Source organism: Onychomys torridus, chromosome 6 (genome assembly GCF_903995425.1).
Source record: "Onychomys torridus chromosome 6, mOncTor1.1, whole genome shotgun sequence".
NCBI classification, from domain to species: Eukaryota; Metazoa; Chordata; class Mammalia; order Rodentia; family Cricetidae; genus Onychomys; species Onychomys torridus.
In genome coordinates, this window is record NC_050448.1 from 84,868,551 (window position 1) to 84,929,498 (window position 60,948).

Genomic DNA, 60,948 nt, shown 5'->3' on the forward strand with positions numbered 1-60,948 from the left:
GCACAAATATTGTAGGAGTGAGGCTCCTACTGTAAATACAAGGGCAGGCAAAAAACTGACTTTGTTAAGTGCTTTAAGGAAGGATTAGCTTTACACATTGAGAAACTGGAAGGGGCAGACAAGCGGTTAAGTTTTCATGGAAAGAGGTGGTGTATGGAAAAGAGGAAGGAAGCAAGATTATTCAATTTAACCTTTATAAATAAATTACTGGAAGTAGAATAATAGTGGAAGTCATTATATATATATAATAGAAGTGCACAGAGATCTTCTACATCTTGAAGCGTCAGACCTGTTTTGTTAGTTACTTCTCTATGGCTGTGACAAAACATCATGACCAGGGCAACTTCTAAAAGAAAGCATTTAATTTTGGGCTCAGGGTTCCAGAGGGTTAGTCCATGATATCATGGCAGAGAGTATGTTAGCAGACACGGAGGCAGGATCCTGGAACAGTGAGCAGCTAAGCGCTTTACATCTGATCCCCAAGCACCAGACAGAGAACTAACTAGGAATGGTCCGGGCTTTTGAACCCTGAAAGCCCACCCCCGAAGTGACACACCTCCTCCAACCAGTCCATATATCTCATCTAGTAGTCCACACCTCCTAATCCAGTGGTTCTCAACCTTCCTAATGCTGTGATCCTTTAATATCTTCCTCATGTTATGGTGACACCCCCCCCAACCATAAAATTACTTTCACCGCTACTGCTATGAATCGAATCATAATGTAAATGTCTGATATGCAGGATATCTGATACACGACCCCTGTGAAAGGGTCCTTCCACCCTCAGGTTGAGAAACCACTGCCCTAATCCTTCCCAAACAGTCCACCAACTGGGGGACGACCAATCATTCCAATGTATGAGTCTACGGGGGTCAATTCTTATTCAAACCACCACACCTGTCCACGCTATTTTGGGACACGACGTCACCCAGTGGTTCTGGGCCTGCATCCTCCTTCCAGGCATCTCCAAATCCTTAAGGGTACAGACGAGGAGAGCCAGGAGCCTCCAGGCTGCCAAGTCTTAGCTCCTGCCCCCGTGATAGGCCCCGCCCGCGGGCCCCGCCCTAAGCTCCGGGGGCCCCCGCCGCCTCTCTTCTGCGCAGGCACCTGCCTAGCCGCCCCGCGAGGAGGGGTCCTGAGACGGCCCGAGGGACGAGCAGTGATTGGCTGCAGCTGGCGGCTGGAGCTCTGCTCCAGCGGCGCTTGACAACCGCAGTGTGCGGAGCTGAGCGGTCGGAGGCGGGATAAGGGCGGACGCGAGGAGGACCGGCTGACGAGCTGATGGATTGACGTGCGGGCTGCGAAGCCCAGACCGCCGCCCTCGCGCTCGCGCCTTAGCCGGGAATTGGCTGCCTTGGGCTCCGGCCGCCGGCCTCTCTTGCCGCGTTTTCCCCTCCGCCGCCGCTTCTGCCGGCTCCGCCCGGAGCCCTCAGGTGAGTGGATTCCAAGGGGCGGAGGCGGGCCGCCGGGCACCGTGGGTTGCCATGGTCACCCGTCGCCACCTGTCACGATCCTGATGAGACGCAGACCCCCACGGTCCCCTGGGTGGCGTTTGCGGCCGGGAGGGAGTGTCCTGGGTAGGCTTGGGTGGTGACTGCGAGAAGATGGGGCGCGGGTGAGGCCCGGGTGTCCAGGGGACAGGACCTTGGGACCCGCCAGGCCGTCTCTCCAGGCCGCCGCTCCTGGACCACACCTCGCCTGCCCGATTTCGGTGCGCCTCGCCCTGGCGTGGGGTACCCACCGCGCCGCTGCTGCGGGGCGCGGGGCGGGCTGGCCGCGCTGCATCCGCCTCGCCCCTCTGCTGGGTTGGAGCGAGCCTAAGGAGAGCTGCGCTCTTGTCCCTTTCCCGGCTCGGCGAATGGGTAGGGAGCGGCGGGGCTGGGGGAAGACCGGGGCGGGGGTCGGGTTTGCCCTCTCTGACATCAGTGGTCACTAGGAGCAGGCCTTTCGGGGGTCTGGGAGGGTGGCGACAGGGGCATGGACTGAATTTCGAACGCGGGTTGTGCCGTGGGGGTAGGGGGGCGCCTGCGTAGAAGACACGGGAGGAGGTTGTGGAACTCAGAGGGTTAATAAGCCTCTTAGCAGTATTGGGGAGAAAAACATTGGGGCTCCAGCTCTGGGACGACGCCTGTGGCAAAGGGCTAGGGACCAAGGTGGGCAGGAGTAGTGTTTGACCTGATGATTTTTCCGCCTGTACATCCAGGCATAACTACGAATGATGTCTGAGCGGAGCTTCTGGTTTCCTTTTTTTTTTTTGGCAACTTGGTTCTCACTGCATAATGAAAGGAGAAGTCTTTGTTCCACCCAGATTCATCGGTTGAAATCCTGACACTTAGTTTCCCCCCTTTGTTGTAGAGTTCATAGAATGCTATAAAAAAGTTAATGGCACAGAAATTAACATACAGGTTTAAAAGGGCTATGAATCTTTTTTACAGAAAATACAAATTCAAATTTTTTTTTTTTTTTTTTTTTTTTTGGTCTCAAGTGTTGGCATATGTTATGTTAACATTTTACTAGAAAGGAGAAACGCCTAGAGCTGATTTTCCTTTATATGGCACATTCTGGAGGTCTCATTTATGAGGAAGATGTAATGAATCATTGTACATTAAGATTTGGGGGAAGGTGCATTGCTTCCAATAACAAAAGAACACACACATGGGAAAGACAACTAAGTAACCCGTAGGTAAAGCAAATAAAACATAAACTTGAATTGGGGTGCCATTATTGATTGTATGTGTGAGTGTGTGACATTTAACCTGTTATTTCCCACCCTGCCACCTCCGGTTTTTGTCCCTTTTATGAAAATCGGTAATAGGAATGTACCATAAGATACATTAACCAATGTTTCCAGTTATATAATTGTGCACAGTCTCTTTTGTTTTGTGAATTAATTTGTTACTGAATGGGTACCATATGACTTGTTTAGTGTATGGTACAGTTTGAAAAACGTTTCAAAATAAGAAAAATGCCCAATTTTTCTTGGTAGTTCAGTTCCCTAGAAATCATATTGCCTGGATTTAAGCTTCCCTTTGCTACTGTAATTACAGTCTTGTAATTTATCCTATCATTGACCTTGTTTTCTTTCTTATTCTGTAACATAGGGATAATGTCTGGTGTTGTTTTAGTCTGAGAGGGTCTGTGATGTTGAAAACAATTCATTTGCAAGCACTCTGAGGAAATATTAAGGCATCTATTGAGTATATTTTATTAGAGGGGAACACTGACAAGGATCATTACCATTTTCTGTGCAATCTTTTTAACATTTCTACATCCAGGACCTTATTTATTACAGGGGCCCTAAAGGATTTCAGGGAACACTTGAGGTGCATCGCCATTCTTGGTAGAGTTTTTTTATTTTCTTCTTTTGTGCTGATGTGGGTGAAAAGGAGTTTTCTTCTTGTATGTAAGGGTTAGTGATGCTTTCTTGCAAATAAGGCTACTACTAATAACTGATTTGAATTATATTTGGCACTGGATAATCCTCACCGTGGATCACTGGTTCTTGACTAATGAAGACATAGCTTTATCCCCTCTGACTTACGTTTTTCAAATTGAGGTATCGACACCATTTCAGGCTGAGGTGTAGTTCGGTGGTAGAGTACTGTCTAGCTTCCACAAGACCCTGGGCTTGATCCCCAGAACAACAGAAATAAAGGATGAATAAGCGTAAGTAGCCAAGAAACAGATCTGTAGGCACGTAAATGACACAGGAAGTAGTCCTTAATTTCACTTGGATACATTTGTACAAAACAAAGATGACAGAAAGAGGAGGCAATATTATACAAAAGTTTGAGAAGCTTAGTGAATGAAGGGCAAGTCCTTACATAGCACAGGAAAAAAGTCAAATTTCGTTTCTGTAATTCTAATTTTTGAAAGTTTGACTGATAATAGGTTCACCATTACTTAAATTCTAATTATCCTTTCTTGTTTTAAGTCCTGTAAAAAGTTAGAGTACTGTAATGGGAATGGTGCAGATAGACAAGTGGTTCTCAACCTGTAGGTCATGACCCCCTTGAGGGGATATCAAATGACCATTTTTCACAGGAGTCACATATCAGATATCTTACATATCAGATATTTACATTAAAATTCACAACAGTAGCAAAATTACAGTATGCATAGCAATGAAAATAATTTTTATGGTTGGGGTCACCAGAATGTGAGGAGCTGTATTAAAGGGTCGCAGCATTAGGAAGGTTGGGAACTACTAATGTAGCTAGACTGACTCCTTTCATTCTGGGCCATGTACTTATATTCTCTAGAGGCAAAGTTCATACTTTTGAGCATAAGTGCAATCCCTTGTAAAATGAAGATCACGGGGGCATGAGAATTAATATAGATCAATAATGAATGGAAGTCTCTAGCACAGGACTTGATGTAAATAAATGTTAGTACCTTTCACTTACTCTGTGTAGATTCAAAGACTAATAGTTTGGGGCTGGAGAGATGGCTCTGTGGTTTAGAGCACTGGCTGCTCTGCCAGAGGACCTGGGTTCAAGTCCCAACACACATATCATGGCTTACAGCCCTCTGTATCTCCAGTCCAGGGTATCTAATACCCTCTTCTGACCTCTGTAGGCATTAGTGCCCCAGTGGCTCACAGACATACATGCAGGCAAAACACTCAGATGCATTACGTAATAAAATACAAAATTTAAAAAGAGTCATTTTTTATACCTATTCTTAACAGAAAACTTCATTGCCTCCTGAACCTCCTTGATATTTTATATATAATTTTCTTTAGTTCTTCCTTCATGTTCCTTATAAAATATTACACTGTTTTAAAACCGTTTGTGTGTGTTCATGTTCACTATAGTACCTTAATTATTATATCTGAGGTATGCAGATTGGTATTAGCACATAAAAATACTTAAATATGTGTTTAAAACTTTCAGTAACATTTATTTGTTTACCTATTTTGTGTGCATGCGCAGAGGACAAATTGAAGGAGTTGGCTTCCTCTTTCCATAATGTGGGTCCTGGGATCAAACTCAGGTCATTGTACTTGGTAGCAAGTGTCTTTACTTACTGAGGCAACTAGTTACATGTTTTTGTTTTAAAGATTCATTTAATTAGCCTGGTGTGGTAACGAATCCCTTTAATCCTAGCATTAGGGAGGCAGAGGTAGGTAGATCTCTGTTAGTTCAAGGCCAGCAAGTTCTAGGACACAGAGAAATCCTGTCTCAACCCCCCCCCCCAAAAAAAAATTGAGTGTGTGTGTGTGAGAGAGAGGGGGGGGATGTGCATTTGTGTAGGGGGGGGTGTGCTTATTAGTGCTGGTTCTCAGGGAGGCCAGAAGTTTTCCTGTAGCTGAAGTTGTAAGTGATTGTGAGCTCTCTGAAGTTGGTCCTGAGAACTGAACTCAATCCCTCTGTAAGAGCAGTACATGCTCTTAACTGATGAGCTATCTCTCTAGCTTCTGATTTTAACATTTTTTCAAAGATTATTTTGAAAACTTAGGAATAGATTTAGGTAAGTTTTGTTTATCAATTTTAAGAAAAATTGGGGGGATGGTGTTGGGAATTTAGATCAGTGGTAGAACACTTGCCTAGCAAACTCAAGGCCCTGGATTCTATCCTTAGCTCTGGGAAAAGAAAAAAAAAATGGGGGTAGTTATGCTGGCATACACCTGCAATCTTAGCCCTTGGCTGATGGAGGGGGAGGATCATTAGTTCAAAGCCAGCTTCTGCTGCACAGCAAGTTTGAGGCCAGCTTGAGTTACATGAGATCTTGTCTCAAAAAAGCAGTTAGATATGTTGCCTAATGCCTGTAATCCTAGCACTTGGGAGTTGGAGGCTGTGGATTGCTGTGAGTTTGGAGGTAGCATAGTTTATATAGCAAGTTCCAGGACAACCTAGACTATAATAATGCCTCAAAGGCGGTGGGGAGTGGGGTGGGGGGTAGGTTGGGGGAGATAGGTTTGGTGATGAAATTTTAGGTAATGCAAAAAGTAGATCACAAATAAATGGTGACATTAGGCAGTGTTTTTGTTCATTCTTTGTAAAAATGCCCTCAATTATGAGAAGTGTTAGTTTTACTGTACATAGTTACTGACCAGACCCTACCTGAAATACTGTGTTCTAATCTAGGTGCTTTAACAGATATTCCTATGTATTCAGAGGAGCATCATCCAGATGGTAGAGGATGTGAAGGATGGTTTTGTAAGGCTCCATTAACAGTATACATAAGATCTAAGAATAGTACCCAGTGTTTCTATAAATTTTATTTTGGGGATTCTGCTCTAGTTTGTAGCTCAATAATAGAACAGAACCTTTGTGAGCTAATTTAAAATTTTTTCATTTCTATAATTTTTAGCTTTATTTAAAATTTTAAGGATTTATTTTTACTTTTATTCATTTGTGAGCATATATGTGTGCACATGCCATATATAAATAAGTGCCTTTTGTGGTCATAAGGAGGGTGTTGGATCCCTGGGAACTGGAGTTAAAGGATATTGTGAGTCATTGGATATGGGGGCAGGAACTGATCTTGGGTCTTCTGAAAGAGGTGTATGTGCTCTAAACTGCTGAACTATCTCTTCAGCACCATATTTTTAATTTTAAAATGAAAAGTTGTCTTCATATCAGAAACCCACTGGCATGGTTCATATTTTTATCTGCAGCACTCAGGAGGCTGAGGGAAGAGGATCTCAAGTCTGAGACCAGCCTGAGCTAAATAATAATGATAATAATAATAATAATAATAATAATAATAATAATAATAATAAAATCCTTTGAAACTGAGTCTTTCTGTGCTTATTAGACTGCCTGGAATTTCTGAGGTTCAAGCATGTACCCCTGCCTCAGATTCTCTAGTATGTGGAACTATAAGTGCACTACAGTTGTCCTGAGTGAGGCAGTCCAGACACAGACAGACAAGCACTTCGTGTTTTTTTCCCATGTGGATGTTAGTTTTTTGTTTGTTTGTTTGTTTTTTTTTTAAACCGGAGCTGAGGACTGAACCCAGGGCCTTGCGCTTGCTAGGCAAGTGCTCTACCACTGAGCTAAATCCCCAACCCCTAAAGGCTGTGGTATTTATTTATTTATTTTTTGGTTTTTCGAGACAGGGTTTCTCTGTGTAGCTTTGTGCCTTTCCTGGAACTCCCTCTGTAGTCCAGGCTGGCCTTGAACTCACAGAGGTCCGCCTGCCTCTGCCTCCCGAGTGCTGAGATTAAAGGCATGCACTACCACCGCCTGGCAGAAAATTTTATTTTTTACAGATTTCATGTGTGTGCCACATGTATGCAGTTGCCTGCAGGAACCAGAGAAGTTGGCTGCTTTAGAGCTGGAGTCACAAGTGGTTGTGAGCCACTTGGTGTGGGTGCTAGGAACCGAACTTGGGTTCTCTGGAAAAGCAACAAGGCTCTCTTAACTGATGAGCCATCTTTCTAGCTTTACATTTACATTTTTGAATGTGTCATATTTGTACATAGTACAAAATTCAAAAGATTTAACAGGGTACATAATACAAAGTCACCTAACCATTCCTCTGACCCTAGGTCTTTGGGACACAAACGTTATTATCAATTACTTATGTCTTTTTTTAGAGACATTTTAGGTATATGTACAGCATATGATTTAAGCTAACTTTATTTCTATAGATATTTGAAATGGCACCGGGCTTTAAACATCATTTGTCTCGGTATGTCCCAAATTGGCTCTAACTCATTATATTCTTGTCAGTCCCTCTCCTGCCCCTCAACCCCTGCTGTATTCCACTGTTGTGATTTAGGAGTGTGCCACCATGCCCAGGCATAATATGTTACTTTTTGTTTTGTCTTTTGAAGGTTATTCTCTGGTATGTGTGTGTGTATTTGTGTTGCATGCCACTGTGCACATGTGGAGGTCAGAGAGTAACCTGTGCGAGGAGGCCCTCTCCTCCTAACACGTGGATCCCAGGGATCAAACTTAGGTTTTCAGGTTTGGTGGCAAGTGCCTTTATGTACTGAGCCAATTCTCTGCTTCCCTTTTTATTTTTTGAGCAGCTCAGGCTGGCCTGACTTGCTCTGTAGCCAAGGATGACGTGAACTTCCGATCTTCCTTCCTCTTCCTCCTGAGGGTTGGAATTGCAGGTCTGCATCGCCTGCATGCCTGGTTTATGTGGTCCATGATTTCTTGCATGGTGGCTAAGCACTTTATATTAACATCCTCAGCCCCACAGTCTGTTTCTGTGGGACAAAAGGCATCCACAGTTCTGGAAGTTAAGTTAAAGTAATTGATGATAGAAGATGGTTGTCAACATTAAGAAAGGACACGTGGTTACAAACATAGGCGATTAGCAGAATGATGGAACTCTGTAGTTAGAAGGAAAGTTTTGTTTGGTTAAGTTATTTAAAGAGGGCTGGAGAGATGGCTCAGAGATTAAGAGCACTGGCTGCTCTTCCAGAGGTCCTGAGTTCAATTCCTGGAAACCACATGGTGGCTCACAGCCCTCTATAGTGAGGTCTGGTGCCTCTGTCTGGTGCCATCTTCTGGCACACAGGCATGCATGCAGGCATAACACTGTATACATAATAAATTAAATAAATCTTTAAAAATTATTTAAAGAAAATCTATTTTATTTTAAACTGACATTATAAATTCAAAATTTCTGATTATCCCAGACTTCATAGTGCCCACCATAATATATGCTGTTACCAAAATATGAGTTGAAACGAATCACAAAAATTAAAGGTATATCATAGAAACAAAACTGTAAGCACTTTTTCCTGATTGTCCTAATTTCCTCAGCCTTAACTTCTGAATCGTTCTCAGCCTCCTGTGTTTCCCTTCTTTCCGATTCTGTATTTTAAGTAAGCAACGTCAATGCAATGGAACATTTAAGTCATCTCTATTTATATTTGGTTAGAAAACTAACACTGATTTGTCTGTTGAGACATTGTCTTGCTGTGTAGTCTAAGTTTGTCTTGGACATACCAGATAGCTCAGGCTGACCTCAAATCCTTAGTAGTCCCGACAGACCTCCTGGGTGCTATAGTATGTCACCACTTGCAGCTAGTGATATTTTTTCATAAAAATTTCCCTTCTCTATGAAAGTATATTTGTTACCATTTTAATCTGTTAATGTTGACCTTTAACCTTAGATTTCTAAAACTAGTTTTGTATTCAAACTTTTTTATTTATATTTTGTGTTTATGGGTGTTTTGCCTATATGTAGTACCTGAAGAGGCTAGAAGATGGCCTCAGATCCCCTAGGATTGGAGTTAGAGAGGGTTATGAGCTGCCATGTGGGTGCTGGGAATTGAACCCCATGTCTCCAGGAAAAGCAGACAGTGGTTTTGTTTGATTGTTTGTTTGATTTTTTTGTTTTTTGTTTTTGAAACAGGGTCTCTCTATGTGGTTCTGGCTGTGCTGGAACTCACTATGTAGACTAGGCTGGCCTCGAACTCACTAAGATTTGCCTGCCTCTATCTACCTCCTGAGTACTGGGATTAAAGGTGTTAGCCACCACTACCCATCGGCTATTTTGTATCTCAAGTTTGCTTAACTAGCATTAGTTGAACATATGTGGTGTTGTGTCCTGTCTCATCATGTGTATGACATGTGGTCATGTGCCCCTCTTCCCCATGCTGGGAATTGAAGCTAGGGCCTTCAGCATGTGAAGCAAGCACTCTACCATTGAGTTATAATGCCATATCCTTCCCTACCTGTCTTTTAAAGACAAGGGTTTTACTCTGTAGCCCAGGCTGGCCTTGAACTTGAGATCCTCTTGACACAGTTTCCTGAATATTAAAGATTACAGGTTTGTGCCACCATGCCTAGCTTGCACATCGTTTTAAAAGGTAATCTTAGAGTTAAGTGTAGCAGCACACAAGCAGAGTCTGAGCTATTCAAGATGCTGAGTTGAGGTGACCATTTGAACCTAGGCATTGAGACTACACTGGGCAGAATAGTGAGCCCTTGTCTTAATGCTCTCCCCGCCCCCCTCAAAAAAAAAAAAAAAAACAACCCTCTAGAAAAAAAACAAACGAGCAGAGTAAACAAAAATAGGCATGGTGGGATAGGCTAGTAAGCCAGGCTACTATGAATGTGTCAGTAGTGGGTTACAAAAGAGCTATCTTCCAAGTATGGGTGTGTGTTTATATTGTATCCGACAGTAATGAAACTTTTTTTTTTGAACTTTTAAGAATAAAATTTCTGAGTGGAGTGATTAAAATACCATAATTTTCTACTAGGAATTTCATGGTATAGGATTCCAAGTTGTCTTTTGTTCATTAGTTCTTTTCCAAACCTGAACCAATTCTATATTAATTAGAATACTTGTTCTATTCAAAAGTCAGTATAAAATAAATGTTTCTGAAAATGTGCATCTTCTTTCTTTAGTCTTTACTGGTTAAAATAATTTTAGCATTAAACTTGTAATTGTGCCCGTCATAGCGCTGTGTGGCCATAGTCTCAACTACAGGGCAAGCTGAGACTGGAGGGTCAAATGAGACCAGGCTAGGCAGTGGAACAAGCCTTTAACATGGTTAAGAGTTAAAGTGGGACAATTGCCACGAACTCTTTTCCAGAATTACTTAGTTGTAGACTATGAGACCTGTACAGTATTTATACTGAACTACATTAGAAAATTATAGTTTCAGTTCTTGTTAAATGTGTACATGGTAATATCTGTGAAATGCCCCCCAAAAATCTCAGTATAAGGATGGAATAATATTTTTCTGAGAGTGAAATTAATTAAAACTTTTTTAAAAAAAATATTTATTTATTATACATACAGTATCTTGCCGGCATGTAACCCTGCAGGCCAGAAGAGGGCGCAAGATTTCATTACAGATGGTTGTGAGCCACCATGTGGGAACTGGGAATTAAACTCAGGACCTCTGGAAGAACAGCCAGTGCTCTTAACCACTGAGTCATCTCTCCAGTCCCCATTATTATTATTTTTAAAGTAAGAATTATATGACAATTTGGAGAATGTTGAGTTTGCTAGTCAGTGTGTTTGGGAGAAATCTCAGGGAGATTGTTCTGAAATATGGTCAGAATTTAGTGAGCTGAGCTTTCACTGACTTTATTTTATTCTCTCTTGTGGACGAACAGGAAGACGTAGCAAAGGGAGAATCAGAGTGTGAGGAACTGGAGGGTTGGCCTGGTGAGAGAGGTTTGTGTTTGTCTGTTCACTGAGGCAGGCATGCAATACTGTGGAAACACATATTACTCTATAAAGGGTTTTAAAAATTACATTTGTATTTTATGTATGTGTGTGCCTGTGCACACCAATACCACATGAAGGTCATAGGACAACTTGCTAGAGTTGATTCTCTCCTCTCACCACGTGGGTCCTAGGAATCAAACTCAGGAGTTCAGGCTCGGCATCAGGCATCTTAATCTGTTGAGTCATCTCTCCTGCCCCAACTACTTTACTCTTCTATCATTAAATATTTGAGTTTGGGGGCTGGAGAGATGGATCAGCAGTTAAGAGAGCTAGCTGCTCTCCCAGAAGACCTACATCCATATGATGGCTCACAACCATCTGAAACTCTAGTTCAAAGGATCTTATGTCCTCTCCTGGCGTCCTCAGGTACTGCATGCACGTGGTCCACAGATAAACAAGCAGGCAAAGCACTCATACCATAAATAAGTTCAGCATGGTGGTGCATGCCTTTAATTCCAGCACTCAGGAAGTAGAGGCAGGTGGATCTCTGTGAGTTCAAGGCCAGTCTGGTCCACATAATGAGTTGCAGGTTAGCCTGCAGCTATAATGTGAGACTTTGCAAAAAATTCTTTTTAGTTGAGTAATTATCTTAACACGGTCTTCTCCTTATCCATGCAGCTTCTCCGCATAACAGACAGTATGCTATTTGGTGATGAGAACATTCTGGTTGGCGGTACATTTGCATTTCTCTTCATGAAGAAATAGACAAAAATTAACAGGTTGAGAAGAACAAAACTGGATTATCTGCAAGCTTGTGTTTGGTTCTGTAAGCTTGGTTAGAATGTCTTGGTCCGTGGTCTTCCTAATAGCCCTGGTAGTCATCAGATGGTATTTCTTGCAGCAAGTCCATTAGCATGGCAATCTTTTGCATTGCTCTCCTGCAAGAGGAAACTCTGATGATGGCTGAGCCAGACACTGATCTTTAGCAGGCTGGTGCTAGGAGTTATTTTATTGCTGTGTTCCTTAAGCATGTAACAGTAGTGTTTGGTTTTCCTTTAAGCCCATGGCTGATATAATCTAGTAGAAGGAATTTTAAAGGTTGAAATATAATTGATATTACCAATACAACATTGAAATTACCAACAAGTTGCATGTTTCAGTTGAGCCTTATTATGTTTAACTCCAAAGTGATTCATGAGTGACCAACCTTTGATCCACAGGCTGCATGTTTCCTAGGATATATATGAATTTAGCCCCGTGCAAAATTGTAAACTAATTTAGAATTAGGACTTTTTTTGTTAAGTCCATTGGGGAAGGGGAGGTGTACTTGAGATGTGCTTTGTAGGTGACAGCATTGTGGCATAGTGTCTTGAGTACTCGACAGACACACCTGATACTGTTACTGCTATTATTCTGAGGCACCTTAGACCTCATCATTTAATCTGCCATCACTCCAATGTGTATTTCTCACAGATTAGTACTTTAAAAAAAATCTGAGCCATATTTTTAACACATTAAAGAATGACTCGGTTTTGATAGTTAATTTCACTTTGAAATACAGGTACTAAAATTCCCAAGCAACATTGTCATTTCTAGGCAATTACACCTATACATAAAGCAATAGAACTAACTTTTTTTTATTGTTCTTATTTATTTAGGCCAGCAATATGACGGCAGAAGAAACAGTGAATGTGAAGGAGGTTGAAATCATTAAGCTGATTTTGGACTTTTTGAATTCCAAGAAGCTTCACATTAGTATGCTAGCCCTTGAGAAGGAAAGTGGAGTCATAAATGGCCTGTTTTCAGATGATATGCTTTTCCTGAGGTATGTTAACGGCATTCCTACCAGGCTTACATGTAGCTCTTCCAAAGAAGAGTATTAATGTGGTGATATATGTAATATGCTCATGAAAGACTTTAAATGTAATTTAATAATTGGTTTTTATTTCATAATGGAATATTTACAATGTACAGTAATATATTTGTAGAATATTTTCAGTAGTAAGATGCATAGTATTTGGAGTCACGGCCTTAAAGTATGGTAGCATTTAAAAAAAGTATTCAAGAAATCCAAGCCACTGGTAAGGTAAAGAAAACATTTCTAAAATATGCACACTGAGTGCATAGAAAAGAATCCACAAAATAAAGCATTCATTATAGAAATATATTCATTATTAAAAATAAAGAATACCATTACCTAGAAGCAATTGTGGTTTTTTAATATATATACATATATTATATATATATACATATATACATATATATATTTTTTATTTCAGCTTTATTTACGTGCATTTGTGTCTTGCCTGAATGTATGTCTATGTACCATGTGCATGCCTGGTACCCGTGTAGGCTAGAAGAGGGTGTCAGATCCCCTGGAACTGGAGTTAGAGATAGCTGTTAGCTGCCATGTGGGTGCTGGGAATTGAACCCTAGTCCTCCAGAAGAACAGGCAGTGCTTTTAACCACTGGACCATCTTTCCATTCCCTCTTGTGTATATTTTTTAAAAATAGCAATTTTTTCCAGGCATTGCAGTGTATGCCTTCAATCCCAGCACTTGAGAGGTAGAGGCAGGCAGAGTGCTGTGAGTTCCAGCCTAAGTTAGTCTTCATTATTGGTTCTCAACCTTCTTAGTACTGTAACCCTTTATTACAGTTCTCAGATTGTGGTGACTCCCAACCATAACATTACTTTGTTGCCACTACATAACTATAATTGTGCTACTGTTAGGAATAGTAATGTAAATATCTGATATGCAGGATACCTGCCTGTTATGTGACGCACAAAGGGTTTGAGACCCACAGGTTGAGAACCAATGATCTACATAGTGAGTTCCAGGCCAGTCTGAGCTACATAGCAAGATTCTATTTAAAAAAAAAAAAAAAAAAAAAAAAAAGGCCAGGTGGTGGTGGCTCACACCTTTAATCCCAGCACTTGGGAGGCAGAGGCAGTGTGAGTTTGAGTGAGATCCAGGAACTCTCTGTGATTACAAATATATATGTTAAAACTTTTCAATTTAGTTTCTTAATGCTGTGCCCATTTTTAGATCATTGTTTCTAATTTTCTTAAATACTCTACTGAGCAGTGTTTATACATGGGCCTTTTTGTATCTTGAATTAATTTTCTAGGGCACAGTTCTTGGGCGGTAGGGGGAGATTTGCAAGGCAAGAGGAATTGCTATATTTGCCACAGTGGACTATCCCATACTGGTTTGGATGGAAATGAAAATACCAAACTCCCACATAGAAATATATTCTATTTTAATGATTCCAAATATCCTTGAGAAGGACTGTGTATTCTTGAAAGAAATGAACTGTTCCTAATTCATGATCATGGGGCTGAAAGGAGAACACAAATTATTATATGAGCTGTAGCTTATTAAACTTGTACTTCCCTGCATCCATGTTGTGGTCCTCTTGCCCCTGGGACCTACTTAGTGCTCTAGTGAGGAACCAGTTCTGAAGTTCTTTCCTCCTCCTCCTCCTCCCCTTATTTTGAGACAGGGTTTCTCTGTGCAGCCCTGGATGTCCTGGAACTTGCTCTGTAGACCAGGCTGGCCTTAAACTCAGAGATTCACCTACCTCTGGCTCCCAAGTGCTGGGATTAAAGGTGTGCACCCCACACCTGGCTTGCCCTTGTCTTTCAATTGTTGATACCTCTGGAATTTAGTACTGGCCCGAGTCCTCTCCAGAGCCTGCTGGCTTGTGATGGAATTTTGTTGGTCTGAGGTGAAATGGAAAGAAATTACAGGGTAGAAAGTTTTTTGTTAAGTTAATGTATTTGAAATTGTGTCCTTTCTCCCTTTTTAAGATTAAAACATCCCTTTATAAAACTACTGTGACATATATTGTGATTGGTTGTTAGTTTTCTTTAAATAAAATTTATGAATTTACTGTCATTGTAAATTCAAATTGAGAAGTTATTATTGTAAACGAATGCTGCTGGTGTTTGAGGAATCAGAGGTTAATTTCATTGTTTGCTTCTAATGTCTGTTTTGTCATCTACTCCGTCATCTGTTAGTGCGACCTGAATTGATTAGCATTCTGAGTTTTTCTTTATTTAGGCAGCTAATTCTGGATGGTCAATGGGATGAAGTTCTTCAGTTCATTCAGCCTCTAGAATGTATGGAAAAATTTGACAAAAAAAGGTAGGATTTTATTTTAAAGTTTTAGTATTGTCATTGGTAACAGCCTGACATCAAAACAGAGCAATAAACACATTTAAGATGTAGCCTTCCTATGAAGCAGCACACACTGGGTCCACAGGATGAGTTACAAGTCTTTGCAAGTGAGAAATGCAGATTTACTCAGTCAGTAGTGTGTATGCAAAGAGATAGCAGCACAGACTTCAAAGACGTCTTTCAAAAGTTGACTCTTGGCCCTCTTTGTTCAGTGAGCAGTCAGCAGTATCACTGGTTTTTAGCAGTTTGATTATGATACACTTAAGTATTTTTTAATTTGTTTGTTTGTTGGTTGTATATTTTCTGCTTAGGGTTTGCTGAGTTTGGGGGACTATATGTATATTCTTCTAATTTGAAGTGTTTTTAGCCATTACTTCATTGAAAATGTATCTCTTACTTTGTCTTTTCCTTCTGGGATATAAAATGAAATTGAATTTTGTCCACAAGACTGAGGATTTTGTTTAGTTTTTATTTGTGGTTTTAGAGATCGAATACAGGGCCTCATGCATGCTTATTTAACAAATGCTCTCTAGTAAACCATAGCTGCGCCTCCCTCCCACCCCCCACTCCCACTTCTTTTCTCTTGAGGCAGGGTCTCTCTCATTAGTCTCAGATTGGCTTCAAACTTGATACTATAAGGTGGCCTTGAACTTAGATCCTCCTGGCTCCACCTCCTGGGTACTGGGATTTATGCAGGTGTGTACCACCAAACTCAGTTAATGAGGTATGGGGTTTCAACCTGGGACTTTGTGCATGTTAGGCAAACACTTTACCAACTGAGCCACATTCCCAGCCTACTACCCCCAACTTGAAAAAAATCTGTTCAGAGACAATGTCTTGCTATATAGCTCAGAATGGGCTGGACTTGTAATCTTCCAGCTTCCACACTCCAGCTGCTGAGGTTGCAGATGTTTGCCACCACACCTGCATCTTTTAAAATCTTTTAAAACAAATGTCTCTCTTTGTTCTTATGAATTATTTTTTATTTAATGTTTACTAACTTTTCTACTAGCTATGTAATGATAAGCATGAGATTTTAAATTTCATGTAGCATACTTTTCAGTTTCAATTTTTTTTTTTTTTTTTTTTTTTTTTGAGATAGGGTTTCCATGTGTAGCTTTGCGCCTTTCCTGGGACTCACTTGGTAGCCCAGGCTGGCCTCGAACTCACAGAGATCCTTCTGCCTCTGCTTCCCGAGTACTGGGATTAAAGGCGTGTGCCACCACCGCCCGGCCCTTTTCCCTAATTTTAACTCACTTAAAAATGTATTCATTTTATATAAACTATTCTGCCCCCTATTATATATCCCCCACCCCTGCTGCCCCAAATGCTAGGGACAGAAGTCAGTGCCCTGCACATGCTAGGCAAGTGCTGTATAACCAAGCCATATTCCCACTTTGTAAATTCGCTTTTGAGACTTTGAATTCTGTCATCTTCCTTTGAAAGTGTTGACTTTGACACTTTCAAATTATGTGTCTATGTGGGTGTGTCTCTGTGTGCATAAGTGCTTGTGAGTGCAGTGCCTGACAACCAGTACCAGAGGTGTTGGCTCCCCTGGAGCAGGAGGTACACATAACTGTGAGCTGCTCTGTGTGGGTACTGGGATCTGAACTTGGGTCTTTGGCAAGAGCAGCAAACATTCTTAACCATGGAGCTGTCTGTACAGCCTTAAAAGTGTTCATTTTTATTCAAGCAATGCAAATTTTGTCTCTTCTCTGGTAGAGTCTAGTGGAATTTCTTGTTGATTCTTTTACCTTTTCTCTGTTGTTTTCCCATTGCCCCTTGGCATTTTCCTTTTATCTTAACCATTTTGGGAACAGCCATAGATTTAGGCACTTGAATTTATACAGTAGATTTAAGTGCATTTCATAATGTGGCTTCCGTTTGTTTGTTTCTTTCTTTCTTTCTTCACTCATTTTTTTTTTTTGTCTGATCTAGCAGTATCAAACTAGAGTGCTGGAAACTTTTTTTCTAAAGATTTATTTTATTTTCAATTATGCCCATGCATGTGTGTCTGTGTGGAGGTATGTACATGTGAGTGCAGGTAACCCAAGGAGGGCAGAAGGAGATGTTGGATCCCCTGGGGCTGGAGTTTGAGGCAGTTGTGAGCCATCCACCATGGATGCTGGGATCAAACTTGGGTCCTCTGCAAGAGCAGTGCATGCTATTAACCACTGCACTATTTTTTCAGCCATAGGGTGCTGGAAACGCTTTTTTTTTTTTTTTTTAAAGATTTATTTATTCTGTACACAGAAGAAGGCGCCAGATCTCATTACAGATGGTTGTGAGCCACCATGTGGATGCTGGGAATTGAACTCAGGACCTCTGGAAGAGCAGCAGTTGGTGCTCTTAACCTCTGAGCCATTTCTCCAGCCCAGGGTGCTGGAAACTCTTATACCTTTGACTCCTACTCACAAAGTGCTCTTTTTCAAGAATTCACTTCTATGTTGAGTTTTAGTTGTTTTCATTTTTTCCTTTCTACTCCTTTTTTTCTTTCTTTTTGGTTTGAGATAAGGTCTTGCTGTATAGCCCAGACAGCCTTTTGACTCAAAATTTTCCTGCCACATGTGGCTCCTGAGTGTTGACCTGAAGGCCTGTGCTGCCATGCTTGTACTTTTGGTTCTTTTTCTTTTCTTTTCTTTCTTTCTTTCTTTTTTTTTTTTTTAACCTTTCTAGAGCTTTATTGGGAGAGAGGGGGAGAGGGAAGAGAGAAAGAGAGACAGAGACAGAGACAGAGAGAGAGGAAGAGAGACAGAGAGACCACACAGAGGGTGGAAAGAGAGAAGGGGGAACGGTTGTTTTCTAATGTGTGTGTGAGCATGTGTGTGTGTGTGTGTGTGTGTGTGTGTGTGTGTGTGTGAGCGTGTGCGTGTGCGTGCGTGCGTGTGTGTGTGTGTGTGTGTGTGTGTGTGTGTGTATGTGTGTGTGTGTGTGTTTGCATACGCATGCATGCCTTTTCTCTAGGGCTTAACAGTGTCTACAGAAAGGTTAGTCAGACTAGAGCTACTTTACAGTTAGAGAAGTTGAATTTTATATTTTGATTTACTCATAGATTGTTGATAATGCTTTGCTCTTACAGGTTCATTTATCTGAACTGCTATTGCTTCCCAACTTCTGTCTTTACTTGAGGCACTCCTGATAACCCACCATCTTCCATCTCCATAGGTGCCAGGCATACATAAGGTGCACATACATACATTGCAAGCAAAACATTCGTGCAGATTAGTAAATAAATTTGTTTTGTTTGGGTTTTTTGAGACATGGTTTCTCTGCCTAGCACTGATGGAACTGTGATTCTCTGTGTAGCCCTGGCTGTCCTGGAACTCACTTTGTAAACCAGACTGGCCTTGAATTTAGAGATCTGTCTGCCTCTGCCTCCCAAGAGCTGAGATTAAAGGTGTGCACTAACATCACCCAGCAATACATATTTTTCTGTTTGTTTGTTTTTTGTTTTTAAAAAAGTTTTAGGGGTTGGGGATTTAGCTCAGTGGTAGAGCGCTTGCCTAGCAAGTGCAAGGCCCTGGGTTCAATCCCAAAAAGTTTTAAGTCTATGATTATTTTAAGATATTGTTAGAACTGTTCCTTTTTGCTCTTTTTAATACTTTTTTTTGTTGTTGCTGTTTTTTGAGACAGAAGCTGGTCTCAAACTCACTACATAGGGATTGATACCACTTCTTTGTGATTGGAATTATTTCAGCTATGACTTTACTGAGATAAGGAGCTTAGTGAAATATTTTAAGAATTTTCTATAAGCAGTTTTACTTTATTAAAATTTTTTTAGACTTTCAGAGTTTTGTTTTATGTTTATGAATGTTTTGCCTGCATGTATGTATATATACCATGTGTGTATCTGGTGCCTGTGGAGGTCAGAAGAGGGTGCCAGATCCCATGGAACTGGAATTATAGAAGTTGTGAGCTTTCATGTAGTTTTTGGGAACTGAACCTGGGTCCTTTGCAAGAGCAGCAAATGCTCTTAACTACTGAGCTGTCTCTCCAGATCCCAGTTTGCTCACAGTAACTTCTAAGTTCATTTGTCGGCTACTGGAAAATTGTGTTTTTTAGATTTCTTTTAAAATAATAATTGGTGCCTTTAAAAACATATAATTGTATGTGTATATATGTACATATGTGAGATCAGAGGACAACTTAAAACAATTGATTTTCTCTCTCTACCATGTTGGAGTTTGGGGCTTAAGCTCAGGTCTTCAGGTGTGGTAGCAAGTGCCTTTACCTGTGGATCCATCTTGCTGGCCCAATTTGATCATTTGTAGAACAAAATGGCTGCAGTGGTGCTCTGGCTCAGTGATAGAATGTGTGCCTGGTGCCGGGCTGTGGTGGCATACGCCTTTAAACCTAGCACTCAGGATCTCTGTAAGTTTGAGGATAGTCTACAAAGTTCCAGGACCACCAGGACTGTTACACAGAGAAACCCTGTCTTGAAAAAACCAACCAACCAACCAACCAACCAACCAACCAACCAACCAACCAAAAGAACGTGTTCCTGGCATGTGCAGAGTCCTGGGTTCCGTCTGTAGTCCTGCACAGAACAAACTCTCCTGTTGTGTTCCAGAAGCTTAGGTGCCTTCTCTAGTATTTGCCATTGCTGTCATCCTTTGCCCTTTTAAGATAGTGTCACCATCCTCCTTGTCTACCCTTCTGAGTCCGAGTTTACAGATGTATGCGACCATGCTGGTATCATTCATTTTAATCATTTTAATGTTCCCTCTCTCTTAGGTTTCGTTATATTATCCTGAAGCAGAAGTTTCTAGAAGCCTTGTGTGTTAACAATGCGATGTCTGCGGAAGATGAGCCCCAGCATGTAAGATTTTTATTCCTGAAGGTTTGCGCCCTAGTCTTGCTTTCAGTTACTTACTCACTAAATCAGAATATTATTATCATGAGTTTTCAAAGCTCTGTGAGCTGTGATGAAGCAAGGTCTGTAGTTTTGCGTTGTAGGACTTTCAGTCTGTAGTCCTTCTAAACTTGCTCTGTGATTTAAATCAAGATGCTATGTGAATGCTTCAAGAGTATATTCTCCTTTAAAGTAAGTCAGACCAGATTTGTGTATGTGTATATGCGAGGTGTACTCATGTATGTACACACAGAGGCCAGGGCCCTCATAGGGTGTCCTCAGTTACTCTCTGCCTTGTTCCCTTGAGCAAGGGCTGGGGAAGGGTTATAGGCCCATCTCTCTAGTCACTCTCTTTAAAGAAAGGGCCTCTGAGTTTGGTTCCTAACATCTACATGATGACTCATGACCATCTGTAACTCTAGTTCCAGGGGATTCAATACCTCTTCTGTCCTCCCAGGGCACTGAGCACACATATGGTGCATATACATATATATGTGTGTGTGTGTGTGTGTGTGTGTGTGTGTGTTGGGGGGGTGTGGTCTTCATATGTGGAGATCAGAAGACAATTTGAGTCAATTCTCTCACTGTGGATCTGGGATTAAACTCAAGCTTGTCACGCTTGGTAGCAAGCCCTTTTACCCATTGAGCCATCTTGCTGGCCTGGTTCTGAGGATCTGAACCCGTGTCCTTATGGTGTGTAGCAAATGCTCGTATATCTATAGCAAACTATGGGAACACAGATACTCAGATCATAGCTAAGCCCAAGGGTATTACAGTGGGGATTTTTTCATGACAGAGCAATTTTTGCCAGATAGTGATGTCCACAACTAGGAAAAACATATTGGGACAAGTCAAAAACCTCAGGTTGTTTTGAGTTTGTTACTAATAGTTGATTAAATCTGTATTCTAATTTCCCTCTATGTAAGATAGGCCAAAATAGTTAAATTCTATCAGGTGTGTCCAACCTTTTCACATTGGGACGTGATGTTATCATCTACAATGCTTTGAAGTGAAGGAAAAAAAAACCCTCAGTGTTTTAAGTTGATTTACATTTCATTGTTGTTGTTTTGTTTTTCGAGACAGGGTTTCTCTGTAACAGCTCTGGCTGTCCTGGAACTTGCTTTGTAGACCAGGCTGGCTTTGAATTCACAAGAAATCTGCCTGCCTCTGCCTCCGAGTGCTAACATTAAAGGCAAGCTGACATTTTTGAGTTAGGCCGCATTCGTAGCCAACCTGGGGCAGGTTGGACAAGCCCCCAAGGCGGCTGACAGTGGTTAGTGTACACATGGTTGTCAGTCATCTCAGCTCAGCTCCTTTTGTTCTGTCCCTGGTGTTGAGTAGTAATCGATTGTAAATGTCCCCCTTTGTCAATTTTACTTCCTGTCCTCATAGGAATTTATTCTAAGACAAATTGAGACTAAGAAAATGGCTCTTTTGCATTTGGGATAAAACAAATATGTTTTCAAACAGATAATTGACATCCTTTGGTTTTCACTTTTAGCTGGGCATGGTGGCTCTCAGTATTCATTATGAATATCCCAGTATTCACAAGACTGAGGAGACAGGAGGAGCTTGAGTTCAAGGCCAGCCTGAGCTATGTAGAGGCCCTGCATTTAACCACATTATCAAAATGAAAGTAAATTAAAGAACAAACAGTTGAAAATTAGAATATTAAGTCTAAATTGATTTAGAATGTTATTTTTGTAGATAAAATTTTAATTTGATAATCAAATTCTTCATTTTTTTAAGTTGTAGAAACATTGGCAATTAAAAATTATTACACATTCTACAAATTATATGTATGTTCTCTGGCACCAAAATTTATCTTTTATCCTCTCAGCTTTCACATTTCATTTTAAGGTGATAATTGCCTTTCACCTCTTTTTATAGTCATCCTTTATATCTTTTAGTTGGAATTTACCATGCAAGAAGCTGTCCAGTGTCTACATGCTCTAGAGGAATACTGCCCTTCTAAAGATGATTACAGCAAGCTCTGTCTGCTCCTCACTTTGCCTCGTCTGACCAATCATGCTGAATTTAAGGACTGGAATCCCAGTACTGCACGAGTTCACTGCTTTGAAGAGGTCTGTGTCATGGTTGCAGAGTTCATCCCTGCCGACAGGAAGCTAAGTGAGGCTGGTTTTAAAGCAAGTAACAATCGCTTATTCCAGCTCGTAATGAAGGGCTTACTTTATGAATGCTGTGTAGAGTTTTGCCAGAGTAAAGCAACTGGTGAAGAAATCACAGAAAGTGAAGTACTTCTTGGCATTGACCTCTTATGTGGCAATGGTTGTGATGACTTAGATCTGAGTTTATTGTCTTGGCTTCAGAATCTCCCTTCTTCAGTCTTTTCTTGTGCATTTGAACAGAAAATGCTTAATATTCATGTTGACAAACTCCTGAAACCTACGAAAGCTGCCTATGCTGATCTCTTGACTCCTCTTATCAGCAAACTTTCTCCCTACCCATCATCACCAATGAGAAGACCTCAATCAGCTGATGCCTATATGACTCGCTCCCTGAATCCTGCTTTAGATGGCCTCACATGTGGATTAACTAGTCATGATAAGAGAATCTCAGATCTTGGGAACAAAACTTCTCCAATGTCACACTCCTTTGCTAACTTCCATTATCCAGGAGTACAAAACCTTAGCAGAAGTCTCATGCTGGAGAATACAGAATGTCACAGTATCTATGAAGAATCTCCTGAACGGTAGGCATTTGCTCATAAGAATTAGGAAATTGTCAGTTCTAAGTAGTCTGTAGTGTGTGCATGCAAATGCTCTTGGTGTTCAGCATTTTATAGTTTTAAGAATTTTAAGTTTATTTTTAAAGTTAGATTATAAAGTAATGAGTTTCATGGTGGTGTGCATTCATATATGTGTGTGTGTGTGTGTGTGTGTGTGTGTGTGTGTGTGTGATTAGTATTTTGTTCTGATTTGTCTCCTTCTTCACTGTGCTTGCCCATCCCCTGCCCACTTCTGACTGGTTCCTCATCTTCTCTCTCTTTTCTCCTCTTCCTTAAGATACCTTCCTCCTGCCAGGCCGTGGTGGTGCACGCCTTTAATCCCAGCACTTGGGAGGCAGAGGCAGGCAGATCTCTGTGAGTTCGAGGCCAGCCTGGGCTACAAAGTGAGTTCCAGGACAGCCAGGATTGTTACAGAAAGAAACTCTTTCTCAAAAAATAAAAAGATACTTTCCTCCCCTGTCATGATCCCCTTTTCTAGTTTGATGACCTAAACATACACCACACACAGAAATACAATCCTAAATATAGGTCCTCGGTATGATAGAAAGTGTGGTATTTGTCTTTCTGGTCTGATTTATTTCACTTAATACAATCACTTCCAGGTGTATGCATTTTCCTGCAGATGTCATTATTTCATTTTTCTTTATAGCTGGTTAAAATCTCATTGTGAACTCTGACCTGCCAGGCAAGATGTGCCCAGTGGTGCACTAACGGCAAGACTGTTTGGGGGACAGCCAATTGCTTTCTGAATGGATTATAGTCCTAGTATATGGGAGGGAATACATGCCTGGTACTAAGCCTGTGGCTGGGCAGGCTATAGGCCCTAGAGGAGAATATTATACTACAGGTTTTTTTGCTAGTCAAAATGCCCTCTAATATTTATATTTATACTCATATAACAGTGCTGCTCTGAACCTGAGTCAGAAAAGCTTCTTTTAGGGCTGGACAGTTGACTCAGAGGTGAAGAGCACTGGCTGTTCTTCCAGAGGTCCTGAGTTCAATTCCCAGCACCCTCATGGTAATCGGTAATGAGATCTGGTGCCCTCTTCTGGATTGCAGGCATACATGCAGACAGAACACTATACATAATAAATAAATACATCTTTAAAAAGAGAAAAGTTTCTTTAAGCAGAGGATGACGTTAATGTAGGACTCACAAATGGTCAGAGTACTGAGAACAGATGGTTGTTGAGTGCTTAGTCCTAAATGGACCATCTATACCTCCTCCAAGGCCCAGGAAACATCACCAAAGGTGTGTATGGGGTGGACCGCTAAGTTCTGGATGCAGAGGAGCATCCTGAAACACTGTTTTCTGGAAGTGTCATGGCCATCCCCATCACCATCCCTTAGCAGTTGTGGCTACCTGCACAAAAGGAAAAGAGCCTGAGAGTAGGAGGGACTGGTTGAGGAGAAGCAAGCCAGCAGGAGAGGGAGAGGGTAAGAGGCAAGTGGAGCTGAAAATGATCCCAGGCATTCTATATGTATAACATTATCAGAAATACAAATCATCAAAAGCATATTACATGATATAAAGGAATAAATAAAATGGCCACTAAACATCCCACTGTGTGTATGTCGTACATTTTCTTTACCCACTCATTTGTTAGTAGTCATCCAGGTTTGCTGCATTTCCTCACTGTTGTAAACTATGCAGTTGTGTAGAAACATGGCTGTGCAAATATCTCTGTCAAGTGTTGATTTGGAGCCTTTGGGCACATACTCATGAGAGTAGTATGGCTAAGATGGCTGGGTTACCTGGTAGTTCTGTTTTCAGGTTTTTGAGAAACGTCAATCTTGATTCCCACAGTGGCTGCCCAAGTTCAGGTTCTCACCAACAACGAATTGTGGGTTCTTTTCCCACATCCGTGCCAGCTCTGTCATTATTTGTTTTCTTGATGCCAGCCATTCTAACTGGAGTGAGGTGGGAGCTCAGACCAGCTTTAATTTTCATTTCCCTGATGACTAAGAACATTGAACACTTTGTATACTACTTGTTATTTGTATTTCCTGTTTTGAGAATTATCTGTTCACTCATTAGCTCATTTATTGATTTGATGAGGTTTTCTCTTTACTGTTTAATTTTTGCAGCTCCTTCTATATTCTAGATACTATTTCCTTGTTTAATTTATAGTTGGCAGAACTTTTTCCCATCCGTATGCTCTGTAGACACCTTTTAATTTCTTTTTTCTAATAATCTCCTTTTTCTAGTTCTTAGGATTCTTTTCTGTGTGGTTAGAGAACTTTCAGAAAGCCTTCGCTTCTGTGTACATTGTGATGCTTGCCTATTTGTTTTCCTTGAGAGGTTTCAGATTGTAAGGGCTTTGATCCACTTTGAATTGATCTTTGTGCAGCATGAGATACATGGATATGGTTTCATTCATCTACATGAGGAAATCCAGTTTCCCCTGTGCCATTTGGTGAAAAGGCTGTCTATTCTCCAATATATGTGGGCTTATTTCTGGGTCCTCTGTTCTACTTGTTAGGCTGTGTCTGGTTTTGTGCTGATACCGTGCTTTTTGTTTGTTTGACTCTGTTTTTTTAAACCATAGTTCTCTGTGAGTGGGCACTTGTCATAGTTGTTAGTAATTTATAGAAGTCTGGCCAGGTGGTGGTGGCGCATGCCTTTAATTGCAGATCTCTGTGAGTTCGAGGCCAGCCTGGGCTACCAAGTGAGTTCCAGGAAAGGCGCAAAGCTACACAGAGAAACCCTGTCTCAAAAAACCAAAAAGAAAAAAAAAAAAAGTCTGGTAATGAACTCTCTTCCACATGCACGCTCACTTAGGTAGTCAGGACAAGCTCCTAACTAAAGGTGCCTTTACAACAGTGACTGTTCAGTGTTGCCTTCCTCATCCCTACAGCTGTGTTTTGAAATATCCTTATATACTCAGCCTAGAGAGGTCAGTACTGTATAATTCAATTCTTTTTTTTTTTTGGTTTTTCGAGACAGGGTTTCTCTGTGTAGTTTTGTGCCTTCCCTGGATCTCCCTTGGTAGCCCAGGCTGGCCTCGAACTCATAAAGATCCACCTGCCTCTGCCTCCTGAGTGCTGGGATTAAAGGCGTGTGCCACCACTGCCCAGCATATAATTCAGTTCTTTAAAGTGAAAGGTCATTTAACTTCCATAGTTGTTTCCATGGTGTTTTCTAGCAATAGGTAAATAAATGTGTGTGTGTGTGTGTGTGTGTGTGTGTGTGTGTGTGTGTGTGTGTGATATTCATCATCTTCAGATGACATCTCTCTCTCTCTCTCTCTCTCTCTCTCTCTCCTCTCTCTCCTCTCTCCCCTACCCTTCCCTCTTCTTTTCTTTTTTGAGACAAGGTATGTAGCTTTGGCTGCCCTGGAACTCACTGTGTAGAGCAGGCTGGCCTCAAAGTCAAAGAGACCGACCTGCCTCTGCCTCCAGAGTGCTGGGATTAGAGGTGTGCATCACCACACCTGGGCCACTATTAACATTTTTGATATTTATAAAAAGCAGGAATTGTTAGTGTTTTAAAAGAATATTAGGAACAACCAGAAATAAAATCTTCAAATGATGCCATTAAAAAGATTATTTATTAAAAAAGTGGAAAGACAGGCTAGGCATGATGGTGTGTACCTTGAATCCCAGCACTCAGGAGGCAGAGGCAGGCAGATCTCTGTGAGTTCTAGGCCAGCCAGAGCTACCAAGTGAGTTCCAGGAAAGGCACAAAGCTAGTTCCAGGACAGCCAGGCCTGTTTCAAAAAATAAATAAAAAAATAATAAAGAAAGAATCTTTTTAGAGACAGGGTTTCTCTGTAGCTTTGGAGCATGTCCTGGACTACCTCTGTAGACCAGGCTGGCCTCGAACTCACAGAGATTCTCCTGACTCTGCCTCCCGAGTGCTGGGATTACAGGTGTGCCGGCATAAAGAAAGAATCTTAAATAGCCAGGCGGTGGTAGCACTCACTTTTAATACCAGCACTCGGATCTCTGTGAGTTTGAGGCCAACCTGATCTACAGAGCTAGTCAGGACAGCTAGGGCTGTTATGCAGAGAAAACTCTGTCTTGAAAAACCAAAAAGAAAGAAAAAAAAAAAGAAAAGAAGAATTAAGTAATTTTTTAAAAGTGGAAAGATCTGTTTTGCTTTTATGTTCAATATAAATAAAGAAAATCTCTTAATAAAATGTTAAATCTTAGCCGGGCAGTGGTAGTGCACACCTTTAATCCCAGCACTTGGGAGGCAGGGGCAGGTGAATCTCTGTGAGTTCGAGGCCAGCCTGGTCTACAAATCGAGTTCCAGGACAGCCAGGGCTGTTAAATAGAGAAACCCTGTCTCTGGAAAAAAAATTTCTGAAGTCTTAGAACTCTGAGAGGCCAGGCGGTGGTGGAGCATGCCTTTAATTCCAGCACTCGGGAGGCAGAGGCAGGTGGATCTCTGTGAGTTCTAGGCCAGCCAGAGCTACCAAGTGAGTTCCAGGAAAGGCACAAAGCTACACAGAGAAAACCAAACAAAACAAAAAAACCAAAAAAAAAAAAAAAAAGAAAGAAAGAAAGAAAAGAAACATGTGAGAGGGAAAAACAAATATCTGAGTAACAAAATCACAATTCATGTTTTATGAAGAGAATATAGGTATGGAATCCTCTAGCCTATCTAGTTTGTAGATGAATCTGGGACATGAAGAATGAAAATGAATTCCTGAAAACACATACTACTGATATTAGGTTAGAGACCCTGCTTCTCATTTAAATGTTTGTTCTGTCTGGGCATGCCAGTACACACCTGCAGCTTTGAAATGTGAGAGCCGAGGACCATGACAGTACACACCTGCAGCTGTGCTATAATGAGACCTGAGGACCATGACAGTACACACCTGCAGCTGTGGAATGTGAGAGCCGAGGACCATGACAGTACACACCTGCAGCTGTGGTGTAATGAGAGCTGAGGACCATGACAGTACACACCTGCAGCTGTGGAATGTGAGAGCCGAGGACCATGACAGTACACACCTGCAGCTGTGGTGTAATGAGAGCTGAGGACCATGACAGTACACACCTGCAGCTGTGGAATGTGAGGGCTGAGGATCATGACAGTACACACCTGCAGCTGTGGTGTAATGAGAGCTGAGGACCATGACAGTACACACCTGCAGCTGTGGAATGTGAGAGCTGAGGATCATGACAGTACACACCTGCAGCTGTGGAATGTGAGGGCTGAGGATCATGACAGTACACACTTGCAGCTGTGGAATGTGAGAGCTGAGGATCATGACAGTACACACCTGCAGCTGTGGAATGTGAGAGCTGAGGATCATGACAGTACACACCTGCAGCTGTGCTATAATGAGAGCTGAGGACCATGACAGTACACACCTGCAGCTGTGGAATGTGAGAGCTGAGGATCATGACAGTACACACCTGCAGCTGTGGAATGTGAGAGCTGAGGATCATGACAGTACACACCTGCAGCTGTGGAATGTGAGAGCTGAGGATCATGACAGTACACACCTGCAGCTGTGGTATAATGAGAGCTGAGGACCATGACAGTACACACCTACAGCTTCAGTATGTAGGTAACTGAGGATCTCTTGAGCTCAGAGGTATGAGACCACACAGCAAGACCCTGTCTCAAAAACAAACACCTCCTCTCTAAGCATGTTCTGTATTTTGAAAACATTTTATGTAGTTAAGAAAAGAAAGACACCTATTTTTATATATAAACACTAAATTCTTAATACTCTCTTTTTAATGCAAGAAAAGTTCCTCTAAGGGCTGGAGAGATGGCCCAGAGGTTAAGAGCACTGACTGCTCTTCCAGAGGTCCTGAGTTCAATTCCCAGCAACCACGTGGTGGCTCACAACCATCTGTAATGAGATCTTGTGCCCTCTTCTGGCCTGCAGTCATACATGCTGTATACATAATAAATAAATAAATCTAAAAAAAAAAAAAAGTTCCTCTAAAATGCATTTTTCACCCGTCTCTGCTTTTTCTATTCTCTTGGAAGAAGTGATACACCGGTTGAGGCCCAGCAGCCTGTCAACAGTGAGCCCACGTGCCAGGGTTCTGGTTTTGAAAAAGAGCCTGCCAATGGAGCACAGAATCCAGTATTGGCTAAACAAGAGAAAAACGAGGTAATATTTGCCGAATGTAATGTGCCTCACAGTTAATTAATCTATAAGAGCTAATAGGATTTCTTCTATAAAGTGTAAAAGACTTTTGTATTTGGGAGTAGTACAAAGATTTTAGATATTCTGATTATTGGCCCATTTTCTGGTTTCTTCCCAAAGAATTTATAGTATGTTTAGTTGTTATCATGTATTTCTCCTTTTTTTTTTTTTTTTTTTTTTTTTGAGACAGGGTTTCTCTGTGTAGCTTTGTGCCTTTCCTGGAACTTCTCTGTAGACCAGGCTGGCCTCGAACTCACAGAGATCTGCTTGCCTTTGCCTCCCAAGTGCTAGGATTAAAGGCATGCACCACCACCGCCTGGCCATGAATTTCATAGGTAGAGGAATTTATTAAAAATCTAAAATGCCACATATTTCATGACTCAAATAATTGAATTTACATTACATGTGGCTACTTTTCATTTTAAAGGCATATATTCTCTATTTTATTTATTGTATTTAATGAATAATAAATTTAAAATGGTATAATATAGAGTAATACTTTTATTTAAATCTAAGGTTCAATTTTTATGTGTTTCTGATAGGAAATTGTATTATGACATAGAATACAGATTTATGTACTGTTCTACTTAGAAGAAGTGTTAAGTGTGGTTTTTCTTTTTCTTTAAAACTTTTGTAAATTATTGTGTGCATGTGTGTAAGTCAGAGGAGAATTTTGTGGGAGTTAGTTCTCTCCAGAATCACATTCAAGTTGTCAGGCTTGGATGGTGGGCATCTTTAACTATTTGCCCATCTCTTCAGCCCCTACACAATTGTTTAGGAGGGTGAATGGGAAATATTGAGATTGCTGAATTTAAAACCAGTTTTTATTCATGAAAGAACATTTGGAACCTAATTTTTAGGCAAATACATGTAGAAACCTATTGCATGCTTTGTATTAAATATGTTTGATAAGGTTAATAATATTTTTACTAAATAATCAGTCTTTCAAGACATTTAATTTAAGTAATACCAAATTTATTATTATCTACATGCATATTATCTTGACTGTGTGCCTATTATATCCATCAGTTTACATGTTTACTTTGGACTCGTCAGGAACACACAGTAATCAGTCATTTCATTCGGTTGTTATAGAGTTAAGGAGCCGATAATCTGTGACTGTTAAGACACAGATGCTATGTTATTTTTCAAAGAGAAATGTAATTTTTTTGTTTGCTTTTGGTTTTGGTTTTGGTTTTTGAGACAGGGTTTCTCTGTGTAGCTTTGCACCTTTCCTGGAACTCACTCAGTAGCCCAGGCTGGCCTCAAACCCACAGAGATCCACCTGCCTCTGCCTCCCGAGTGCTGGGATTACAGGTGTGCACCACCACCACCACCACCATCTGGCCAGAGCAATGTAATTTTTAAATTGTTGTAGTTGTAATTATTTTTCGGCATTTATAGGTGATATTGTGAAAACAATTCAGAAATGATCTGTTCATATGTATTATTTTTCTAATATTTTTAAGCTTCGAGATTCCACTGAACAGTTTCAAGAATATTATAGGCAAAGATTACGGTATCAGCAGCATTTAGAGCAGAAGGAGCAGCAGCGGCAGATATACCAGCAGATGTTACTTGAAGGAGGCGTGAACCAAGAGGACGGTCCTGAGCAGCAGCAGAATCTTACGGAACAATTCCTTAATAGGTCTGTTGATCTCACTGCAAATAAGAGATTCATTTGGAGCCATTTAAAACCTGCAGTAACTGCTGGGACTGCAGAGATGGCTCATAATTCAGAAGACCCAGCTTCAGTTCCCAGCACCCACATGGTGACTCAGAAGGCTCCCCACCAACTTTAACTCTTCTTCTGGCCTATGTGGGCACCAAATACACACATGGTGTACATGCGTACATGCAGACAAACCCATAAAATAAATCTTTAAAAAACATGCAGTAACTGCTACTTTATATGTAGTTTGAAATTTTCAAGATTTAAAAAAAAATGTTTTATGTAATATAGAATTACATAATGTCTTTCAGTTACAAAATCTAGTTTTGTCTTCTCCAAGTAACTACAGCTGCAGTGTGGTGGTTCAGTCCATGGGGCTAGGAGCTTGTAGACTAGGTGAATCCCATTTTACCCAAGGTAGATGAGGATATAGAAGTTACTTTGTTTCTTTTGTTTTTAAACTTTAATGTTTTATGTGGACTAGTATTTTGTCTCTGTATATGTCTGTGCACCATGTGCATGCCTGGTGCTCACAGAGGCCAGAGGAAGTCATCGGATCCCTGGAACTGGAGCTACAGATAGTTGTGAGCTACCATGTGGGTGCTGGGAATTGAACCCAGACCTTCTGGAAAGCAGTCAGTGCTCTTAACTTCTGAGCCATCTCTCCAGCCCATACTTAGTAGTTTCTGTCTGCTCATCCACTTTTCCCAGGTGCCCAGAGTAAATGAGTTAATCTCTTTATGTGCTTAGAGCAGTACCTGGCATGCTGTGAGCACTATACTGTGGTTGTAATTGTTAGTTATTAGTTTTAAACCTTCCGATTCAGCCAGGCATTGTGACATGTATTTATAGTTCTAGCTGTTTGAGAGGCCAAGGTGGGATGCTCATTTGAGTTAAGGTTGGAACAGCCTGGCCAACAAAATGAGACTATCTTTAAAAAAAAAAAAAAAAAAAAAAGGCAATCTGCAGATTCTTTTGGATTCAGTATATTAAAATGATTCCTTCTTAAAATTTCTTCTTAAACTATTAACTATATTGTCTTTAGTGATTGAATATATATGCATATATGAGTTTTTAAAAATCAAGAAACCAAAATATATGTATTTAGATGAGCAGAGGTTGTTGAAGGATTGCATATATATACCCAATACATCTGCATATGTACTTAGACCAGTCTGGCATGTAGGAAATGTGCTTTAGTTATCATAATTATGGTTAGGCAGCTACAGTGATGACTCTCAGTTCTTCATGTTCATCAGTGTTAGAAGTATGTGCTTGACACTCTGAGTGGTGTATATACATCATTTGACCCTGAAACTGATCCTGTCATCAAATCTTCACACAGGAAATGTTTATGATGATGCTCTAACAATCTAAATAGGCCTCTGAATATTCACATTGGGGAGTACTTTGTTTGCTTTTTAAACATTTATTTTTATTTTATGTGTATGAATGCTTTGCCACATGCACATGTATATGTACTACATGCATGCCTGGTGAAGAGGCAGGTCAGAAGAGGGCATAGCATCCCTTAGAGCTGGAGTTTGGATAGTTGAGTTGTTATATGGGTGCTGGGAATTGAACCTTGGTCCTCTGGAAGAACAGTCAGTGCTCTTAACTACTGAGCCAACTCTCTAGCCCTGGGGAGTATTTTCTTACCATCTTGGATCAAGCTATTGCTTGTCAGAATTTTCCTAATCTGATGAATTGACACTTGCTGCTTAGAATATCTTCTTCATAGTTGCTATTTGACTTTCCAGAGAAGATACCTTTCAATGAATAAGAAAAAGATAAAGTACCAAAAAGGGTTTGTGATCGCCAATAGTGATTGAGATGTGCTGTCTTAGAAAGAGACTATTCAAGAGTGTTCATCCTTTAAACACAATAAAAAATAGAAATGAAGTAGTTTAGTTTCAGTTTAGAGTATATTTATGTTTTGTTGTTAGTGTTTGCTTTTTGTGGTTTTAGTTTTTTTGAGACAGGGTCTAGCCTGTAACCATGGCTGGCCTAGACCTTGCCATGTAGACCAGGCTAGCATTAAATGCACAGCAGTCTGTTGTCTGTCTTCCAATGACTGGAATCATGGGCTTGAGCCACCAGGTCTGGGTAGAGTGTATTTGTTGTTCAACAATTGTTTTAGATTTTTTTTGGTAATTGGAGCTTAAAATTACTTTTAAGTCTGAGTATGCGAATTCCATAGGACATAGGACCAGTGAGATGGCCCAGAAGGGCCAAAGCCCCTGCTGTCATATCTGATGACCTCACTTCAGTCCCCAAGACCCACATGGTGGAAAGAGAGAACTAGCTCCTGCAAGTTGTCTTCTGACCTCTACAAGCAAGCTGTGGCACATGCACTCCCCCACATTAATTGATTAATTTTTAAGTCCATAGATAGGATAGTCAAGTCTATAATTGTGTGTGCTTACCCTATGGTTTTGCAAATGACTTTTACGTCAGTTTTCTGTCATTCTCTCAATAGTGCTGCCCCTAGTTTTTACTCTTGTTTGGTCAGTACTATAGTTGGCATCACTGAGTTGACACTTGTTACAGGCATATTCTGTCCTGCCTTCTCTACTCCACTTTAGAGACTGGACTATAAAATGAGACCCTGACTCACAAAGAAAGAAAGGAAGGAAGCCCCCAAGTGACAGACTAATGTGAGCATTTTGAAGTCTCTTTACACTTAATGGCCATATTTACTTAGGTCCTTTTTGAGGGGAGCATATCACAGGATTAATGTTTCACAAAAACATAGTCTGGAAATTCTGCCTAATTAAATTTATACTTTATAAATATTTAATAAATGTTGAATTTTTCTTGATTTTTGTTATTATTATATTTTTGTTTTGTTTTTTGAGTTGATGGTGTCTCTCTGTAATTCAGGCTAGCCTAGCGTTACAAGTACTGGGATGATTATAGACATTTGTATGTATATGCCTGCCTTTTATAAAAGACTCCTTCAAAAACCAAACACACATACATGGTCAGTAAAGGGAAATGAGAAAGCACAATGAACTACCGCACTTAAATAATCATACCAACTGGGTTAGTCTTCTCTCATAGTGACTCTTGGCTGAAAGGGTGAACTTGGGTCAGTTCTAGACCTAAGCTTTTTTGAGGTTGTCACTATGTAGGTCAGGCTGACCTTATCTTCCTACATTAACATCCCTTGTGATGGGATTACAGATACATGTCACCAAGGCTTCCTAGATCTGAGAGAGCCTGGTATCTTCCTCTTTGTACCTTTCTTTCATAATAAGCCTGAGCCCCAAATGAGTCAGGCTATGCGGATGGGAAGATTGTTGGAGAGAATAGTACTGAGGCCTCATTGGCGCCCATTTTATGTCTCCAGTGCCACAGTCAGAGTCTGGCCAACGTTAGTTACAGGATGACTGAATAATGAATGCAGATCTGAATGATAGAGGCACCACTTGATGTTTGTGATCTGCTCTAATCATTCATGTCGTGGTTGACAGGATATTACTAGAGATAAATGAAATGAAAATAGCTTATTTTGTTAGAGGAAAATTTGGTACTTTAATATTATTATTGACAATATTTGGAAGAGAAGCTGTTTTCTATTTTTAAATCCAAAGTGTCACATATGCTGAGCACACATTTTACCACCAGGCTTGTCTCCTTTACAATGTGATGCTGTGGGAAAATGTGGATCATCTTTTTTTGTTGTTTTGTTTTTCAAGACCTGGTTTCTCTGTGTAGCTGGCTGTCCTGAAACTCACTCTGTAGACCAGGCTGGCCTCAAACTCAGAGATCCTCCTGCCTCTGCCTTCTGAGTGTTGGGATTAAAGGCATTGGATTATCTTTTTTACTATCTTGGTTATGTCTTAAATTGATGGAGATCATATTTAAGATAAAATTTCCCCTAGATTATGTATGTGCATGTGTTTTGTCTTTTCAAGCTTTTAGCCTATATATATTAGGAATATTTTATACTGCATTTTTATTTTAAACTATTTGTGTTGTTATTCTTATAGGTCTATACAAAAGCTTGGTGAACTAAATATTGGAATGGATAGTCTTGGTAATGAGGTGCCAGTGCTCAACCAACAATGCCCTGGGAACAAAAGCAATGGATCAAATAGTTCTTCTGGGACTAGTTTTAGTACACCACCCCAAGATGCCAGTCAGAGGCTAATACCCGATACTTCAAATATTCACACAAGCACTCCTCGTAATCCTGGATCAACAAATCACATCCCGTTTCTTGAAGAATCACCTTGTGGAAGCCAGAAGTAAGTGCTTGACTGTAAAACCTGAAATATTAACTCCTACTGTAGTGTTAGGAACATAAGCTTGAGCTTCTCTGGAGCCTCCCCCGAAAGCTGAGCGCATCCTAGCTTCTGCTTTCTCTCTGATCTGCCTTCTTTGTCTTTGAGTCTCTCTATAGTCTCCTTTCCCCTCTGTTTTCCTTTTGCTTCCTTGACAGCACCAAGACCATTCTGTTTTTTATAAACCATGTTACTGAGAGAGTCTGTTGTTTTAGGCTTTATCTTGATTTTTTCCCCCTTGTCTCTGACATTTTTCAACAGATAATCTCACAGACTTGGGGTATAAGAGGATGTTTTTACAACATGTTAGAGTGATTATCGAAAGGCAATTTTGGCAACTGTGAAAAAAATTATAGCAACTAAAGACTTTGCATATTTATATTTTCACCAGTTAGAGCATTTTTACCTTCCTATCACTAGTAAACAAGTGTTAATTTATGCAATGAGAATAGTCAAGGGACATTTTTGCATTACCATAAAACACTTCTCAGGTAGGTTAATTTAGAAATGTATAACTTCCTTTTGACACTTGAGTATTTGTAGGAATTAGCCTTGTAATTAATGTTATATTCTCCTTTTGTAACTGGGCTACTGGATCCCAGGCTGTCCATGGGTAGAGACAGGAATTAAATCTTAAAGTTATGCTTTATTCAGAGGACCTGAGATCTGAGAAGACAGCAAGTTAACACCCTGACCTCCACATTCATGAAGCATGCACACACCCATGCATACATGCATAAAACATGGCACACACTCGTGCACACACCATCAATAAATGTAGTAAACAAAACCATTTCGTTAGGGTAGAAAGCACCCAATAATTTGTTGACTCTTTTCTCTCTGAGACATGGCTCCAGGATCATTCTTGCTTATATTTGCTGGCTTTAAGCCATTATTTAAAAGAACAGGTCTAGAGAATCCTGGGACTTTCCTCCTTATCTTCCTGTGTTGGATGCCCTGTTTGAAGGATCTCATATAGTTCTTTGAAAAGGGATATATGTTAGAAGTAAAATTCCTCTGGCCATGAGTATCTCTCATGTTGACAGTATTTCAAAGTGTTGGTGTAGAATTTGAGATGGTAACCATTTCTGAGTCCGACATGACCTTCCAGTTTCAATGTTCCTATGAAGGAGTCCGATGTCCTTTGACTCTCGATCCTTTGTGTAAGGCCTGTTGCTTTCTCCACTCTGGATTTTTAGGTCCTTTTCATCCCAGATGTTCTCTAATTTCATTCTGTTGAATCCCCTGGGCCTTCCTAGGAACTTAAGATTTAGGAAGTTAGAAAAGGTGCTTAGTAATTTCCTCATCTTCATTTCCTATTGATGTTTTCCTTGCTGTGATGTTTAACCAGAGTTCTCATTCTCCAAACATTAACAGAAGTACTGCATTTTTCCTGAGATGAAGCCCTCTCATCTGTAAAGAGTGCAATTATGATTTTAGTCTTGGGTCTTTGTTCTTTGAAGCATTTCTCTTTGCTCATCTGCTTCAGTCTCTTGCTTTCATGAAGAGGGCTTCTCAATGGAAGCCTCTGTCTGTAATTCCTGAGGGTTTCCTGCAGCTTCTTAGAAAAGAACTGCATGATTCATCTGTCTTTGGTCTTACAAAAAAAGGGTTAATCGGAAATACTGTTCTAGGAAGGGATAACTGTCAGTTTTGGTTATTTTTCATTTTCTTATTTTTTCTCCAAGGCCAGATAATTTTCCTAAAGAGCAATCTCTAGGCTTGTGCTGGGGGTGGAATTAAGCATTGCAGAAGGGCTGTGGGGCCAGCAGAGGAGAGGTTCTTCACCCTTCACTTTATGGTGTAGAGACTTGACTTCTTTCCAGAATGGCATCTCACCTTCTCCTACAACTCTCCGTGGTATCACCAAACCCAGAGCCCTGATGTCCCCATATGGTAGCTTTGAATAGAGTCACTGGAGATCATTTGTTAAGAAAGAAAGAAAGGGAAGGAAGGAAGGAAGGAAGGAAGGAAGGAAGGAAGGAAGGAAGGAAGGAAGGAAGGAAAGAAATTTGAAAGGTTAAGTTAACCTAGTTTCTGTGTTGAATTTCAGAGTGAATTTTATTGAACTTCTGTTCCCACAGCTCATCAGAACAATCTGTCAGTAAGCCATCTCTTGGAGATTCTTCAGGGAATCTATCAAGATCAAAAGGGGAAGAGGTAATGTTTGGAGAAGTTTCTTTCTGTGTGTGTACATATTGCAAAGATTTTTTTTTTCCTGAAACAGGGTCTCTCTGTGTAGCTGTGGCTGACCTGGAAATTGCTGTGTAGCCCAGGCTGGCCTCAAACCCACAGAAATCCGCCTGTTTCTGCCTCCCAAGTGCTGGGATTAAAGGTGTGTGCCATCATGCCTTGCCAAAAAAAAAAAAAAAAAAGATTCTTAATTCAAAGAAAACTATAAAAATAGTCATCATTTACCTCAAAGTAGTGGGATAGATCTTATTGAACTACACGGAGAGTTTGCCTTAGAAAACACATTTGGAGCTGGGCAGTGGTGGCTCACGCCTTTAATCCCAGCACTTGGGAGGCGGAGGCAGGAAGATCTCTGTGAGTTTGAAACTAGCCTGGTCTATAAGTTTCACCACAGCCAGGGCTACACAGAGAAACCCTGTCTCAAAAAGCAAAAAAAAAAAAAAAAAAAAAAAAAAAAGAAGGAGAAGAAAAAAAACACATTTGGAGGTCCACAGGGCTGGCTGTCTCAGTGGGACAGTGCTTATCACCAAGCCTGGAAGCTGAGTTCAGTCCCCAGGACCCACATGGTGCAAACAGAACTGGCCCCCAGAAGTTGTCTTTGACCTCCATGTGCTTATGTGCACTCACACACACACATAGTTAATTTAAAAAGGAAAACACATTTGTAAGTATTCATATTAATGGCCTAGTGGTGACCTTGAATTTTCTCACGGAGACTGCTGCTTTCTGAACTTTAGGATGGCTTTGTTCAGGTGGTGTTTCTGCTGGGCCTTTCATCTCAATATGTTTTCTGTTTTAGAGTCAGGTATCCTTTTCTTACTATTCTACCTTTTTTCCCCAGCTCAGAATTTAACCTCATAAATAAAGGTATTTTTCCCCCAGATGCCTGTAAGGGTCAAATAGGAAACAAATGAATAGTGTCTACCATTTTCATGATAAGTACTCAGGAATATTTGTTCCTTTTACAAAGAAATGCACAATACCAGTGTTTCCAGTTTCTTTGATCTCAAGAAAAGCTAGCATCTATATTTTTATATCAAGTCTCCTATTATGCATAGTGCTGCATTAAAAAAATTTTTTTAAAGATTTATTTATTATTATGTACACAGTATTCTGCCTGCATGTGTCCCTACAGGACAGAAGAGAACACCAGATCTCATTACAAGTGGTTGTGAGCCACCATGTGGTTGCTGGGAATTGAACTCAGGACCTCTGGGAGAGCAGTCGTGCTCTTAACCTCTGAGCCATCTCTCCAGCCCCAACATTTTTAAAAAATTTAAAACACATTGTGGCACAAATAAAATCAACTTATGTTACTTCTGCTGCAAAGAAACTCCTAATATTAATGTTTAGAAGGGTGTTAGTCAACCATCCCTCCCCTTTTTCTCTTATCTCCCCCATACTACTCATTTACATGTCCATTTCCAGCGCATGGCCTGAACTCCATAGGAATAACAGAATTCAGTTGATAAGAAAAATCTATGTGCATTAGTTTTGCCTTGCTCTCCTAAGGAGGCGCATGGTTTGAACCCTGAAAGCTTGGGTAGTAAGAGCGGAAGTCCCTTCACTGTTCATTGTGTTCTTGAGTCCACAGGCCGAAGTGATTTGCGTTTTTGTGTACTTGACATTGATACTTCCCAAAGACAAGAGTACGTTAAAGCTGTCAACCATTGTAGGTGTAACAGTCTTAAAAGGTCTTGTTAGTAAAATCAAACCTAAGGCCAGGTATTGGGGCGAATGCTGGAAGATCAGAGAAGCAGAACAAGCCACAGCTTCCTCACTTTGCCAGTTCCTCAGCTGATGCTGTTTCCTCAGACTGGAAGCCTCAGTTCTCATCCGAATGGGTCTCAGCTGAACTGTGCTGCTCAAAAGCCTAAAAGCTTAACCAGTCAAATGCTGCTAGTTTCTGGTCCTCACGCCTTATATATCTTTCTGTTTTTGCCATCACTCCCTGGGATTGAAGGCGTGAGTCACCATGCTTGGCTGTATCCTTTAAGAGATGATTTCTGCCTCTGGAATGCTAGGATTAAAGGCGTGTGCTACCACTGCCTATCCTCTATGTTTAATATTGTGGCTGTTCTGTCTCTGACCCCAGATCAGTTTATTAGCGTGCACAATATTTTGGGGAACACAATACCACCACAAACCGTGCCATCTGGAGATCCCTGTTCCCAGTCCAGTCAGTCCTGCTCAAAGTAGCAGTGCTGTTTTGGAGGTCAAAACAGCAGGAGCTGTGGACATCTCTGTATAGAACTGCTTCAACTCGCCTCTCTGGAGAGTGCTGTGGACAGAGACTGACACTTTAAATAAACACTAATTTCATAGATTTTGATTTAAATCATTTTCACAGTTTTAAAAGGCCATTCTACAATTTCAGTTTGAAATGCTGAAATATTAATTGCCAGAGATAATAGTAAGCTTCTGTTTTTAACTGTAAGTGGGTTAAATGAATAATAGCCTTTTATATTTCTTCTTTTCTTCCTGAGAGAGTAATCTGATTGTGTTGCCAGCTCTGGTCTAGAACTACTTCTCCTGCCTCAGCTTCTCCGCTAGCAGCTCATGAATTTCCTGTTGGAAAACAAATGATGCTCTGTTGTTTTTAACTAGAACCATATATGTGAATTTCCCCTTTGACAGTTAAAGAAAGCTTAATATGGGAATGTATATTCTAATGTTATAATTTGTCTTAATTTTAGTGTTTATTTATGTGCATGGGTGTTTTGCGTGCATGTATATCTGTGCACCATGTGTATGCCAGGTTCCCTCAGAAGCCAGTCGAGGGTATCAGTTTCCCTGGAACTGGAGTTATACATGGCTGAGTCACCATGTGGTTGATAGGAATTGAACCCAGGTCCTCTGTAAGAGTAGCCAGTGCTCCTACCTACTGAGTTAGCTTTCTAGGCTCTTTTTTTTTTAAATTTTTAAAGATTTTATTTGTTAGTTTATGAGTGTTTTGCATTCAGTACAATCTTATTTCTGTGACATATTTTATCTGTAAAATTCTTATATTCCAGTTAAATAATGCAAGACAAAAACCTAAGACTCGTTACAGCTTGAGAATATATATATAATTCTTTCTTTTAAGGCAGCATTTTGTGTATCTGCATGTATGTAAGTACATTGCATACATGCCTGGTGCCTGAGAGGTCAGAAGAGGTCATCCGTTCCCCCTGAACTGGAGTTATGCATGATGCTGCACTACTGCCATGTGGGTGCTGGGAACTGAACCTGGGTCTCCTACAAGAGTAACAAGTGCTCTTTACTGCTGAGCTGTCTCTTCAGACTCTATCTTTTCTTTTAGTTTGTCTGACTTTGGTTCAGTAATGGTTAGCAAAACTTAGAAACATAATGATTAATTTGGTTTGTCACTTAAAGGGTTACTGGCAGTTATTACGATCAGACCAGAGTAATAGGGTTGAAGTGAATTTGAATGGGATGAAGGTGATCAAGCTTGTTTTCCACACAATGACTCTCAGGTTCATTCCTTCATAGGACGACAAGTCAAAAAAGCAGTTCGTTTGCATTAATACTCTGGAAGACACACAAGCTGTTAGAGCAGTGGCTTTTCATCCAAGTGGTGGTTTATATGCAGTTGGTTCGAATTCAAAAACTCTGAGAGTATGTGCCTATCCTGAAAAAATTGATCCAAGGTAAGAAGAGCTGCTTTGCATTGTTCAGCTTGCCTAAGTTTTCAGTACCTGTGTTGGTTGCCTTTTCATATTTGTTATTAACTAATGTTTCAGTTCTTCCAAGAAATATATCCATCATTATTTATTCATTTCTCCATAAAATATTTTTGATTATGCTGTTTTGCATCATTAAGTCTTATTTCTATGACATATTTTTTTATCTGCAGAGTTCTTATATTGCATTTAATGATGCAAAACAAAAACTAGGTTATAGCTCATTACAGATTGAGAACATAGATACATTTTTTTCTATTGAGGCAACATTTCACTTGTAGCCTGGGTTGGTCTTAAGCTCCAGATCCTTCTGCCTCTTTCTCCTTTGCAGGCACCTGCCACCATACCCTGCATTGCTTTTTCTATAGTTTCAGAGGAGTTTAGATATAGTAACTAAACTATAGTAATTGCTGATATTTGGCCATTTTAAACCTTCAAAAATTAAATTTTCATTTGGTTAGCCTAACAATGATTTTTACCCTCTTGTTTTAGCAAATTGTAGGATTTGAAAACCAGGTATATATTCTAAAAGATATGTCATGAGAATGCTAACATACATTGTTTATAGCTTTGTGGTGGTATAGAATTTGCCTGTCATTTACAAGGCACTGGACTGAGTTCAGTCTCCAGCACTGCAGAAAATAGTTTTTGTTTTAGATGTAACTTCACAGGAATCTAGATTGGAACTTTTTGGTAAGGTGTTGGCTTTGTTACAGTGCCTGCTATGACTACACTAGCACTATAGGGTGAGGAGATGGCTTAACATAAGAGCCCTGGCTTCCCTTCCCAGGGACCGGCGTTGAGAACCAGGATCCACATGTTGGCTTACAACCATCTGTATCAGGAGAACCAATGCCTGGGACACCAGACACAGATATAGGCACACACATAGATGCAGTCAAAACATTCATACACATAAAATAAAAAATGAACTTTATAAAGATTATGGGATGTTTGGCAGAGTTTTGTGGTGAGGGAAATAAAACTATATTAATATTCTGGAAGACACACAAGCTTTTAGAACAGTGGCTTTTCATTCAAGTGGTAGTTTATATGCTGTTGACTCAAATGAAAAAACTGAGAATATGTGCCTATCTAGGAAAAATTAGTTTTCATAAGAAAAGAAAGATATCCAAGCTTTAAAAGTTTTAATTATTACAAGTACTATGAGCTATATTGTTTTGGATTTTTGTTTTGTTTTGTTTTGTTTTTGCTTTTGTTTTTGAGCTGAGGATCGAACCCAGGGCCTTACACTTGCTAGGCAAGCGCTCTACCACTGAGCTAAATCCCCAACCCTTGTTTTATTTTTTGAGACAGAGTTTCTCTGTGTAGCTGTGGTGCCTGCATCTCACTCTGTAGACCAGGCTGGCCTAGAACTCACAGAGATCCACTTGGCTCTGCCTCCCGAGTGCTGGGATTAAAGGTATGAGCCACTTCCGCCTGGCTTGTTTTGGATTTTTTTAAAAATTAATTATGTATACAGTGTTCTGCCTACATGCATGCTTGCAGGCCAGAAGAGGGCACCAGATCTCATTACAGATGGTTGTGAGCCACAATGTGGTTGCTGAGAATTGAACTCAGGACCTCTGGAAAACAGCCAGTGCTCTTAACCTCTGAGCCATCCCTCCAGCCCTTGTTTTGGATTTTTAAAGCAAGCTTTTAACGTAATACATATTATCTGGGAATTTCATACATGTATATAATGTACTTTGATCATATCCATTCCTCCCCCTTTAACTCCTGCTATGACCCCCCCCCCCCCCAAAAAAAACCCATACATACATCCCCTTCTCAACTTCATACACTTTGTGTTTTGTCTTGTTTTCAAAATAGGGTTTCTTCTGCATAGCGCTGGCTGTCCTGGAACTCATTCTGTAGAGCAGGCTGGCCTTGAACTCATAGAGATCCACCTGCCTTTGTCTCCTGAGTGCTGGGATTAAAGGTGTGCACCACCACTGCCCTACTTTTTTTTGTTGTTGTTTTGTTTTGTTTTATTTTGTTTTTCAAGACAGGGTTTCTCTGTGTAGCTTTGCGCCTTTCCTAGAATTCGCTTTGGAGACCAGGCTGGCCTCGAACTCACAGAGATCCACCTGCCTCTGCCTCCCGAGTGCTGGGATTAAAGGTGTGTGCCACTGCTGCTTGGCAACAGTACCAATTTTTAAAGAATATTTAAAGACTTATTATAACTCTAACAGAATAGGATTGATGGAGTTTTTATGGTATTTTTATTGTCTCTATATCTGAATAATAATTTTGACTTTGCTCCGTGAAAGCATTTAAAGACTTAGATAAGAGGTGTAGAGATAGTTCAGTGGTTGAGAGCATTTGATACACTTTCAGAGGACCAGCATTCAGTTCCTGGTACTCACATCAGGCAACTCACAACCATCTGTTAAGTCCAGTGTCAAGGGGTTCAGTACCTTGTTCTTGCCTCCAAGGGTATTAAAACTTTTTGTTGCCAATTGTATGAGTAAATAGAGTGGATACATGCTCTTGTATGTCTGTAAGTACAACACATGATGCAGTGCCCACAGAGGTCAAAAGGGTGTCAGATTCTGGAACTGCAATCACAGACACAGTGCTGGGAACTGAACCCAGGTCCTCCCCAAGAGCAGCAAATACTTGTAACCTTTGAACTATCTCTGCAGCCCTGTATTACTAAATAGAAATATCTGAAAAGGAGAAAGCTAAATTGTAGATCAGAGAGTGGAAAATTGTAGTTATGGTGACACAGCAAAGACTTGTATGTGTAGCGTGAATGAGATGGTTTGTTTGTGTTCGGAGGCTGGCCTTGAGTTTGAGGTCCATGCCACGTCCTGAGCAAGCATTCCATCTACAGTTTCTTTCCCCTGCCGCTAGTCTCTGACTTTGACCTTCTTGGAAAAAAATCTGCTTATTTTTTAGGATTCAAAACTTCATCCTTTCCCATAATGACTTACACGTAGTGGTCATGACATTATCTACCCCAACTAGATTTTTTAAATTCTGGAAAGAGATTTTGTCTTTTTTATTTTTATCCATTTTCACTTTTTCTTAAACTCAGACACATTGTTTATTACTTGTTAATAAACACTTATTGCACTTTTCTAGTTTGTATTAGCTTTCTTTTGTTTATTTTTTTCCTCAGAAAAATTTATGAAAAAAGATAAATGGAGATTTAAAAAACATATCTTATTTATTATGTGATCTGAAATGACAGATTCATATAATAGTTATAATTTTACTGCTTGGTTTAAAGTATGGTTTATATTATTTTCTTTTATGATCTTAGAAATTTGATAATCTGTTGATTGGATATGGTGATTTTCACAGTTAGCATCAGCATTCTGGAGGCTGAGACAGAAGGATTATTGAATTCAGAGCTATCCTCAGCTTTGTAGACTATATCTCAGGAAGTCAGGAAATCCAACCTTGCTGCTGGATATTCTTCTCTTCCTTCCCGTATAATAGAGAATTTCATGTTAACTTATTTTAAAAATCAAGAAATTGAAATATCTTTATGTATGTTTTCTTTTCAGTGCATGTGACGTGCCTAAGCAGCCAGTGGTACGATTTAAAAGAAACAAACATCATAAAGGATCCATTTATTGTGTGGCGTGGAGTCCTTGTGGACAGTTATTAGCAACTGGATCAAATGACAAATATGTGAAAGTGCTGCCCTTCAATGCAGAGACTTGTAACGCAACAGGTAGGGCCAAGTATGCAGCAGTAGCTGACATGCAGTGTTCCTGTACGTTTGCCCCGCTGTGTCTTTCTGTTATCATTAACAAAGTCTCAGAATTTATTTATTTCTGTTCTGATTATTCCACTCCAGTGAGGTATTATTCTTTTAAATAAGTCTTACACGTAGCCAAATGGTATATGAATTTTAGAAAAACATCAAAGTGAAAATAATTTTTATGGACTAGGGATGCAGCTGAGTGGTAGACTACTTGAAGAGTGTGCATAACCATGCACATGTGTGTGCATACACACACATACATACACACACACACACACACACACACACACACACACACACACACAGAGAGACAAGAGACAGACATAGAGACAGAGAGCACCTTTTAAATAACTATCATAATTGAATTAATGAATATTTTCTAGAGTCTATCTGTCCTTTTTGTTTGAAATAAAGACAGGGAGGTGATGAACTTTCTGTAGCTGTTTTAAGGACAGTAATAACTGAATCTGTATTTTAATTTCTTTTAGTTTTGTGTTCAATAAATGAGTTGGTTATGTCAATCCCTAAGTAAAAATAAGTCTTCTTTTTGTTTTTTTGAGACAAGGTTTCTTTGTAGCTTTGGAGCCTGACCTGGACTAGCTCTGTAGCCCAGGCTGGCCTCGAACTCACAGAGATCCACCTGTCTCTGCCTCCCGAGTGCTGGGATTACAGGCATGGGCCACCACTGTCCAGCATAAAAATAAGTCATACTACTGCACTACTTTTTCAATTAATTTTTTAGGTTAGCATACAAAACAATGGGTTTCACTGTGATGTTCTCCTGTGGATGTGTCATTACGCTTTGCCCTAACACTAGTGCATTCTCCTTGCCGGTGCTCAGGCACCTGAGCATCCTCTTCACACAGGAAGTTGAGCAGCATTTTTTTTTTTTAATTCTTACTGCTGTTTCAGGACCAGATCTGGAATTTAGCATGCATGATGGGACAATCCGAGATTTGGCATTTATGGAAGGCCCGGAAAGTGGTGGAGCTATTTTAATAAGTGCCGGGGCAGGAGATTGTAACATTTACACAACAGATTGTCAAAGAGGACAGGGTCTTCATGCTTTGAGTGGACACACTGGTACGTAGTCATCGCTCTGTGTACTCTTTTGCTCAGCCTGTGCTGTGTGCTGTTTTCATTGTGGAATAGATCTCTTCCACAAATAGATCTTCAGGATGGATCTTTTTGAGACAGATTTTTATTTCAAAAACTTTCATTGTGAGTTTTGGATATCAGAGAAATAATAATGGCATTATCCATTTATTCATCACTGAATTCCTTTACTTTAATCTTCACAGACATTATATGATGTAGGAAGTTTATCCCTCTTTATATATGAAGGCAGTGGGGCAGAAAGGGGAAGCCAGGAAGTGACGGATCTAAGATATGATTCTATATCCATTTCATTCAAAGCTAGCAATCTAACTCCACAGAATAACTGCCTATATTGTCGTCATGACAAAGTCACCACTATTCAAGTGACAAGTTTTTGTGTGTACTAATTATTATATCTTGAAATACAGAAATGACTTATTCTACTAATGGAGTCACCAAAGAAAGTTTGAATTGTTTAGAGTGGTTTTGATATGTTTTAATGAATTAAAAAATTAATCTATTTGATAGCATGTAAAATCTCTATGATAGGACATATTTGGTTAACCAATCAGGAGAAAAACTTACTTCTGGACATGTTGTGGAAAGGCCTTTTCCCACAGCAGTAACTGTGTATGTGGTCTTTTATAGGGCATATTTTAGCACTTTATACCTGGAGCGGCTGGATGATTGCATCTGGTTCCCAGGATAAGACTGTTAGATTCTGGGATCTTCGAGTACCAAGCTGTGTTCGTGTGGTTGGCACAACATTCCATGGAACTGGTAGGTTTCCCGTAGATGTGAATGCAGTTCTATGAGAAAGGAACTTTATAAATTACACTAGTGTCTGCTTCCCTACCCCCATCTTAGGTGAAAGAGAGTACCAGGGCTGGAAGTGTAGCTTAGCTGATAGAGTGCTGGGCTCGTCTATGTGAAGCTCTGAGTTTAATTCTTAGTACTGAACAAATCAGGTCAGCCGGGGCTACAAGAGACTCAAAAAAAAAAAAAAAGAAAGAAGGAAAAAGAAAGGATATGGGGTAGGGTGAGGGAGTGTAGTTGGAGAGCTCCTCTCCAGGTGCCACCAAGCCCCTGCGGTCCCACAACCCACATATAAAATAACCACTCAGATGTTTATATTGCTTACAAACTGTACGGTCGTGGCAGGCTTCTTGGTATCTAGTTCTTATATCTTAAATTAACCCATTTCTGTTAGTCTATAAGTTGCCACATGGCCTGTGGCTTACCGGTACCTTACATCTTCCTTGTCATGGTGGCAGCGCCTGGCAGTGTCTCTTCACCCAGCTTTCCACTTCCCACAATTCTCCTCCTCCTTGTCCTGCCTACCCTATCCTGCCTGGCTACTGGCCAATCAGCACTTTATTTATTTTAACTAATCAGAGCAACACATTTGACATACAGAACATCCCACAGCAAGGGGGAGACTGACTTTGTATTTTATCAATTAGTTTCAGTTCTTTTAGAATTTGTTCATATGTTACCATATTTGTAAACAAATATTAGATCAAATATTGTGTTCCAAATTGGCCTCTTAGGGCAATTTTAGAATATATATTGATTTGCTTATTTATTACATATGTACTGTATGTGAGTGTATACACCCAACAGTGTGCATTGTGATTGTGGAGGCAGAAGACATCTGGGGAAGACCATTCTTTCCTCCTCCACGGGCCCTGGAGACTGGCCTGAGTTCCAGACCTGACTGCAGTGACTTTGTCTGCTGAGGCATGCCCCTGCCCAGATCTCAGCTACTTGACACTTTTTAATTAATTAATTATTTATGTGAGGGCACATGTTCACATGGAAGTCAATGGATAGCTTGTAGGAGTCATTCTGTCCTTTACCATCTGGACATGAAGATTGACCCCAGGTCGTCAGGCTTGGCAGCAGGTGCCATTACCTATTTGGACCATCCCACAGGCTCTAAAGAACTGCAGATCTTATACAATTTTTTTTTAAAGATTTATTTTTATTTTATGTGCATGGGTGTTTGGCCTGCCTGTATGTCTGTGCACCATGTGCATACATTGTTTGTGGAGGCCAGGAGAGGATGTCGGATCCCCTGAAACTGAAGTTACCAAGTAGGAGCTGGGAATCAAACCCTCATTTTCTGTAGGAGCATCGAGTGCTCTTAACCACTGAACTATCTCTCCAGCCCCTCTCCCTGTCTCTCTTATTTTCTCTCTTACTGAACTTCCCAGCTTCAGGTTTTAAAGGAAAGCCTCTTCTTTCCTCTGAGGCTCTGCTGTGCTGTTTTAATACATTGTACCTCTTCTTTCTAATGCTTTCTGACCTTAAGGCCAGGTTCTGGCCTGAGGCCCTTTCTTGTGATAAACCTCATTTCCTGAAGAATGTTCACGTGCCAGGTCCTTTTTATGAACCAGTGTGTCCCTTATCTAACAGTGTTCTTATCTCCCATGGGTTCACAGGACTGTTTTGGTTAAATGGAGTATTCTGAGATATCTGTTAAGTCCATTTACTCTTTGGCTGCAGTTCTCAGCCTTCCTAATGCTGCGACCCTCTAATACACTTAGATCCTCAAGTTGTGGTGATCCCCAACCATAAAACCTCATTATGAATTGTAATGTAAATATCTGATATGCGAGATATCTGATATGCGGCCCTGTGGAGAACGAAACCTACAAGTTGATAACCACTGCTCTATGGGATAGTTCAACTCTAATGTTCTTTGTTGACTTCTTATGTGGATGATCTGTCTAGAGATGAGTATGGTATTGAAATCACCCACTATTATTCTATCAAGACTTATCCAAACTTTAAAAAAGCCATTGGTATTTGTCTTATGAAAAATTGGTGTATATCTTTCTTGGTGATTTGTTACCTTTTAGAATATGTACTGGCCTTCTTTATTTCTCTTGACCTTCAAAGGCCTGATGCTAGTGATCTACTTCTGCCTGCCAGGACCCACCTCTTAAATACTTCATAGCCTCCCCAAATCACTTCCTGCACTGGGGGAAAAATATTCAAACATGAAGCCTACAGAGGGGGTAATTTCAGATTCAAACCTGATCTGGCATTATGCATTCTTATAGTCTCAGCTCAAACATTTCCTTTTCTTTTATGTAGCACCCCAAGCTTTTCTGTGAATTCATGTTGTTTCTGCAACCTGAGGTGTTCTTCCTCTTGTCTTCTCTTTATCAGGCTTTTAAAAAAAGTTATTACGTATACAGTGTTCTGTCTGCATGTATGCCTGCATGCCAGAAGAGGGCATCAGATCGCATTATAGATGGTCGTGAGCCACCACGTGGTTGTACCCCATCTATCTTTGCCTCTGGACTTTCCCTTTTCTTACTTCTGTGTGTCTTACTTTCACTCTTACTCCGTGGCTGGATGTGTGGCTGTGTGGCTGTGTGGCTGTGTGGCTGTGTGGCTGTGTGGCTGTGTGACTGTGGCTGTGTGACTGTGGTGTATGGCTGGGTGGTTGGGTGGCTGGGTGGCTGGGTGGTTGGGTGGCTGTGTGACTGTGGCTGGGTGGCTGTGTGGCTGTGTGACTGTGGCTGGGTGGCTGGGTGGCTGGGTGGCTGGGTGGCTGTGTGGCTGGCTGTGTGGCTGTGTGGCTGTGTGACTGTGGCTGGGTGGCTGGGTGGCTGGGTGGCTGTGTGGCTGGCTGTGTGGCTGGGTGGCTGGGTGGCTGGCCCCTACAGTCCTCCTCTCCTCCTCTTCTTGCTCCTTGCTTCCAAGATTTCTCTTATTTATTCTCTCTCTGCCTTCCAGCCCCACCTATCTTTTCTCCTGCCTCGCTGTTGGCCATTCAGCTCTTCATTAGACCAATGAGGTGTTTCAGACAGGCACAGTAACACATCTTCACAGAGTTAAACAAATGCAACAAAGAAGAATGCAACACATCTTTAAAACAAATATTCCACAGCATAAATGAATGTAACACATCTTAAAATAATATTCCACAACATTCTCCTGTGTGCCAGCTGTTCTTATTTGTCTTAATTTTTGTGTGTATTTTTATATATGTAGTATATGTGTGTGTCCACATGTGTGCGCAGATGCACTTACTGTATGTGCATGTGAAGACCAAAGGTCAGCTGGCACCAGGTGTCTTCACCTATTTCTCTCTACCTTATTATTAATTTTTTTGAGGGTCTCTCATTGATTCTCATAGAGTTTGTCACATCTGCCAGCCTAGCTGGCCAGTGAGCCGGCCTTCACCATCAGCATCGGCATCACAGACGTGCATGCCTGGCCTACCATTCCCATGGGTATCTGGGAGCTGAACTTGGGTTTTTCACTCTTCCCATTGAGTCATATCCTCAGTCCTCAGCTTCTCTAATGAAAAAATAATAATAAATTACATTTACTTTGTGTATGTGTACGCATGTGTGTTTATGTGTGCATGTATGTGTGTGTATGTATGTGTATATGTGTATGTGTGTGTATGCATATGTGTATGTATGTGTGTTTGTGTATGTATATGTATGTGTGTGTGTGTGTGTGTGTGTGTGCATGTGTGTGTGTTTGTGTGTATGTGGAGGGGGTACCCATGTGTTATGGTGCTCTCCTGGAGGTCTTAGGACAACTTTAGAGAGGGTCAGTTCTCTCCTTTCACTATGTGGGTTCCAGGAATTAAACTCAGATCACCAGGTAACAAGTACTTTTACCTGCTGTGCTGTGCTGGTTCCATCTTTTCTGATTTTGATAATTTATTTACTACAATGACTCATTCTGATAACATTTTTTCCTCATGTAACTGAGATGACTACCAGGCATTCCAGTGAGACATTAAGTGACTGGACACTAGTCTGGGGAAGGCTGTTTGATTGACGTCGGGACGCATTTGTACTTTTTTAGACCCACTCAAACAGTTATCTGCCGATATTGTATATTCAGTTTCTTTAAATTCAGCCCTGAGTCCCTCATTATTTGATTATTCTGCCTTGTTTTTTATAATCTATTTTACTTTTTACACATTTTCACTTAGATTAATCTTGCATCATGTAGTCCTCTTGCTTAAAAACCTGCAGAGATGCTTCAACTTCACCCCTGTAGTCAGAACTCAAGGTGCTCAGCAGTATGTCCCCAGCCACCTTTCCTGTCTGCCTTTACTGCTTGAACCTTTCAGCTTTTATATTATTTTATTTAATGCTTTCTTATCTAATTTTTCCAGACCATAATGTTTCTTTTTTCTTGTCAAAGTTTCAAGGAAAGATTATCTTAGTTTACATTTGTGTATACATAGGTTCCATTATTTAGACTGTTTACTGTTTTTCAAGATATACTTTATATCATTTTTTCCTGTGGTGTTTATGCAGACTGCTTGAACTACTTGGGTATTGAGCTCAGCTCTTTAATCTTATTTTCATGATTGATCTCCTTTTTTTTTTCCAGAGCTGAGGACTGAACCCAGGGCCTTGCACTTGCTAAGCAAACACTCTACCACTGAGCTAAATCCCTAACCCCTGATCTCCTTTTAGGAGAAAAATCAAATCATTTTCTTACCAAGAAAAACTAGGTAGTAATGAAATTTTCTTAAATACAGTTGAGTTTTGGCAGGTCCACAAATGATCATTATAGCATGTAATTTTTTTAGCCATTTTTCTGTGTTTGCTTGGAGTTATGAATAACTCCATTGAAAATACATGGTAAAGTTAGGGCTATGTCCTTCAGACTCATAACTTCATTTATGTTGTTAATAAATTGTGGGTTGCATTGGGATATTTCCTACACTGTTGCTTTATAGTAAAATTTGTTAGTGAGTTTTTTGTTCCCACAGCTAGATACTCTAAGCTGAGTATAGAAGTATATTTTAGGACTTGTCTAGTAGTGAACTCACTGGGGTAGAAGTGTTTTTCTAACACTGTTTCACAGTGTTATGCTGGAGGTTTTTCAACTCACAAGAAATAGGTTCTCATTTGTAGATGTAACTGTCTTGTTAAATAAGAAACACAGAGCCAATTGTAGAGTTAAAAGCCAAGAGGTCAGAGCAATAGCTGAGAGCTGAAAACCTTACCCTTCTCTGCTGCTCTGTCTTCTCTCCGCTAGAGAGCTACTTCCTGTGTCCTGTCTTTTATATAGACTTTCTGTTCTGCCTTCTCATTGGTTGTAAACCCAGCCACATGACCTCCTGGTCACTGCCTGTCTGTACAGACCGACAGGTCGTCTATGGTTGGTATTGAGATTAAAGGCGTGTGTCTCCATGCTGGCTGTATCCTTGAACACACAGAGATCCTGCCTAGCTCTGCCTCGCAAGTGCTGGGATTAAAGGCATGCACCACCACCACCCAGCTTCTGCTATGGCTTGCTCTGACCTCAAGGCAACTTTATTAACTTACAAATAAAATCACATTTCAGCACAAATAAAATATCACTATATTTCCCCTTTTCTATTTTAATGAAAAGAAAAAAAGAAAAAAAGTTATAACTAATATAAGAAAAACTATATACAAAATACAATATCTATATACCATATATACAAGCAATAAATACCTAAACAATGTCTAGTCCATTTGCATTTGACAAATTCAGAGAAAATTCCATTATCTATCTTATTTTGGTAAGTCCAAATTGTACCTGATTCACTTTCTATCCTAACTTATATTACTAACAGAACTGTCTTATAATGTCTTTCAAATTTATACACTTACACCTCTAGTGAGTTTCTTTTCTGAAATTCTTAACAAGGAAAACTATAACTAACTTCAACTCCCTCAGAGACCCAAGAAGGAAATAATACTACCTAATAAAAAATAAAAACAGGAAGTGCATACAAGCAGCTTCCAAAAAAAAATGTGAGTTGACAGAAACAGCCAGCTGCCTGGACAGTCACCTGAGGTTTCTCCACAGTGTTGGGGCATCATCTTCAGCCTATAGGCTTAGCGTATCTGACAGACTCATTTGTGAACTAGGATGTATACAAGGTCAACAGTTTGACCTCACATTTGGTGAGAGCAGTCCATGTACCAGAAACACCTGAATTCCATTAGTGTCATGTCATGATTCAGGATTTTAAATTCTGGAAATTGATGTTTTTTTTTAAAATTCAGCTGTCCATTCTTCTTGGCTGTGTGTGTGTGTGTGGGGCTTCATCTTGGCATCCTGTTCTTCTCCCCCCTCTATTAAATGCCAGTCTACTATTGAGAAGGGTGAGCTTAGTTATTCTTCAAGAATAACTGTTTCATCTGCTGTTCCATTGTACATCAGAAGCCATTGGCCCCACTGCCTGTTCAGCTGCCTTCGAAGAAAAGGGCACTGTACCTTGCAAAGGCCACTTCAGGGATGGTTCCATATTGTCCTTGCTTCAGAAGATGCCTTTTGTTAAAGCCACAATCACACTTGTTTTGGCAAGAATTGGTAGTCCTTGGTTTCATGTCCTGTCTGTCCTGTTTGTCAGCAGTTGATTCAAGGATACTTTGTTGTCCAGTGGCTAACTTTTGCCACAATGAAAGTTAACTCCATATGCAGTTTCTTCAATGCCCATATTTTCTCTGAAGTAGATTGGAACTGCCAGGAGCCGGCATGTCTCGTAGTCATAACAAAAAAGGAAAAATTCCTAAGTTATTAAAACATTTTAAATGCCATATTCTGTAGATCTCTGAAGGGTTTGAAGATGACCTGTCTATCTAAAATATATCTGTTCGATCTTGAAAACACACCTAACATGACTACAAGTTTGATTGTAATATCTAACTTTTAACTTTCATTTTTATATATCCTAATAGTTGGTAATAATAACATTCAAGGATTAGCAAATTGCATTACATTGTTAAATGAATGTTATAAGTACAATATCTTGAGCAAGATTAGAAATATGTGTATAGCATATTCTAACAATCTTTCTCTCTCTCTCTCTCTATATATATATACAATATAAAACAATCCAATCCATTGTAAAGTATTTAAAACTACTTTTTTTTAAACAAGCTTCTTAAATCTAATCTCCTTTGCCTAGCCCTTTTCCTAACCCTTAACAACAACTTGTAACCAACCCTCCTAAACAATGAAAACTATTCCAGACCCAAAACCCATTAAAAGACTAAAAAACCACCCGCCCCACACCACCCCTTTGGGAATGTGGGCGTCATATTCTTAAAATTACTTCCTGTTGGGTATGGGTGAAGGTATCCTTATTCTGAAAAGAAAAATTTTGGGTTAATTGTCAAATTCTAGGAAAGGTAGTTATATCCTTTATTGTCCAGTTTGAACATAATGCCAAAGTTTAGGGTTTATCTCAAGTCTTTATTTAAGTAGTCTTTGAAACTGGATCATCTCAGCTAGCCATCTCAGAATTGCTCTAAGCACTTTGTAGTTCAAAGCTGATTTGTAGATGATGTTTGTCAGCTTAGTGATATTATTATTGTCCACGTGGAATTGTCATTGGGGCCCCATCTTCTTCCTGGAGATTTCAGTTGATGTTGGGCCTGGCTGTGATTTCCTGCAGAAAACTGATAAGAGACTAGAACACAAAGACATGTATAGGCAGCTAATCGAAGCCTTTTCTCTAGAATTAATTAGTACTCTATATGACCATTATTATCTTAAGTTTAATATATATATATATATATATATATATATATATATATATATCTTGTAAATTTTGATATAAAATTCATACTTTAAGAAAAGTTTAAAGAATCAAAATAGAATCAAAAAATAGAGATTAGTAATAGAATAGTCCCTTAATTAATTTGGTTTTTCTCCTGTCCCATGTCAGAAGATGGCTCTTTCTTCTGGTATGATACAGGGAGTTTTCATTTTCCTTTTAACAACATGCTTGAGTTTAAAGGAGAGAGCCATTCTCCAACTCCAAAGTCAGCTTTAAACTTGAATTGAAGTGGGACTACAAGAAGACCAATAGTGTTAATTCTTTTAGAGAAGAGCAGAAACAAACATTTAGGAAGACTTATGAAATTTTGTAGATGATATACCAATAGGCCATTTTACTCTTTTCCCTGGGATAGATGATTTGTCCTTTTTCTTCAGTTGTCTCATTTGTCCAGTGTTCTTCAGATTCCTTAGCCTTCATTCTCCTAAAAGACAAAAACAAAAACCCTTCCCCAAGACTAATTTTGGGGAGGTTCCCTTTTGGCAAGTTATATCTGATTAAATGAAAAGGCATGTTATTAATGGTATAAGTTAGTTTAAATTGGATGGTCATGTTGGTTGATGAACTATCACCTCCTCTAATTAAGAGGTCTCTCTTGTTCAAATCGAACCTTCCTCTAATTAAGAGGTCTCTCTTGTTCAAATCGAACCTTTATCAGTTTTGATGGTACCCACAGCTTATCTTCTCCTGCAGAAACAAAAGCAAAACCACATCCCCAAAGTAACACATATCCTGGTTTCCATTCTGAGGTCAGCACATCCTTGAAGTATATAGGCTGATTTAATTCTGTAGTTTTTTCTTTATCCAGTGTCTCTCTGCAGCTGTTGCTCCTTTCTCATTGGCATTGAGAAAATTCAAAGTTAATAGAGCATTGTGCAGTCTATTTCTGGGGGTTTTTGTTACCCCTTTCTGTTTATTTATCATGTCCTTTAGAGTTCTGTTGGATCTTTCTTATATTTTTGGTTGTGAGCCTAGCCTTTAATGGCTGAGCCATCTTTTCAGCCCCTGTTGGATCTTTCTATAACTGCTTGGCCTGTAGGATTATGTGGTATACCTGCAATATGCTTTATATTATAATAAGCAAAAAAACTGTTTCATTTTAACAGAGACATATGCTGGAGCATTGTCAGTTTTAATTTGTGCAGGTATACCCATGATGGCCATAACTTCTAGCAAATGAGTGATTACAGAATCAGCTTTTTCAGAACTCAAAGCAGTTGCTCATTGAAATCCTGAATAAGTATCAATGGTATGGTGTACATATTTCAATTTTCCAAATTCCGCAATTTTTTAATGTGGAAAAAAATTATCTTTTAAATAGTTTCCTTTAAAATATCTGATATAATTGACTTACCAATTCTGTGTAGAACAGTGGAAATCCGAGGGAATTTCAAAACAGCTACCTAGCGTCTGAGGTGGGAATCCAGGGAGAAAGTGTAGCCACGTTCTGGCTAAAAGCTTGAATCCAACCACATTTTCCCACTTGAGCCAAGTCAAGCCTGGGCTCTGGCTTCCTTAAGCTCCAACCGACCACATACGCTGGCGCTGGCGTTTCAGCCAAAAGCAGCCTATCTGCAGTTGCCTGTAGCTACTGCAATTAGCGGTAGCTCCCACAGGCCTGAGTTGTTCATAGCACTGGCTTTTTAAGCAAGTACCTCCAGCTGCGGTTGTAACAGCTTGTAGCTAAGGTAGGTTGGGGCTGAGTCCTAAGCCAAGCTAGGCCTGAGCTAGGGAGCCTGCCCAGGCGGAAGCTGGACTCATTGTCAAGCAGTTTTTTAATGAATTCTTGCCATGTTGGGCGCCAAATGTAGATGTAACTGTCTTATTAAATAAGAAACACAGAGCCAATTGCAGAGTTAAAAGCCAAGAGGTCAGAGCAATAGCTGAGAGCTGAAAACCTTACCCTTCTCTGCTGCTCTGTCTTCTCTCCGCTAGAGAGCTACTTCCTGTGTCCTGTCTTTTATATAGACTTTCTGTTCTGCCTTCTCATTGGTTGTAAACCCAGCCACATGACCTCCTCGTCACTGCCTGTTTGTACAGACCTCCAGGTCTTCTATGGTTGGTATTGAGATTAAAGGCGTGTGTCTCCATGCTGGCTGTGTCCTTGAACACACAGAGATCCTGCCTAGCTCTGCCTCCCAGGTGCTGGGATTAAAGGCGTGCACCACCACCGCACAGCTTCTGCTATGGCTTGCTCTGACCCCAAGGCAACTTTATTAATATACAAATAAAATCACATTTCAGTACAAATAAAATATCACTATACTCATTTCTTACAGATGTAGTTTTATCCTTGTTTCTAAAAAAGATTCAGTGGTTATCAATTTAGATTTTTCCTTATACAATACATTCCTTATCAAATGAATATAACAGTATTGATAAGCTACATCAAATCATTAGTTGTGGTTCCGTGAACATAAATAGCTACATTGTGTCATAGTGTATTAATTTTCTGTGTTGCAAATCTTCATGTCTCCACTATAGGCAGTGCAGTGGCATCTGTGGCTGTGGATCCCAGTGGCCGTCTCTTAGCCACGGGTCAAGAAGACTCCAGCTGCATGCTGTATGACATAAGAGGGGGCAGAATGGTCCAGAGTTACCACCCTCATTCCAGTGATGTGCGCTCTGTTCGATTCTCCCCTGGTGCCCACTACTTACTAACGGGCTCTTACGATATGAAAATCAAGGTGACCGACTTGCAAGGTGATGAGATTGGCTTCCCGTTGTTTTTAGTCTCTTATGCTATTTGGGCCTTTTTTCTAGTCTGATATGATTGACTAACATTTTTTTTTCTATATTCTATCTTTTTTCTTTCCTTTTTTAAGATTTATTTATTTATTTATTTATTTATTTAATGTATATAGCATGTATGACTGCAGGCCAGAAGAGGGCACCAGATCTCATTACAGATGGTTGTGAGCCACCATGTGGTTGCTGGGAATTGAACTCAGCACCTCTGGAAGACCAGTCAGTGCTCTTAACCTCTGAGCCATCGCTCCAGCCAACTAACATTTTTTAAGCTTTAATCTTATAGTTATTGAGAAGACTGAATTAAGATTTCTTGTAGTAAATTATTAAGTAAATGGAGTGAAATTTTATGTAATAAAACATACTTTATTCAATTTATTTTTACTACAGTGACTTATTCTGTGGTATAAGTGATGGATTTATGTACCGTTTAGCATCCTTAAAAATAATATTGTACAATTTATATAATTAGTCCTTCAGTGTCCAGTTTTATCTTTAAATATTCATTAACTAAATGTTTTTTTCTATACCAACTAAGAGCAGATGAATTAAATAGTTCTCATCTTGATGGAGCTTGTATTTTAGAGGCCAGTGAAAACTAAACTAACAAATGATGTAATTTTTTCGGTACTGGCCAGTGCTCTTAAAAAGTTAGCTGGTAGGGGCTTGGGGATTTAGCTCAGTGGTAGAGTACTTGCCTAGCAAGCACAAGGCCCTGGGTTCAATCCTCAGCTCAAAAAATAAAAATTAAAAAAATTTTAAAAAAAGTTAGCTGGTAGGAGATGGTGACTGTGGTAAGGGATGGCTGTTTTAGAGAGATGCCATTTGCATGGAGGCCTGAATCATGAGGAGGAACAAGCTATACAAAGTCGCTCGCGAAGAGCATAGCACCGACAAGGATGCTGAGGCAGGGGCAGACTTGGAGTGGTCATGATACTGCAGAAAGCTGAGGTGGTTGGAACTGAGTGAACCCAAGGGAAGAGGTACAGAAGTCCAATTCTGAGGCCAAGTTTATTGCATAAAAGGTCTGTTTTAAAAGCAGTTTTAGGTTAATAGAAAAATCAAGAGAAAGATTAATTTCCCATGTACTATCTGCCCTTCACATGCATTCTTTCCATTGTCAGTTTCCCACCAGAACAGTACATTTGTTATTGATGAGCTGCCAGCATTTAAAAAATTACACCATGCATCCTTTGGAAGATCATTAATCAAGAAGTAATGTGATCTAATTACATTCTTAAAGTATCTGAGTTCTTAGCTGTGTGTGTTGTTAGCAGGGCAGGAATAGAATCAGGGAAGGGGCTGCTGGCATGGCCTGCCGAGGGTAGGGTCTGGGAATGAGGTATGAAGTGGAGGTGGAAGAAGTAACTGAATTCAAGGGTATTTTAATTAAGATGTGTAAAAGCTGGTGGTGGTGGCGCACACCTGTAATCCCAGCACTCGGGAGGCAGAGGCAGGAGGATCTCTGTGAGTTCGAGGCCAGCCTGGACTACAGAGTGAGTACCAGGACAACCAGGGCTGCATAGTGAGACCCTATCTCAAAAAAAAAAAATTTACTTGGTTATTAATCTGCAGTTTAGGTTTGGGGATAAAGTGAGTATGAATGAGAGGCACATAAACACCCAAGATAGATGGAATTTCAGAGGAAGTAAGGTACAGAGGGGACAGAAGAGGAAGGAGAATCAGTGAAGGCCTTGCGTGAGATGGAGCAGCATTGGAGGGGAGCGTCAGCTGTGACAAGGTTGCCATGCGAATGTTACCAGATCTTGACATTTTTCTCTGCTTAGGCCTTTCTTCTGCAGCACCCCAAAGTAGCAGGAGGTGTGCACAGTCTGTGTCCCTACTTACTTTTCCCTGATCAGCCAATGTCTCTTCTTTCTGAATCTAGGGGACCTCACCAAGCAGCTTCCTCTCATGGTGGTGGGGGAGCACAAGGACAAAGTGATCCAGTGCAGATGGCACACCCAGGACCTTTCCTTCCTGTCGTCTTCTGCAGACAGAACTGTCACCCTCTGGACTTACAGTGGCTAGAGGCCACCGTGTAGGTCTATGCAGTCAAAGCACAGACTTGAGACTACTGACTTGCGAGGACTACAGGCCGGAGAACGCAACGCAGACTTGTCCAGAAAGACTGTAGCACAAGGAAGCCCCTTGCTGCTGTGTCCTAGCCACAGAAGGTGTCGGGTGGTGGTTTTCAGTCTTCCATGTGTGTTCAGGCTGCTGGGTAGTCTTCTTGCCAAATCTGCAGAGCTCTTAGGTTGGTGTGCACGCCAAGTCAAGATACAGGATGTTTTATGGTTTATTATTAAATGCACTCCTCGGGTTTTGCCCCAGATAACAGTTTTATACACACACTGATATGGAATTAATATTTAAATAATTGTTACATATAATACAGCCACGTTCTCCCCAGATGAAACATAGGTGTTCAGAAAGTACTTTGCTCTTGTCACAATCCCATATTGTATCACGTGTCTTCTAGAGGTCAGAATTTGGGAAGTCTCAAATTTCACATGGTTGTCTTTACATAGGGTCATTATTGGAGTTCACAGATGAAGGAAAACTGCTGCTCGGCTCCTTCTGCAGCAGCCATTTCGTTTCCTTAGTCCAGGGTGTGGTTGCTCATTTGCCACATTGTGTTTCAGGCTAAAAGGTAACTATTTTGCTTTGGAAACTTGATTTCAATTTTTTGAATGTACATGATACCTCCCTTCCAAACGATACTGTAGAAGCAGAGCAGCTGCAGTTATGTGGAACAATATTTGAGGGTAGGGGTAATTTACTGGGTAGCGTTTTCCTCTTAAAAATTAAAGACTTTGCCATGACCCTAGCATGGCTTGAAAAACTGTCTGCATGATAATTTAAAATGGAAAACTGAAACTTTGCACTCCAGAAACTTATTTGGATTTTTCTTGCACAGTTTTGTGTAATGAACAATAATGACTTTATTTGTACAGTACTATAGATTCTAACATTTTATGTATCTTTATTTTCATATTGTTCAGTATTTTAAGTTATTAAATAGGCTATTTTATTTATTTCAACTGCAGTTGTACTGACCTGTCTGTTCGCTATATGTAGTAAGCATTTTAAATCTATAGTCCACGGTGGGAAGGGTACTAGAAGTGTAACTGTGCTTTTCTTTCAATAAAGACCTCTTGACACCTAAAACTCTGTCGGTTTCTCAGTCTAAGTCTGGGGCACTCCATTCAGAGTCAGTCCCGCTTCCAGTGTACCTGGAGAAGGTGGGAGAGAAAGTGGAGCAGGAATCTTAAGGAGTCTTATTAATAAGATCAAATCCGAGCCAGGTATTGGGGTGAATGCTGGAAGATCAGAGAGACGGAACAAGCCACAGCTACCTCACCTGGCCAGTTCCTCAGCTGATCCCGTTTCCTCAGACTGGAAGCCTCTGAGTCCTTATCCAGAATGAATCTCAGCTGAACTGCTGCTCCTCAAAGCCTGAATGCTTAACTAGCCAAATGCTGCTAGTTTCTGGCCCTTACACCTTATATATCTTTCTGCTTTCTACCATCACTCCCTGGGATTAAAGGCTGGATTTCTGGGATTAAAGGCGTGTGTCACCAAGCCTAGCTGTTTCCAATGTGGCCTTGAACACATAGAGATCCAGGTAAATCTCTGCCTCTGGAATGCTGGGATTAAAGGTGTGTGCTACCACTGCCTATCCTCTATGTTTAATATTGTGGCTGTCCTGTTCTCTGACCCCAGATAAGTTTATTAGCGTGCACAATATTTCGGGGAACACAATACCACTACAAGAAAGACCCATGCATACCCTGCTCCTTATTTTTTCCTAAAGCTCTTACACTAGCTTGCTCTGTAGCCCCTAACAACAGATAGCACTTCTCTGTCCTGCCCACACACACACCTTGTCCTTTCTCAGGTCACTCTTCAGGCGCTGAAGGATTGAACCTAAGACTCTGCACATGCTAAGCAGA

The 60,948-nt window shown here is 40.4% G+C and overlaps 1 protein-coding gene across 12 annotated transcripts; it reads left to right on the forward strand.

Annotated features, from left to right (window-relative positions):
• The first annotated feature begins 1,098 nt into the window (after positions 1-1,098).
• On the forward strand, positions 1,099-60,163 carry Wdr47 (WD repeat domain 47). Of its 12 annotated transcripts, none has more exons than XM_036190181.1 (15): positions 1,099-1,433; positions 12,753-12,919; positions 15,159-15,242; positions 20,010-20,115; positions 22,038-22,840; positions 28,836-28,962; positions 30,468-30,646; positions 34,666-34,923; positions 37,044-37,119; positions 40,645-40,802; positions 44,354-44,523; positions 45,463-45,639; positions 46,303-46,434; positions 56,729-56,947; positions 58,881-60,163. In XM_036190181.1, exons 2-15 carry the CDS (start codon positions 12,762-12,764, stop codon positions 59,021-59,023), a joined length of 2,790 nt encoding a protein of 929 aa, XP_036046074.1. In that variant the 5' UTR covers positions 1,099-1,433; positions 12,753-12,761; the 3' UTR covers positions 59,024-60,163. The 12 variants fall into 12 exon arrangements, with proteins under 12 accessions (XP_036046074.1, XP_036046077.1, XP_036046083.1 ...); XM_036190184.1 differs by having other exon boundaries at positions 28,839-28,962; XM_036190185.1 differs by having other exon boundaries at positions 1,100-1,433; positions 45,469-45,639.
• The last annotated feature ends 785 nt before the right edge of the window (positions 60,164-60,948 follow it).

Excerpts from the sequence above, each read along its gene's own strand:
- Wdr47 (XM_036190181.1), top strand. The coding sequence starts at position 12,762 with ATGACGGCAGAAGAAACAGTGAATGTGAAGGAGGTTGAAATCATTAAG. Across the intron at positions 15,243-20,009 it reads GAAAAATTTGACAAAAAAAG|GTTTCGTTATATTATCCTGA; the intron begins GTAGGATTTTAT and ends CCTCTCTCTTAG. Across the intron at positions 20,116-22,037 it reads TAAGATTTTTATTCCTGAAG|TTGGAATTTACCATGCAAGA; the intron begins GTTTGCGCCCTA and ends TATATCTTTTAG.